We start from the raw sequence: 69,113 nt of genomic DNA, 5'->3' as shown, positions 1-69,113 counted from the left end.
TGACTCGCGTCCGTCCATGGCGTCCATCGAATGCCGGCATGTGTTCGTCGCGTGTCCGGCCAGTAATCCGCCGCGAAACATGCCGTGCCCACTTGCCGAGTTGCCGTGCTACCCGTTGCCGCTGCTCGCCGTGTGCCCGTGTCCATGTGAGATCACTGTGGATGATGCCTCCGGGACCTTAAAGTTTCAGCGCCAAAGTCCAGACACACAAAGGCTACTGATAGATAGGTTACCTAGCGCCATCGATCGATCCCGATGTCATATCTCCTACACTGGGTTTGGACGTAGCTATTAATAACCTCAAAATTTGGAATTGGCATTGGTGGCTTCAAATATCAACTGTTTGGATGTTTTAAAATTCGGAATTGGAAATGGATCTCAATACCAAATAGCATTCATCTCACCCTCACCCCTTCACTCGAGACAGCGCTGCTGTTCCGGTGAGGGACATGGGGGAGGAGTCGGTGAATCGGGGGTGGAAGTCGCGCGGCGGCGCCTCTACTCGACGGCAAAAGAGCGCGAGAGGAAAGCATCCGCTTTAGGGTCTGATTGGTTTACGTAGCCAGGCACCCTGGCTCGCACGACCGGTGCAGGCTCCCGCGGGCCTGGCTCACGGAGCGCTGGTGTGTTTTGTTTGGTTTACTTCTACATCCAGCCATGCTCACTGAAGATTCTGTCTGGTTACCTATGTTGGAAATATTTCAGTTAAGATATATTTTGTGATCTTCACTATTAAGGAAGCGTTTAAATCATCTAAACGCGATTAAGGAAACCTAATGATAAAACCCTAATGGGCTGTGATCAGCAGGCCCATTAGGCCCGTTTCCAGAGGCTGGCCCCCAGCCCTACAGTGCCTATAAATATAAGGTCGTGGTTAGCACCTTAATCATCCCATTCACGTCATTCTAAAACCCTAGCCACCGCTAGTCTGATCGCTGAAGGCACTGGAGGGGTTTGGAAGGCCAAGCACTCCCGTTGGCGCCCGGAGGACGCCGATTCGCTGCTGCGTCTTCTACACCGACAAGAACGCCTACTTCCTCTACGGATCAGGCGTAAATGGCTGCTGCAACTGCTAACGCTGGTATAATGTTTACCAATTTATTCCGCATTAGATTGATTTGTCATGAACTAGGTTATGTTAAGATCTTGGGTTATTAGCCTCTAATGTTTAAGCATGGCTAATTCTAACAATCGGTATCATGAGCCATCTTAACCTAGTCATGCACGGTCAATTTTGAGTCATGTTTATGCCTCTGTTTTGTCGGTTTTAAGATGCAAAACGTGCTGTCCATATTAGATCCTATTGCACTGTTAAGTTTGATTCACGGTTTAGATGCAATTAGATCCTGCAGAATGTGTTAATCATGCGTGATTAGATCTAAATCATAGTTAATTAAGTTTCTGATCACGAGATTAGATCTAATCTAATTCGGTTTAGGTCAAGTTTAAGATTAATCTTGATCTGTTAATGAAAAGTGTCTCGGATTAGATGCAAATCATTAATGTTTATGCAAATTCATGGTTAAACCGAGACAAAATTGATGATTAGCTATGCAATTAAGGTTAGGGTTTACTGCTACTTAATCTGTTCCCCAAATTAGATCTCTATTCATGTTAACTTCCGCGAAATTAAAGCCCAAATCTATGAGATTAGATGCATCAGTCAGCAATTAGAAGAAGGGGAAAAGCAATTTTCAGATCGCATAAGAAATCTCCAAATCCCGTGATGAACCCTAACCCTAACCCTAACCCTAACCCTAACCCTAAGATTGAATCTTACCTTGTGACCATAAGTTGGTTCACTGAGAATAAGCGAGCACCGGCCGGCGCTCATGGCGTTGGGCCCGCACAGAACCGCGCATCAGGCGGCGGCCGCAGGCCCGTGCCCTCGCGGTGCGTGGCCGGCCGGCGCCCCTGCTAGCGCGTGCTTGCTCCCCGCCTAGCGCGACGCGCGCATCAGAAGGAGCCGAGGCGAGTCCTCTGGACCCAACCGCGTGGCGCTTGGGAGTGGCAGCTGCCGGCGCCCGGCCCGCGCGCAGCGCACGCGGCAGCTGGCGGTGCCAACGCCCCGACCGCCCGCGCATGCTGCAGGGCGCGCGCAAATCAAGGCGGCGATCGGCGCTCGCGGCCGGGGTGGGTGCGCCGCCGGCCCCACCGCGCGGCGCGTTGGACGCGCGCCCCCGCGCGGGAGGAGCAGCAGCGGCCACAGCACCCAGGCGGCGGTGCGGGCCCGCACAGTTGCTCGCGTGAGCGCTGCGAGCAGTGGCAGCTCGGTCTGAGGGACGAAGAAGCAAAGGGAAAGGAAGTGATTTAGGGTTCAGACATGTCTCCACTCTTTTATATGAAACCACATCAGTTTGTGGCCCTTGGATCATGACGAACGGTCCAGATTGCTCCGCATTAGGGTTTCGCGGGATGGGCCAAATGGGCCGACTGCGCAGTTTGGGTCGCACGCGCAAAGGGATGTTTTTGGGCTGTTTTCATGAGTTTTAGCCCATTTAATGTTAAAGTCTTATTCTTTTACTGTTTCTTATGATTTAAGCTTAATTTTAATTGCTATTATGTTTAAAGGCTTTAATTATTTCTGTTGCACTTATTATTACCAGCATTATGTTAATTAATTTCCATGAGTTATGTAAATGCTTTTAATCATATTTTAATTGCATTTATTCACTGAAAATTATGTTCATCCACCATAAGCAATTAAGATGCACTCTATTTAAATGGAACCATCGGGAAGTTTATTTAGAGCACTTGTAATTAATTCTGACCATCGTTGATTTAATTACGAGTTTTAATGATAAATTTCGTTTGTTTTCCCCATCGGTGATGCAAATTGAAATTTATGTATGATTTTAATCAGACCATCGTAGGGTTAATTTCATACTTCTTATGCGCATCTTAATTGTGAGTTTAATTAAGTTATTATTCTCATAATTTTCAGTGAACACTGTGACGGGCTACCTGAAATCCATTGAGCACCTGAATGGCACCAACTATCCAAGCTGGTATAAAGATGTTCAGGTGGCCATTGCTGTGTGCGAGTATGATCTCGCCTTACGTCAAGATAAGCCAGCAGAGCCCGCTGATCCCAATGGTGATCGTACTGCCATTGAGAAGTGGGAGAGATCAGACAGGATGGCCAACATGATCATTAAGAACACGATCACTCCGGCCATCTGTGGTGCTATTCCTGATAAGGACAAGGATGGTAATGATCTGAGCGCCAAGGCATACCTTGCCAAGGTGGAGGAGAACTTTAAGAGTTCTTCCAAGACTTATGCTAGCACCCTGATCATGAAGATGCTGACTTCACAGTATGATGGGCAAAGTGGAATCAGGGAGCACATTATGAGCACATGTGACATGGCAAATAAGCTGAAGACACTGGATATGGCTATCTCTGATGGTTTTCTGGTGCACTTCATCATGACTTCTCTGCCAGCACAGTACAGTCCCTTCAAAATAAGCTACAACACTCAGAAGACGACTTGGAGCATGGCTGAGCTCATTAGCTACTGTGTTGAGGAAGAAGAAAGGCAGAAAGCTGAGAGGATGAAGGATGCTGTCAACATGGTCAGCGAGCGCTTTGGGCGTGTTAGCATGAGCAACACTCCTAAGCATCAGGCTGAATCTGGCAGTAGCAGGCAGCATAAGAGAAAGTTTAAGGGCCATAAGAGCAAGGCCGTGTCACATAAGAAGACCTCTAATGAGAGGCTGTGCAAGTTCTGCAAGTCACCTAAACATGAGCAGAAGGATTGCCATGGATTTAAGGAGTGGCTTAAGAACAAAGGTACAATTACTGATTATGTATCTTTTATTGATGAATCATTCTTAGTGAATTTTTCTCCCAATACTTGGTGGATTGACTCAGGTGCCACTGTGCACATTTCCAATTCACTGCAGGTATTCAGTTCGATCCGAACTATAAGAGAGGGGGAGCGAAGTCTAAGAGTGGCTGATGGCAATGAAGTGAAGGTTGAAGGCATTGGGAGCTTCAATTTGGAGTTACCAGGCGGCTTCAACCTTAGTTTGCATGATGTTCTTTATGTTCCCAGTTTGAAGAGAAACCTTATTTCTGTTTCGCGTTTAGATAAGTCGGGACATATTTGTGAGTTTGGCAACTCAGTGTGCAACATTAAATTTCATAATTTAAGTGTGGGCCTTGGTCATTTGCAAGGCGATCTTTATTTGCTCTCTCTTGATAAAGTTTATTCTGCAATGAATGTGGATGATGTATCGCATAAGCGTAAGCGTGATGATGAGACTTCTTCGAAATTGTGGCATTGTCGTTTGGGCCACATTTCGAGGGGGAGAATTGAGCGTCTCATAAGAGAAGAGATACTCCATTCATTAGATCTCTCAGACTTAGATCAACAATGTGTTGATTGTATTAAGGGGAAATTCGCTAAGACAATTAAGAAAGGAGCTACTCGGAGTACGGGCCTATTAGAAATAATTCATACTGATATTTGTGGCCCGTTCCCAGTAAAGTCTGTTGATGGTTTTGACTCGTTCATTACATTCACAGATGACTTCTCTCGTTATGGTTATATTTACCCCATTCGTGATCGATCCGAGTCATTAGATAAATTCAAAATATTCAAGGCTGAAGTGGAAAATCAGCATAATGTCACTATTAAATTAGTGAGATCGGATCGAGGTGGTGAATATTATTGGAGACATGCTCCATTCGGCCAAGTACCTGGACCATTCGCTAAGTATCTTGAAGAGAATGGTATAAAGGCCCAGTACAGTATGCCGGGCAAACCACAACAAAACGGAGTTGCTGAGCGTCGTAATCGTACACTGATGGACATGGTACGTAGCATGCTTAGTTATTCTACTTTGTCTGTGGAGTTGTGGATGGAAGCATTAAAAACAGCTGCACACATACTTAATCGTGTTCCTTCCAAATCCGTGCCAAAAACACCTTATGAGTTGTGGTTTGGGAAGAAACCATCGCTTAATTATTTACGTGTGTGGGGCTGTCCAGCCGAAGCTAAGTTATTTAATCCACAGCAAAAGAAATTAGATGATAAGACGGTGAGCTGCTATTTCATCGGATACCCTGATAAGTCTAAGGGATACCGATTCTACTGTCCTGATCGTTTCACTAAGTTCGTTGAGACCAGGCAGGCTGTATTCCTAGAGGATGCAGGAATTAGTGGGAGCTTTCCGAGGAGGGAAATAAATCTTGAAGAAATACGGGCTGAGCTTCCCATCCCGGTGATTCAAGAAACAGTAACACCTCAGTTAGTGCCGCTGTTTGTTCCTTCCGTTCAGAGTACACCATCTGTTCAGATTACGCCTCCTGTTCAGAGTACTAGCGCTGCTCCGCCTGTTGAATTAGCTCCTGAGCCTGGGAGCGAACAACAAGCTGAGCAAATGGCGCCTAATGCTGAAGTTGAAAACCCTGTCGAGGTGCCTCAGACTGCACCTCAACCAGCACCTCAGCCTGTTGAACCATTAAGAAGATCACAGCGGGCTAGGAAACAGACAATTTTCACTGATTATGAGACATACTTAAGTGAAGACATGTATGATATTGGGAAAGCTGATGATCCTAACTCGTTTAGAGAGGCAGTATCATGTGAGAACTCTGCCAAATGGGTTGAGGCCATGGAAGAAGAGCTTAAGTCCATGAGTTCCAATGATGTTTGGGATCTGGTAGATATTCCTAATGGAGTCAAACCAGTAGGCTGTAAATGGGTCTACAAGACCAAACGTGATTCTAAAGGGAATGTCGAACGATTCAAAGCAAGGCTTGTAGCCAAAGGTTTTACACAAAAGGAAGGGGTTGATTATAATGAAACTTTCTCCCCTGTGTCTAAGAAAGATTCATTCAGAATCGTTATGGCGCTAGTGGCTCATTATGACTTAGAGCTACATCAGATGGATGTCAAAACTGCATTCCTTAATGGTGACTTGGATGAGACCATCTTCATGGCACAACCGGAAGGTTTTGTTGTGAAGGGCAAGGAACATTTGGGATGCAGACTTAAGAAATCCATTTACGGGCTTAAGCAAGCGTCAAGACAGTGGAATCTTAAATTCGATCAAGTGATTAAGAAATTCGGATTTAAGGAGAATGATGTGGATAATTGTATCTACACTAAGATAAAGGGTGGTAAATTTATAATTCTAGTGCTTTATGTGGATGATATCCTATTAGCGAGCAGTGATAAGCGTATGCTGCATGAAACAAAGGGATTTCTTTCATCCAATTTTGATATGAAAGATCTCGGTGAAGCCTCTTATGTTCTGGGCATTGAGATACACCGAGATAGGACCAAAGGAGTACTAGGATTGTCTCAAAAAGCATATATTGAGAAAATGCTTAAGAGATTTAATATGGATAAGAGTAAGGCCACACCTGTTCCATTAGCGAAGGGCGATAAGTTTAGTGAAGCCCAATGTCCTAAGAACCAATTGGAATCAGATGAGATGAAGGACATACCTTATGCTTCAGCTGTCGGAAGCCTGATGTATGCACAAGTCTGTACGCGTCCTGACTTGGCATTTGCTACCGGAATGTTTGGAAGATATCAGAAAAATCCCGGAAAGGTCCACTGGGTTGGTGTCAAGAAGGCATTACGTTACTGCCAAGGCACTAAAGACTTCATGCTCACATACAGAAGATCAGATAACCTTGAAGTTGTGGGTTATACTGATGCTGACTTTGCTGGATGTGTGGATAGTAGGAAATCTACATCAGGATATATCTACACGTTAGCTGGTGGAGCTATATCATGGAAAAGCTCTAAGCAAAGTTTAGTTGCAGCGTCGACGATGCAAGCTGAGTTTGTGGCATGCTATGAAGCAACTGGATAGGCTGTTTGGCTTAAGAATTTTATTCCGGGTCTCAAGGTAATTGACAGCATTACGGAACCTATAACGTTATACTGCGATAATCAGTCTGCAGTATTCTTTTCGAGTAACAACAAGTCAAGTGGTGCTTCCAAACACATTGACCTTAAATATCGTGTTGTGAAAGAAAGATGCCAGGATCGAACCATTAAGATTGAGCACATAAGAACTAATTCTATGTTAGCGGATCCGCTCACTAAAGGCTTACCACCGAACGTGTTTAAGCAGCACGTTACTAATATGGGTTTGGTGGATAGTCTTTAGGTCCTGGTTTAGGGCCATTATGACTCCCAACTAACGAATAAGCGTTCTACCGAGGTGTTTCAGTGAGACTGTGGGTAATGGGGTCCCAGTAGTGCATCAAGCTACTGACGACGCATTGGTCCGGTACTTTCTGTTACTACTAAGGGTGAATATTAGTGTGATACGAACATTAGCCTTAACCGTTCGATCAAGTGGGAGAATGTTGGAAATATTTCAGTTAAGATATATTTTGTGATCTTCACTATTAAGGAAGCATTTAAATCATCTAAACGCGATTAAGGAAACCTAATGATAAAACCCTAATGGGCTGTGATCAGCAGGCCCATTAGGCCCGTTTCCAGAGACTGGCCCCCAGCCCCACAGTGCCTATAAATATAAGGTCGTGGTTAGCACCTTAATCATCCCATTCACGTCATTCTAAAACCCTAGCCACCGCTAGTCTGATCGCTGAAGGCACTGGAGGGGTTTGGAAGGCCAAGCACTCCCGTTGGCGCCCGGAGGACGCCGATTCGCTGCTGCGTCTTCTACACCGACAAGAACGCCTACTTCCTCTACGGATCAGGCGTAAATGGCTGCTGCAACTGCTAACGCTGGTATAATGTTTACCAATTTATTCCGCATTAGATTGATTTGTCATGAACTAGGTTATGTTAAGATCTTGAGTTATTAGCCTCTAATGTTTAAGCATGGCTAATTCTAACAACCTAACCAACGCTCAGCCAATTTCATTTTTTATCTCAGTACACACTCCCCAATGCGCATCTCTCTGCACCGCGCAAGCCTGGCTCGCCGGAAACGCTGGATTTCCCCGCATCTGCAGAGCCAAGCCCGGAGTGGCCTTTTGCACCGCATGGGCCAGGCTCAAAAGCTTATCCTGCTAACCAATCACACCGCTGTTGCATCCCACGGACCAGGCTACGCCGAATGCAGGGAACCAAACACACCCTTACCTGATACGCAAGGTTGAGGCCACGTGCCACAAAGTCGAGATGCATGCATGTTGTTACGAGCTTCCCTGGTATGCGGCTTACCATACAAGCGAAATTCAAGCAGCGTGTTTAGATGGGCCTTTCGCTTATTTTTCCTAAACCTCTCTAAAGAGCATGTATTATAGCTGGCGGGGAGCGGACAGATATATATGTGAAAGAGAGAGAAACAAAGAGATAGAGAGAGGCGGACGTCTGGCAATACACCTGCTCGGCGTCCGCGGAGAGCTGCTGCCGCTGAGCTATTGACTGGCAGAGTTACTGGGCATTAAATCTCCATAGGACCCGCCACCACATGCACCACCTTATCCCTTGCTTGCAGCCCGCTGCCGGCGGGATCATAAAACTTGCTCTAAGAAGTTCCTAAAAAAAAGAGCCCCTAAAAGTAGAGGAAACATCAAATCCGGTTATAAACGGAAAGCCGGAAACAAAAAGCCGAGAGTGGTGCCCCGCGCGGCGTACACAGTCGCAGCGAATGCGGACAAAAGGCTTGATGAATCAGATTTGAAACAGAGGCTGGTAGGTAGGGCTGGACGAAAAACTCGTAACTCGCTAGCTCGCTCGACTCGCTCGTTAATGGCTCGGCTCGAGCTCGACTCGTTTTATAATGAGCCAGCTCGTTTTATAACAAGCCAGCTCGTTTTATAACGAGCCAGCTCGAGCTGGCTCGCGAGCCGCTCGCGAGCCATAACGAGCCAGTTAATTATGAAGCCAGCAAATTTAAATGGGTGCATTGTTAAAGACAAAAAATTCTAATGACTCATATTTGAAGAAAATGAGTGCTGCAATGTTAAACAAATTTGATAAATATTTGGAAGAGAAGAACAATGTCATGGTTATTGCTACAATCCTTGACCTAAGTTCAAAATGATATATATTCAGTTCTATTTTAGTCAGCTTTATGACTCCTCAAGGTATGAACAAGAGGTTGCTTATATAAAAAATGAGTTAGAATAGTTGTATAAGAAGCAAGAATTGGAACAATGCTGGAAAATGGGTAAGAAGAGCAGCATAAGAAGCAAGAATTGGAACGAGCCAAACGAGCTATAACGAGCCAAACGAGCCATACTCTGTGATGATGTGTGTTCATATTGTCTCTCTACATTGGCTCGCGAGCCAAACGAGCTAGCTCGAGCTCGCTAACGAGCCGAGCCGAGCTAGCCTGCTGGCTCGTTAGTATAACGAGCCGAGCCGAGCCAATATGTTAACGAGCCGAGCTATAACGAGCCGAGCCATAACGAGCCGAGCTGGCTTGATATCCAGCCCTACTGGTAGGTACTGCCGGAGGAGAGATCTCAGATCTAGGATGTTGTAGCGCAGGTCGAATGGACCAAATTAAACGATTACCTTTGCTTTTGGTATTCTTTCTAATAAATAAAAACGTAGCATAGTACAATTTGGAGAAACTTTTTTTAAGTAGAAACAAATGAGAAATCTAGCGAAAATGCCACTACATAAAGTCAAACCTCAAATATGGGCTCCATTTGATTTCTGTTGGGCTACTCGCGCTACAAAACAATCTTACATGCATGAAATACTAAACGAAATTTATTTGCAAAATATTTTCTCGGATGGGTGTAATTTTGCGAGACGAATTTAATGACGGTAATTAATTGATGATTGGTTACAGTGATACTACAGTAATCATTTTCTGATCGTGTGGCCAAATATCTCATTAGATTCGTCTCGCGAAGTAGCACAGAGATTGTGAAGTTAGTTTTGTAAACTATTTTTATTTAGTACCTCTAATTATTAGTCGGCCTTGCGCTACACAAATCAAACAGAGCCGTAATGCTACCATAGAATACCTGCCTCGTCACATGGGTCCGGCCGATGGGTGTCGAGGCTCGTGGCGACTGGCGAGCGAACTACTCCGTCCCATAATAAGGCCCCGTTTGGTTGCGCGATGTAAAAATTTTGAAAAGGCATCTTTCTATATTTGAAGTACTAAACATAGACTAATCGCAAAAATAATTACAGAACTCGTCTGTAAATCGCGAGACGAATCTAATGAGACTAATTAATCCGTCATTAGAGGTTGTTTACTGTAGCATTACTGTAGCAATTTAGCATCTGATTACAGCCTAATTAGGTTCATTAGATTCGTCTCGCCATTTACAGATAACAGTCGCAATGCATTTTTTATTTTATCTAGATTTAAGTCTCCATGCAGGTGCCGGAAAAAAAATTTGGAATTTTGATTTTTGTAACTGAACACGGGCTAAGTGCATTTGGGACGGAGAGTGTACGTGCTGCCACGCTGCTGCAGACGACGTCGTCTCTGGTCCGGAGCGGACAGCGGAGTCTGACAAGCACCTGCGCCGATCGATCCAACCACCCGGCCGCGCGCAGATCTGTCTAGCTACCTCGCCGGTTCTGGGTCGTCCCGGCCGGCACCGCTGTGAAAAGCATGCTTTTTTTTTTGAAAAGCATGCTCAGGCTCAGGCAGTTGAGAGCTCCCGCGTGGCCCGCTCCACCACCGGCCGAGGCTTGAATTGCTCGCGACCCCTCTGACATCCGCCGCGGACTGGATTTTTTACGCCCAGATACTGGTGGGCCACCGTATCCTTCATAAGAAACGTTGCTTCGGCTGCTAGCCAGCTACGCACACCGCCGCACAGCCGCTAGACGACGCCAAAGCTTGGCCATGCGATTTTTGCTTGCTGTACCCTCACGGGGACACGACGACACATCACACAGGAGCAAGCTGTACGGCCAGTGACGGGGCGCACGCCGGTGTCCGTTCGGCGATTCCGTTCACACGCGCGCCGGCGATGAGCCGTCAGCCCATCACGGGGACGGGAGGGGACCACCACCACCGGCTTTTCCGTGGACCACTCGTCTCGTCACGGTAGCCGACGGACGCGACGTCCGCAGCGCACGGACGAATCTGGCTGTAGCTCTCACGGCCCCACGGACTGATCATTCCTATCCCTCCTCCCATGATGGCGATGCGTGCGGCGCCCAGGATGTGCGCGTGCTGCGTGCCGGACTGGACCAGCCGCCTTGCCCAGTTGGGGAAATCCAGAACCCAGGTGGGGCCCATGCCAGGCGCGCTGGCTACAAATTGCTAGGTCCACATTGTCGATGACGGATCAGCCAACTACTCCTAAGGCCAAATATTCTTTTTTTATTACATAGTGGTACTGCTTATCTATTTGATCGATGTCATAAATATTGACATTTTGGTTTATAAATTTAGTACAAAATTTAGATATTTTGACTTAGAACAAAGCTAAAAGTGCACTACTGGTCTGTGATGGCTCCACGTACTACGCATCAATCATATCGAGCAGCACTAGTAACTCTTTCAACTTTCTCCAAAGTGATTTGCGTCGGCATGATGGGTACGTTAATAATAATCTTGGGACAAATTTCGAGGTGTTATTTGGCTTTGTTTGGATAGAGAATACTCCCCAACATTTTATACCTTTCACTTCGATTCGCATGAATTGAGAAGGGTAGTTATGTCTCCAAACAAGACCATTATGATAAATACCAACCTAATACTACTAGGTATTAGACAAATGCTTACAAATTATGGATGTGACCTTTTTTCTTTTTGAGGGGGGGAGGGGGTGTTTGATGTAGCCCCATATACAGATCCGCACATGCTGAGCGATGGGAATTAATGGGATTCCATGCCTGCAGTAAAGCATGTGGCTAGTCCGGTACTCGGGTGGGCTGTGGTCTGTGGAGGTGATGGTCATGCTGCCTATGCAGCTCAGGAGTGATGATACACACCACCACTGTGGCCCAAAGTTGAGGAGACCATGAGAGGAACGATGGACGATGAAAGTTATTACAGATTGGTTGTTTGACGAATGTACAGGGACAAAGCAAACAGGTGAGACCACCTCCTTGATGTGCTAACAGCTGAAGCCCAAGTGATGAGAGCTGGCTTTTGGGCTTCTGGCCTTGTAGGTAGATGAGGCTGTGGGCCCTCCTTAGTGCTTGAGTTGAACAATATCTTTTCTTGGTGCATTTTCTTCCATCATCAATTTGTCATGGAGGTATGACGCAAGATGAAATCTATTGTAACTAGATAATGATAAATATATATTTTAGGATATGTATTAGAATATTTAACAGATGAAAGAGGGCGTGAGATAAATAATTATAATTATTATTTGTAAGTCTTATTTGTTAGAATATGAAAGAGGGCCCTCCTTTGTAAGTCTTATTTGTATTTTATAATTATTATCACGAGTTGATGGGCTAGTTATGGTTGAATACAAAAACTTTGTTTCTTTTTGTCTTAAAGTAGCTGTAAATTCAATCTTGGAGACAAGGACATATGTAATTTGAAAAGTAATTAGCAGGAGACTTGACTGTAGATGATTATGTCGATAAGACAGAAATGTCAATCTAACCTTTGGTTGTTTCTCTCGTTCTTGACTTAAAGCTATGTAACAGACAGGGAGAACCACATCATACTTGCCATGTCAGGACGATGGATGATCCAAAGATTGACAAAGAACTTCTGCAAGTGGTTACAGAATACACGGAGTCGATGTCTTTACGCCAGACATCGACTTGGATGAGGACTCCCGACCGCATGGAAAATATGTGGGTGCGGACGGAAAACACACGATCGAGAATACAGTAGCCATTAAGTTGCTTTCAGTATAACACGATTACAGACACGACACTTGCAGCATCGATCGTCCCTCATGAGTTACAGAAACCTGTATCGGTGACCATGCATAGCTAGACCGCTAGGAACTGAATGGATGTTATCATCTACGAAGACTAAAGCAAACTGTCATATTAGTTGAGGCGACAGAGATTGACCATCGATCCTGATGGCTGTCTTAGACTCCTAGCCAAGCTGCCCAACTAACTGCTACTATTATACTACTCCTACTAGTACTTTGGACTTGATTCACAGTTGAGTCAGATAGAGTCACCGTCGTCGTCAGTAATTCTACGGTTTCCCGTAGCATCAAACATCAGCAGCTGCGTAACTAGCTACGCTGACACGAGCGAGAGAGAATCGAAGAACAGATCGACCGAGACCGGCGCGCGATGGCGACGATGCCTCCAAAGTCCAACTCGATCGTGGAAGAAATGCCGTCACCTTGATTTTACCTGCTCGTGGAAGTGACCTTACTGCCGGGGGCAGCTGGCCGGCCGGCGGTCGATCGAAGCCGCCGGGCGTTGCAGATTGACCTGACGGGCGGCCGGCCGGCCGGGCTAGCTAAAGCTACCGCACGCAGCAGGCGCCGACGAAGCTGCTGCCGCCGCCGTACGTGCGGCGGTGGTGCCGCGTGCCTCGGCGCCCCACCACGCACGGCAACGGCACGGATGGTCAGATGCCATCAAGGCGCGCGCGCGGGCGCGGCACCACCCGGCAGTGGCTTTTTCTGCACGTCCCGGTCGCCGTGGGCTAGCTGCCGCTGCCACTGTTGGTTGCTGTGCAACTTGCGAGTGGTTACGCTCCACCCGTCGTCCCCCCACCCCACGATCGATACGCAACAAACAGCAGCTGTGCGTGCGGGGCGGAGCGGACCACGGGGTTCCTTGGAGTCGTCATCTTTTGAGTTTTGACACCTAGCTGCTGCCAATCAGGCACTGCAGCACTACTGCAGGATGGAGCAGGGGCGGAGCTGCGTGTAGCTGTCGGGGTCGCCGGACCCCGACGAAATTTGATCAAATCAATTAAACATTACTGTTTAGTACTATTTAACCATGTGGCCGACCCAGCGTTTAGGCCATCCGACCCCGGCGACTCTCTCGTCAGGCTTCGCCCCTGGGATGGAGACCAGAGAGGCAGCCAGCCAGCAAGCCATGCCGGTCCCCAGCTGCCCAGGATGCTGTCGTGGCACTGCCACTTGGTTGGTGCCGTTGCTCTTATGTCTTTGTCTCGGTTTATTTGCTTCCGGGAAATTTCTAACACCACTCAACGAAAAAAAACGTTACACATGGTGGTAAGCTACTATACTATATGCGTAATAGTACTAACTCCGTTCTACAATATAGGTAGTTTTAGGTTTTCTTAAAGTTAATTTTTTTAAACTTTGACTGCTGATAGTAAAAAAGCTATAATGATTGATAATATGAAAATGTATTAGTTTGTTCGTAGTGAAACCAACTATTATAATATATAACCCTTTATATTTTCCTTTTCTATTTAAAAGTAATTGTTTTTAAAATATTATTGGTCGAAAATAAAAATATTTGATTTTGATTAAGTCAAAAAAATTACTATATTTTAGTACGAATGTAGTAAGAAGCATGCATGTTCCATCCTGACTAGCTTGCCGTGACCGGGTGTAGCGATGTGGCCACCAGCTCGCATTGCGTGCCTAACGACGGGCGACGGATACGGACGGCGTCCGGCCCAGCCCCAGAAGACGTGTACGGGCTGCGAACTGTGGCAGACCACAGCTCGGATGTCTACAGCAGATATTCCATTGCTAGAAAAACAAAAACTGATCAATAATACTTGGACGTGACGCGGAGGTATGAACGGGATCTGCCTGTACCCCCTATTTTCAATTCAAAATTGAAAGTATAAATTTATACCTAGATATATAGCAAAAACTATTTATCTACTATTTAGATTTACCAAAACGACCTAATATATAATTTACTTGGTGAAATCTGAAACAACATAGTCGATATTCTCAGTTTTAAGTTACTTTTCTGCTGAATACTTGATTTGATCTCATAGGGAACTGTACGCCATGTCTCTCCATGCATAAAGATGGAAACGAATCGGATACGCATGTAAATGGATTCGAATATCCGTTTTTCTGTTTCCTTCCGGTTCCCACCCCGTAGAATGGAAACAGATTGGATACACATGAAAACGAATTCGGATATCTCGGATATCTATTTTTCTGTTTCGTCGTGTTTGGTTTTGTAGCATAAGAAACTGTTACCGTTAATTAGAGGTATTAAATAAAGGCAGTTTATGAAACTAACTCTACAACAGCTGCGCTACTTCGCGGGACGAATCTAATGAGGTCTTTAACCGCATGATTAGAGAATAGTCACTGTAACATGACTGTAGCGAATTATAGATTAATTAGGCTCATTAGATTCGTCACGCAAAATTGCACATATCTATAAAAAAATTTGCAAATATACTCTATGTAATACTTCATGTATGTAAGATCTCTTGTAGAACTAGCTGCGCTACTGTCAACCAAATGTCAACCAAAAAGGGCCCAGGGCATGCGCCACTCTATGGCCCCTGTATCCGCACCGCACAGGCTCCTGCTTCCTGCTACGCTGCCGTTGATACTACTGGAGACTACTCTAGGGCTGTGTTTAGATTCCTGGAAAAGGTGGTAGAAAAAATCACATCGGACACTATAGCACACTGTAGCACTTTTTGTTTGTTTGTGGTAAATATTGTCCTACCATGACCTAACTAGACTCAAAAGATTCGTCTCGCAACGTACATCAAAACTATGCAATTAGTTTTTTTATTTAACTACATTTAGTACTCCATGCATGGGTCATTTGCTATATTTAATGTTTCGATGTGATTTCGATGTAATGGAAAATTTGGAAAGTTTGGAGAAGTTTGGGGATCTAAACACACCCTAGCGTGTCCGCGGAAGACATCCATACTGTGAGCACTGAGCAGCACGAAGCAGCAGGAGCGACTGTCTGTTTATCTGTGGCGCTGCCTAGTGGATCTGAGGCTGTACGCACTCCGCACCCATTCATCCTCTATATCTCTATCAACTACCAGAGGCGGGATCCACATCTCAGAATTTTTTATCCTTTTTACCCCCACTCCCTCCCTCTCCCTCCCCACTCTCTCTCTCCTCCCCGCGCCGCCCCTCCCCTGGCGCCGCCGCGGGCGGAGGTGCCCGGTGTCGCGACGGCGGCGGGCTCGGCCGTGCGGGCTCGACCGCAGCGAGCGACGTGGGGCGCGGCTGGCTCGAGGCTCGGTCCGGCGTGGGGCGCGGCTGGCGCGAGGCTCGGTCGAGCTCGCGGACGACGGCTGCGGCGAGGAGCGGCGGTGGCCATGGCGGTGGTGGCCGGCCCTCCTCCTCCACAGTCCAGCACGCCGGCCATCCTCCTCCCACTGCGCGGGGCCTCGCCATGCCCCTCTGGAGCGCGCGGCATTTGCGGCGGGCGGGCATTGTGGCGCGGCAGGCGAGCCCGTGGCGGACGCGCGGAGGCAGCCGGCGAGCACGCGGTGGGCCTCGACGGCGGCGAGGGCGCGGAGGCGGCCTTCCCCGCGCCGGCCACTCGCGCTCTGACTTCGCCATGGCCGGCGGCCCCTCCTTCTTGTTCCATCCTCTCCGGCGGCCCCTCCTCCCCGGCACCTGACTTCCGGCCTGCTTCCCTCCCCGCGCCGGTGCTCCCTCCAAATCCGGGCCGGATCCACACAGCGGCGGCGGCGGTCGATATCCGGCGGCCGGCCTCCTTCCGCGGCGGCGCGCGGGGACCGGGCCGCGGAGGCACGCGGGGGCCCCAGCGGCGCACGGCGGCTGGTGAGGAGGCCTGGCCTCCCTCTTCCCGGCCTCGTGCGGGAGCGGCGGCGTCGTGCCCCCAACAGCGGCGTCCATGGCGAGGCGGATGGGCTCCGCACGGCAGCCCGGGGCGTCCTGCTCCCTGCGCCGGCTGCGACTCGCGGTTTCCCTCCTCCTTCCGCGCCCCGCCTCCACCTCCCCGGCGCCTTCCCTCCCCGCGTCGGCGCGCGGCAGCGGATCCTCGAGCAGCTGCGGTGGCCGGTTTCAGTTGTGCGATGTGGAGGAGCTTGGCGGCCCGCTACCATGGCGTCGTCGCTCGCCCTGCGCCGGCCGGTGGCTCGGTAGCAGCGGGTGTCGGCACGCGGCAGCGGATCCTCGAGCAGCTGCGGTGGCCGGTTTCGGTTGTGCGACGTGGAGGAGCTTGGCGGCAGTGGCGGAGCTAGCAGTCAATTCAAGAGGGGGCCGATCGCTACAGTACACTGTACATATTACCTATTGTCCAGTATTTACGCCTGTTCTAAATAAAAGTTATACAAACTAGAAAATAGATGATTTATTAGGGAAGCAACTCTTGAAGTTTAGCCTTTAAGAAGCAAGGAAAAGGAAGCAAATCTGAACTATATTAGGCAGCAGACAAAACTGATGATAAATAAATTGGTACAATATGGACTAGCACTGCTGTTGTGCAGTAGTATTAATATCAAAATAAAGCAAATGATGTATTTGATGAAAGTCAAAATACATGAAAAATATATATGCATACATTAAATAACTTGCTACTATATAGATCCTTTAAAACTTATCCATGACAAGGGGGGCCGGAGCCCACCTTGGCCCCCATGAGGCTCCGCCAGTGCTTGGCGGCCCGCTGCCATGGCGTCGTCGCTCGCCCTGCGCCGGCCGGTGGCTCGGCAGCGGTGGGAGATCTAGCTCCCCAACCCTAGCTCTTCTCTGCTCGCCGTCGACCCGCCTCCACACCGGCCGCCCGTGCTCTCCCGCAGCCCCTCCTCTCCTCCTTCCCCTTTTCCCTCTCGAGGCGCGTAGCAGGGTGGTTGGAGCCGACGTGCGGGCCCTGCGCCATGGCGGACGTCCTGGAAGCGCGCTAGAAATGGATGAATGGCGCTCGTCCGCTTAGGTAGCGTATGGCTCCCAGTACGCCGCTGCGGGCGGTTTTCCTGTAAAACGGTCCTGCAGGGTGGTGTGGCGGACGGTTTACAGGCCCAGTGCGGATAGCCTGACCCGCTCCCACGATCCTTCCCGCTGCACGGCCGGCGCTTGCACAGAAAAAGTGAAAGGCATCCGCATCCGCCGATCCACGCCTGCGCAGCAGGAAAAAGCGGCCCAGCAGGCCAGCAGTACTGTCTACTGCACTAGCGTTACTGCGTCCACCAAACGACAGGCGCAGCAGGCGGAGGCGCGCATGGGTCCGCCAAGTGCCAACTCAGAAGCCAACAAGGATGGTGGTTCACCACTGCTGCATGGATCGGCGGATGGAGCTGGGAGGGTTTGGCATGGGTGGATCCGTGGTGGATGGCAACGGCCAACGGGCTAGTGGAAGCTGTAGCAGGAGGGATCTGCAGGGGAGCGGACGGCATGCAGCATGCAGTTACTGTGTGGTACTGCAGACTGTGGACGCTGTGGGAAGTACGGAACTACGGATGCTACCGAAAAGACCGGGTAGAGAGAGAGAGAGAGATTAGGATTAGGATAATATAATAGGATCTCAGTAGCTCTGGGAGACTCTGACGTGGCTGCATAGGCGGCGTGGCTGTCGATCGTCTTACATTAGGCCGAGGCCCGGCTAACTGGCCATCGGCCGAGGACGTAAACACCGACTGGCAAGCGGGAGCTCGGCCGGGACGAGCAGCGTGCCCTGGCCATGCAACGTGCGCAGCCGTGCTGAGCGGGCTACGTGCACGGCCTGCATCGCACATGGGAGTGTGGGAGCTCTACTGCTCTAGTAGTAATAATTAGCCGAACCTCGGTCCAGCTGATGAGCATTTACAGCATCCACCACTGTTGCAGCGTCAGTCTCCAAAATCACGTTCTGCATCCCCATATCAGTCGCCCTTTGCAAGGCTTGGAGGGCAGCGATCACCTCTGCATGGGAAGCTTCCATAACATTATTCAGTCTTCCATAACCTGAGCAGATAATCTGGCCATCGCTTCCTCTCATCACATATCCCCAGCCCCCTGTCACGTATTCTTGTGCAAAGGCGCCATCACAGTTTATCTTGATGAAATCCGAAGGGGGTCTGCTCCACTTCTGTTTTCTCCGAATTGAGGCCGGTTCCCTGGGAGCCGACTTCGGAGTCCATTCTTCTGCATAACTCGCAACTAGAAGCGCCAACTGTTCGTGAGATTTTGGGGATTCTCCTTCCCGAACTCTGCATCTTTCAGACCACCACATATACATGAGAATAATAACTCGTCGCAGTTCGTCTTCTTTTAACTTTAAAATCTCCCAAACTGCTTCTTTGGCTGATGGTATTTCAGCGAGTTTTTCTCTCACTCCCTCCAAGTGCAAACTCATCCAAGCACTCCTAACACATTTGCACTTGAAAAACAAATGGGCGCCATCCTCATCAAACCTCTTGCACAGAAGGCATCTTGAGTCGTCAATTTTAACTCCTCTGCGTTTTAAGATCACCATCAAGGCCAGACTGTTATGGCACAGCCTCCATAAGAAGTGTTGCATCTTCTTGGGGCAGTTTATTTTCCACAAGCATTTCCACATCTGTTCCACACCATTAGACCTCCCTGATGATGATGATTGAGCAGTAACGCTAGTTACTACTAATTGGACCCCCAAAACACCACAATAATGAAGAACGTATTATGAATTATGAAAATTAGAGTCATTATATATCTCTGATTGCTTGATGTTTCCCTATGATCCTATATATTTAGCCCAACTTGCCTTTTCACAATTCGGCTCAATTAACAAGGAACCGCTCGTCCGAGATCCCTTCTGCAATGGCTTGTACTAGGTAAATTGTGCGCTCCGCCGCGCCCATTTTCAACTGCAGATTGTATGGGCCGCTGGTTTGCTTCGTTTGGGCTGTATCATTGCGCTGGGCTTTCATATTGTTTATGGGCTGGGCTGCTGGTTCTGGGATGGTATTTGAAAGAGTCCAGTTGGCAGCAATGAGGCGCAGGCGCTGTGGTTTCCCGGAGGTCGGTTTGCACTATAGGTTTCGTTGGAGCCAAGGCAACCCATGCTACTGTCTCTGTCCGAAAATAAATGCAATTCTAGGACCAAATACGTAAACTAATGATATGTGTAAAATTACCAAAATATCATTTGTCTTTTGTGGTGAGTGAATCAGATGTTAGTTGTCTTTTGTGAGAACCTTTCGAAAATTGGCCTGTCTTTTGTGGTATGTGAGTCGAAGTTAATATTTTTTGTGGGACAAATTTTGAACTATAGAATTGCATTTATTTTGGGACGGAGGGAGTATTTAACAGAGGCTGCCCCTTTGCTAGCAGAGAAAAAAACATAGCGCCGCACGGAGCCTAGTATATTCAGCAGAATAGCATGACATTTTTAGGTGCAGCAAAATAACCAATCACAGAAAGAAGAGGTGGTGCGGCAGGCCAACGCACAGGGCGCGCGGGGTCCACTGCGCGCGGCATGTGATCGCGAGGAATCCGGGGCCCGCGTCGCGCGCCTCTCTCCGGTGCAGGTGCTGGCCCTCCCCCCCAAACCAGGCAGTGTCGCCATGGGAAGAGCCGGTTCATCTGAAGCCTCCGTCTCCACGGTGGATAGGAATTAGAGCTAGGGTAGTACAGTAGCAGTACAGTGCACTGGCCTGGGGCTACTGTCCGTCACGCACCACGGCGTGCCAACCCGCCCGCGCTGCCAGGGAGCCCTGTACGATGCATTGCATGGCTCGTCAGTCTAGTGCTGCTACCTGCTGGCTGGGTGCTCGTGCTACACGCACAGTCACCGGGAGCTTTTGTGACTGTGGCTTCACGGCAGCCGCAGGAGTAGCAAGCTGTTGGCTGGTGGCAGAATTAAGGTGCGTCGTCCCGCGCATCCACAGTCGCGTGCATGTCACCAGGCCCGGCTGACGACGACTATTTATTGGTGCGTGCCATGCGCAGGAATGCAGCGGGCAGAGGATCCTCATCCTGTGCGTGATTCAGCAAGGGGCTCGTGGGACGCGTGATGGATGGCCGGAGCACAACCGTGCGATGGTCGCAGCACACAGCACAGTACGCAGTGGGCACCGATAGAGATGGATCAATCAATCGCATGCACGCAGAGCACGAGCACTCACTCGTCTATGCTGTGCCTGCCGTGGCGGCTGCCGCGCCGCAGACCGCGGATCGATGAGGTTGGATGTCCACGCTAGCTAGGTTAACGTTGGGTGTTCAGTGCATCCGTCGATCCGGCTGTTCACGCACGGGCGGATCGGAGGCGCCGGCGCTCACTGCTGCTCCGATCCAGCCACGGCGCCGTGAGAAACGACGAGCGATCTGCCTGCCGGTGCTGGCTGCGTGCAGATAATAATTGGCGCTGAATTTCTCGCCCCCGCCCGGCTCTGTCCCGAAAGATGCCTCCTGATCCGTCAGTCAGTCAGTCAGGTCACGCATGCGTGCTGCGCTGTACCGCGCGACCCCTCTGCCGCCAGATACCCCTCGGGCTAGCCGCTGGTAGACGATTTGTTAACTTCTCCCCAAACAGGTCGTCGTCGAGCCGAGCGCGATCGATCCACACACACTCCACGACACGACATCTCGAATCCTTGAACGCTGGCTTGGCGTTTCTATTTTTCGCGACCGCGGCTTGGCGTTTCCATCATCGGATCCAGCTTCCAGCACATGCTACCTGACCATCAGCAGTATGTAGTACGGTCGTTGGAATAGTAGAGTTTGAACACGGACTCAACCAGAATCTTTTTAAAGTTAATCTTAGTCCACAGTTTCATGCTATAGTTATCAATACTAAAATTGAGGTAACTTTACTCCATCCTTCTCTCTACTCACCAATTCGCCATGTTAGCAAATTAAATTGATGATATGGTACAGAATTTAATGCCACAAAACCCCTGACGGGTCATAGCACGGGTGCTGGAGCAACAGTGCGCGATATTAACCAGCTTTGGGGACCTTTTCTCGACCTCAAATGCAATACCTTAGGTACGCCTCTCAAGGTTCTTTTTCATCATAATCGCCTAAAAAATTCATGGTTCCAACGCACGAAACATTTTGCGCTTATGTTATGGTCACCAAACACCCAAAGGTATTGCGCTAATCCTCACTTATCCTCACTTATCCAAACAATAATCATCACCACCCATCACGCGTCACGTTCACATTGCGGCACACGAATTAAGAGGTCGTTGCATCGTGGACGGGCGGGCAAGTCCATTCGCCGCGGCAACCGGTGCGTCCGGACAGACGGCCGTTGCCTTTTCCACCAGTGGGCCCCACACGCCCCGGGCCGGGCCCCCGCCGGAGACGAGCCGCTTTCGTGGCCGCTCCTCCCAACGCCCCCCGCCGCGCGCATACGTGTGGCGCAGTGCCCCGCCTTCCCCACCCACGCGCCCGAGTCATGGTCGTCGCCGCCGCCGTCGTGGGCCTCGTGGCTTCCCGATCGAGCCATGGCCGCATATATAACCTCTCTCTCCACTTCAAGACCTGCGTGTAACCAACCAACAACCCCTCATCCACTTCGCGCCTCCTGCCCGACGCCCCCTTCCCTTCGCTTCGAGTTGGTGCCACGCCATCCATGGCCGTGCAGGCGCGCCACCTCTCCCACGCCTCCTTCCCCCACGACCTCCACGCCTTCAGGTAATAGTCTCCTGCCCGGTTGCCTCCCTTCCTCGGCTGTGCGGTCGTTGTCCCGGGACCAGTCTCTGATCGTGCACGCTCCGCAGGGCTATGGAGGACGCGGCGGCGGCCGCCGGCACGGCGTTCTTCGACGAGTACGGCTGGACCACGCCGGCGCCAGAGCTCGGCGGCGCGACGGTGCCCGCCAGTGACTTCCCGCGCGGCGAGCTGGCGTGCAGCTACGGCGTCGGGCCGAGGAAGCGGCCGCGCGTGGCGGCGGCGGCGGCGGCGGGTTTCTTCGAGGATCACAGCGCGGTCGTCCGGCCAGTGACAGTGGGCAGCGGGCAGGAAAGAGCGGTGGGCTCCGGCACGGCGTCCACAAGCGGGAGTGTCGCCAATGGCGCCGGCGCCTCGCAGTCGCCGGGCCTCCTGCCGAGGCTGTACCACCACCAGGACGTCGATCTCGACGCGCTCGTAACACTCGAGGTACGTGCCGGGACTTTCGCTTCGACAATTTCGACTCCGGCGACTGATCGGGGTCGAGCTCTTGATTTGGTGGGATCGTTTTGATCGGGGGCGCCTGTGATTCATGTTCCGCAGAGCGAGAGGATGCGCGCGGCCCTGGAGGAGGCCCGGCGCAGGCACGCCCGGGCGCTGCTGGCGGCCGTGGAGCGCGCCGCGTCGGGGCGGCTGCGCGCGGCGGAGGCCGAGCTGGGGCGCGCGCTCCGCCGCAACGCGGAGCTGGAGGACAAGGCCCGGCAGGCGGGGGCCGAGTGCCAAGCGTGGATGGGCGTCGCCCAGAGCCACGAGGCCGTCGCCGCCGGGCTCCGCGGCACGCTGGAGCAGCTCCTCCTCCGACCCCCCGCGTCCGTGGGCGAGGCCGCCGAGGACGCGCAGTCGTGCTGCTTCGAGGCGCCGGCCGCGGACGCGGCGTCGCGCGCAGCGTCGTCGTGCAGGTCGTGCGGCGGCGGCGAGGCGAGCGTGCTGCTGCTCCCGTGCCGGCACCTGTGCCTGTGCCGCGCGTGCGAGGCCGGGGTGGACGCGTGCCCCGTCTGCGCCGCCGCCAAGAACGCCTCGCTCCATGTCCTGCTGTCCTGAAGCCCCCAGCAGCAGCATCCAAGCACACACGGCGAACGCGTCGCTCAATGATCAGAATTGCAGCCTGGAAACTGGGAAAGAGTGGCGTAAGAGCGACAGCGAATTAGCTTACACTGAGAGATTGGAGTTGTTCTTGCAACACCGTCTTCAAGATGCCTGAACCTGTGCAAGAGAAATGGAATCGTGCCTCAGACGCTCAGTTAGTTCAGTTACCGGAACCGGCGAAGATGGGGTACAAGCAAGTGTGATTGGACGAGTTGGCAACGTTCTCGCAATTGTTTGGTTCATGAATCTGGTAGCAGTGTTTGGTTCCCAGATTCCCAGTGTGCTGTGTGAGGCCACCTTCAATTCAGACAGCCCTGAACATTGATTATCTCAGGCGTCTCAAACTTCAGAGATGTGGTTTACTGGAGGCGTTCTTTCAGTGAAGTCCGAAAGCAATTTCCGAGCCGTCAGAATTAACTGTTCTGAGTTCTGAAGAAATGGATGTGGCCTCCAAGTTGCTATGCTTGATAAAGCTGCTATGCGTAGCGAGCGAACATCGGTGTTCCGAGGAGTTCAGATGACTGCAGCGATCAAGACGTTGCACAGGAAATGCAACACAGATTTCTGAACGGCTCAAGGGCCAAAACTGCTGCAGAAACTGAGGCCGACGAAGAACCACAGAGTATACAGGCAGAAAGCTCTGCAATGTTGTTACTGCGTATTTCTACTCAAGATCCAGCGTGTACCGCTGCTTCAAGTTCCTGGCATGCGCACATGAGGCAGCGTCATCACAGCCGGAGCCGGCACGCGGCGAAACACTGCTGTGGACGTTCTGATTTCGTTGGCATCGCGCTCAGATTCAGAAAAGGGGGCTTTGATTTATGTTGGGGCTTTTTCTCGGAACTGTTTCCTGGCCATATGTCGCCTTTGGCAGCATGGCGATTGCGCATGGGTTAAGACTCGGAGCGTTGGACAGTTGTGATGCATCTAGGCTTTCCATGCATGTTCCTATGTGTCGTCCTCAATCATGTTCCACTTCTTTCCCCCCTCGTGAAACATGGATGAACATTCTGGTAGTGGTCATGAACGATGCTCATCCATCATTTTGAATGCATGCAAGATCGTTTGGATTTGATGAGAACAAATTGCATGTGCATGCCGTCAAAATAGGTGCATCATATGTAATGCGTCCACTATTTGCAAAATTATTTTGTACTTTTCGTTTAACCTGAGTAGATGAAGTTGAGAGTTGTGAAAAATCGTGGAGACAGCTTGTCATTGGCTGACTATCTCTGTTGATTACTTAGGGTCTTGTTTGAAAGCTTCTTTATCGTCTTTAGCATACTATTTGCCTATCTGAACTGGATTAGATGGCTCAAATCAAGTCACTAACAGACGGCTCAAACCAAATCACTAACAGAATCTAGCCCATAGATTATACTATCTGGATGGTCTAAACACTCACACCGTTCTATATGGATTTAAGCAAATGGTTTGTTTATCTGAATCGGACCTCACTGAAACGGAAAGGGTCAATTGCAAAACTGCCCTTATTTTGAGCTGTAACTGCACGTTTGCCCCTATTTTTTTAACTTTGCATGTTTGCCCTTGGTTTTCGAAATCGAAGGCGCCGTCTGCCCCTGTTTCTTAACACCGTGAGCTGGACTTCAATAATGGTCCCAAAAAAATTTCGCAAAGAAAAGAAAAAAGCGGAAAAGACTATACTACCCCCTATCCAAATCACACAACACTCCCCCCACGCACCCGTGACCCCTCTGTTTCCCGTGACCCACCCATTCGCACGCGGAGCGGGCGGCGCTAGGGTTAGGGGCGCGCGGCGTGCTGGCGGCGGCCGGCTGGCGGGTGCAGGGACGCGGCGTGCTGGCGGCGGCCGGCTGGCGGGTCCTCCTCCACTCATCATATCCCCTCTCTCTCACTCTCTCCCTGGCGGCGGCGGGAGGCAGGTTGGCAACAGGAGGGCGGCGAGAGGCAGGGCAGCAGCAGGAGAGCGGCAGGGGGAGGGCGCGCGCGGATCCCCTCATGGGGCGGATCTGGGCGTGAGGCTGCAGGGGGAGGGTGGCGCGGATCCCCTCGCGGGTCGCGGCGCTGGGCAGAGCAGCGCTGTGCTGCAGTCGGTGGCCGCAGATCCGGGCGGCCCCAAGGGCGGGCGGGTGCGGTGCCGCGACGGGGGGACCGGCGCCGGGCGGCCCCAGCGGCAGGCGGCCCCAGCAGCCAGCCGGTGACGGGCGCTGCGTGCCTGCGAGCCAACCAGGAGACCGACGCGACGACCCGGCGACCATGGAACAGCTTGGGTAAGTTTTTTCAACTTCATCCTTTCTGCAGTAGACAAATTAGGTTGTTTGATTAGATCTTTAGGATGAACTAGCTTATAGAACAAGCTCTGGTTTGTAGGACAAATGACAATCACATAAAACTTGTTGTTATGGTTCGGTACACTTTTTCAAAACAAGTGATGATTCAAGTAATATTGGAGGAGGATCACGAACTGGGAGAGGGAGAGGTACAAGTTCATCACCTACTGAAACAACCAAGTAGGTCACTTTTTCACCTTTTCAGTACACTTTGAACAGGTTCATGCCCACATTCCACATTGGATATTTACTAATGCATTTTCACTCCATTTTTTTTGAAGTGATGGTGCCACTCATGTTAGAGGAGGAAGACCACCAACTGGGAGGGGAAGGGGTAGAGGCAGAGGAAGACCACCAACTGGGAGGGGGAGGGGTAGAGGTAGAGGTAGAGGTGCTTCAAGGCTTGCTGCTTTGCTTAATGTGTAGAAATGACCACTGCTTGGGATATGTAATAACTAGTCACTGATTTGTTGTGCATGTATGCCCTGGACATGTTCTTGGCATGTGCTGCCTTTATTTTGGTGTGCTTAGTTGTGATCGAGACATGAGAAACTTAATGTGGTTACTGTCAACTCTTGCATTATGATGCAAATATTATGCTTATATATTATCTGGATCTCTCTTCATGTATTGTCTGCAAAGTTAAAAAAAATATTATGTTTATATATTGTCTGCAAATATTATGATTATATATTATCTGCAAAGTTAAAAAAAATATGAGCAAACGTGTAGTTACAGCTTAGAAGCATTTAACAAGGGCAAACGTGCAGTTACAGCTCAAAATAAGGGCAATTATGCAATTGACATGTAGGGCATTTCTGTCTTTTCAGCTTGTATTTAACACCGTTAACTCTCCTTCACGGAACAGGGGCAACTGGAGCCTTGAGATTCAAAAAACAGGGGCAAACATGCAAAGTAAAAAAAATAGGGGCAAACGTGCAGTTACAGCTCAAAATAAGGGCAGTTTTGCAATTGACCCAAACGGAAAAGTAGCATCATGAGTTCACCTAAAAACATCACCAATTTCTGAGGTGTTACATACGAGTTTCAAGAAAAAGTCTCTCTTTTCAATTGGACGGGTTCCGTCACAGTTTCGAGATCATCTCTTCAAGGCTAGCTTACATTATTGAGCTTTATTGGGAAGCGAATAAGCGATGAGCTCTAGACTTCTTTAGGTTCTGGTTGATCGGATCGATCACGTCCACCAAGATCTAAATAAGCGCGAGGTGTATTATTTTTCAAAAACGTCCACCAAGATCTAAATAAGCGCGAGGTGTAGGTCCTTGAAGTTGGCGTGCTCCTTGGATCCATCTCCTCGTTCATCGAACGCGGCATCACTGCACAGTGCCCACCCAGCCATGACCCCAGTGCCAACAGCCCGTGCCAGTGCGCAGTGACTGACAGCATGCCACCCATTGACTAGCGGCACGGCCAGGACAATGCGCCGGGAGCGCTGCTTCCTCTCCCGGTCTCCACGCCGGCCGCGTAGCCTCTGCGTGCCCCCACGCAAGGCGCTACGTACCTCGGAGCCGCGGCCGAGGCGCCAGGCTGAACCCGCGACGCGCGCGCGCACGGACACGTCGCGCTTCAACCTAGTCAAGCCGTGCGGGACCTGCCGCCGCCGGCCACCCACCGCGCGCCCGCGCCGGGACACGCACGGAGAAGCGCGTGGCTGACCGGGGAATACGAGCGAAAAAGGCCGCTCTTTCCACGTCCTTCCGTGACGCGGACTGCATGTCTGCATGTACGGGGGATTCTGCAGAGCTGTGCGAAGTCCATAGGTTGTTGGCATTGTGTGGAACCGAGAACACAATCCACGAGAGAGAGCTTGTCTTGTCGTGATCGAGCTGCGAGATCGGGCGGAGAAAAATGTGGCGCCGCGCCGCACGGTGCTGGCGAAGGACCGTTTGAACGGGATTTTCTGACTATGCAGATCAGGAACCAACTGTGTGCAACGAACTCGTACGTTTTGAACATGACGCGGGGAGTTGTTCGCAGCTGGCCCTGGACGGAGCCGGAGTTGCTGACTGCCTCCAGCTTGTAATTCGCTGCTAAGGTCAGTTTCAGTGGGAGTGTCATCGACACAGTTACTGCTAAGGTCAGTTTCAGTGGGAGTGTCATCGACACAGTTACTTAGTCTGGAATCTTAAGAACTGTGCCAGTGGAGTGCCATAATGATGACACTCCTCTCACATTTCATGACACTTCTCTTTTTTCTCTACTCATACTATTGGTACATATTAGCAAATTTAATGTTCATGATACTCTTATGACACTCCCACTGAAATTGGCCTAAGAAATCGACAGTAACAGCTGACTCGCAGGAAGTGCGAACTGTCCATGGTGCAGAGGCGGGGACGGCGCTGGAAATGAACAGGGGGAGATGTTGAAGACGATGCTGCTGCCGCCACCTCCTTTTCGTACGTGGTGATGATTGACCACCGCGGCACCGCATAGTACTTCTCGTGTACCGCTCAACAAGACGCCTCACGATAATTATCAGCTACTATATGCCATGCATTACCATGGAGGACATGTGATCGGTGAATTCGTACACCCAACCACGGCAATGTGACAGAAATTGCCCAGGGTCCAGGGGCGTTTTTCAACGGATGTCATGACAAAATAGAAGTGACTTCATAACAAAAAAAAAAACTTAACATGGAGATCTTCCTAATTGGAGCGTGGAAATTATGGAAGGTCAGGAATGCAGTTATCTTTGATAATGCCCATCCAACGGTTCCTCTCTGGTGTGTGAAGTTCAGAGAGCAGACTCTTCTCCACCTTGTTCGTTTTACCGATGTAACTAAAGACTCAGTAGTTTCCTGGCTCTCTCTTTTGTAACTCTCTTTCTCTCCTCCCTCTTTTGTAAGTATTCTCTCTAACTTTACTAACCTATAAATGAAAATGAAGCACTATGGGGAACTCCCCCACAGTTTTCCTTCAAAAAAAAAACTTAAGAACAAGAGAAAATCTCATCTGGTTTTATCGACTTTTCCACTATCAACCCTTAAAAAACCAAACTCTGCTGTAGCGAAAATGGCCTCTCATGCCATATTTCAATATAATGTTTTGGCGATTGATGACACACACAATGCTTGGCCTAATATATATGTGTTAAGATGATCATTATCAGGCTTACAGGTCCAAGGGATGAAAAGATACAAAACCTCAAAGAAATCAGGTCGAAAGGACCAAAACAGAGGTAATTTGCACTCACCGGTTAAACCGACGTGAGGCAAATTACACTCACCGTTACAATGGGCTCAGAGAAGACTCAGTTAGCAGAGTGCACCGGTTGAACCGACGTTGAAGAAAGTTGAATACGTCGGTGCAATGGATCCAGAAGCTAAGGCAAGGTCTATACACCGGATGAACCAACGATTGGATCTTGGTGAACGTCGGTGCAGTTGTCCAGAGAGTTAGTTTTTCAGAGTTCACAGGACACCTACACTCACCGGTTAAACCGACGGAGCATCGGTTGATTGCCCGTACACGTAACGGCTAGTTTTTGAGGCGGGCAGTTTAGTATCACCGGTTGAACCGACGATGGCTATTGGAGGAGCGTCGGATTAACCGGCGTTAGGGGCTTTTCAGGCAGTTTTTCTCCAACGGCTATATTTGCTTGTGCTGCCTATATATACTCCCATGGCCGGTTGTCACACATGGTTGGAAGCCTCAAGAGCTGAAGAAAGTGCTGCCCAAGCAAAGATCCATCACCAACCATCCTAGAAGTGCTTAGTGTCATATCTAGCTTGTGAGAAGCTTTGAGAGAGTACTTTGTGCACTTGTATAGGCTTAGTTCTTGAGAGAGCTAGCTTAAGAGAAGTCTTGCCGAGGCAAGCAAAGCATTCCCGTCGACGACCCTCCGACTTGGTGTGGAGCGGTGCCGACACTTTGTACGGGGGAAGAGGGGACCCCCTCCTTGGTGGAGAAGCTCCGTAGTGGATTTCGGCCGGGTGACCGAGAGAGACGGTGGCGGTGCACGAGACTCGGTGTCTTGTGGGCACTTGCCTTTGGTTGCCAGTGCGCCTTGGTGGCCTAGTGCAAGACGGTGATCGGAAGAGCCTCGGTGTCCCGTGGACGTAGGCGTTTGAGCCGAACCACATTACATGACTGTGTCTACTCGGGAGTTTGCATCCCTCTTGCACTTACCTCTTTACTTACCGCATTACGTTTCCGCACTTACTCTATCTTGCGTGCCTTTACTTTTCTAGTTAGTTTGATTAGGATTGGCTATAGGTTGCAAGTCTTTTGGGGTAAGTAGAGAGTAGCATAGATAAACTTTAGTCATAACTAGCATGTGTAGGACATGTTAGGTTTATCTTATGCAAGTAGATTGAGCCCTAGGTTAGAAAGTGAATTAGCGACCCTATTCACCCCTCCCCCTCTAGGGTCGGATACCCCGGTGATCATTTCCTTACAATTGGTATCAGAGCTTGGTCTCACACCTCTTACGAGGATTGGCCAATTCCATTGGTAAATTTGTGAGAAAGCTCGTAGGAGACCCGTCGACTTCACCGTCGAGTGAGTATCATGTCCGGGGAAGGGATGAGTACCGATAGGGCTCTGTTTTTCGATGGCACGGGATTTCCTCGATGGAAAGTGATTATGCAAGCACATCTCCAAGCCCGTGGGCTTGATGTTTGGCGTGTCACCGAATTAGGGAAGAAAAATGAGACTAAGGCCGAGAGATAATATGATGCCATTGCAAAATCAATTCTATTGTCTTCTCTATGTGATAGTGTGTTTAATCGTGTATTTGCTAATAAAAATGCTCATAAGCTATGGAAGCAAATTGTCGAGAATCATGAGGGCACAAAGGATGTTGCCAATCAAAAATATCATGTTCTCGGCGAGGAGCTAAGTAGCTTTAAGCAACTTCCCAATGAAAATGCTCATGACATGTATTCACGATTAAATACTCTTGTCAATGAAATCAATGTCTTAGGTTTCAATCAAGTTAAAGATGAAGAAATTAACCGCAAGATCCTCCGAAGCCTTCGCAAGCCCGATTATGACATCATCAACGCTCTCTTATAAAAAGAAGACTTGGTCAAGATTACACCCAACCAAGTCATCAATCAAATCATCGCCCATGAGTATAATATGGGGATGATAAAGAAGAAGGAGCAAGAATCCACCTCTTCTTCAAGCCATGAGAGTCTCGCCGCTAAGCACTCATGCAAGCACCAACCAAGGCGGCAAGACTCATCAAGCTCAAGTGAACAAGAAGAAGAGGATGAGGAAGATAGTGATGAAGAATCAAGTTCAAGTGATGAAGAATATCCAAGGGCCGTGCTATACCTTCACCGCAAGATTGCCGAGCATGTACATAAGCTCTATGAGCTTGGGTACAAAACTTTCATTAGAGGGAGTGCGGTGGGGATGGAGAAGATGGTGAAGAAAAAGAACAAATCAAAATTTCAAGCTCTCTCCGCCATCTACAAGCCCAAGAAAAGTGGTGAAAATTCAAGTCACAAGAAAAATTCCAAGAGCTCCACCACCCATCGCCCTCGGAGATCATCACCACCTCCCATGTATCTCATGGTACAAGGTAATAACGATGTAAGTGATGACTCCTCCTCCAATGATGAATCCGATGTTGAAACTGATGAAATTAGTGAGATGATGACACTTCTTCATAATCAACAAGAACATCTCACTAAACAAAATAAAGAAATCAAAGCTCTCAAGGCTAAAGAAAAACCTCATGCTTCATTTGTCTCAAGATATGAGAACTTGCTAAACAAATTCAATTTGTTAGACAATGAGCATAAAGAACTTAAAATAAAATACGAGAGTTTTGAATTTAAAAGTGAATCATCATCGGATAAATCATTTCCTTGCAATATTCCTTGTGCTATTCCCATTATCAAGGTAGATGCGTCTACCTCTTGTGATCTAACCCCTTGCAATGAGGATGTGGTTGTAGAAACATGTGATGATCTCATTGCCAAGGAGAATGATGAGCTCAAGTAAGAGGTAGAAAGGCTATATACGGACTTGAGGCGGCTCAAAGGAAAGTACACTCAAGAGCAACCCCAACCTTCTCAAGATAACACCTCCGCGGGCTTGAAGAAGCTTGAGAAGGGAGAAACCGTGACTTGCTTCAAGTGTTGCAAAGAAAGCCACAAGTCCTACCAATGCAAGGAGAAAGAGGGCAAAGCAAAGGGCAAAGAAAATGTCAAGCCCAAGAACTTGAACAAGAGCAAGAAGGGACATAAGAAGGCTAAGGACATCAAGAAAAACACATCTCCAAACTTGAAGGCGTCATACATGTACACCAAGCCCACCCATAAGAACAAGCAAAAGAGCAACCACTACATACTTGAAAAGAAGAAGAATGGCAAGGTGGTAGCTCATGTCATGGGGTGGAGAACATATGGATAGAACCGGCCTATTTGGGTGCCCAAGGATATTATTCATACCATGGATGGCTCTCAAAAGGTTTGGATCTCTAAAACTTAGGCGCCAAACAAGCATCACGGGGAATTTGGAGACTTGGCAAGGTTTGGGATGCATGAGTAGGGATGCATCATGCAAAGTTGAATTAAAACCAAGTTGTGGATTAAAGATTAGTGACCCAAATTCCCCTCCCCTATGAGGTAATGAGCAAGGTAAAAGGATGATCTCAATTCATTTGATATCCTTCATGCATCATTGTAGCTCAATGCCTCTCTAGGATTGCATGATCTTATCTTTACTATTGGTATCTTTAATTTGATATGCCTTCCTAGAAATTTCACATGGTAGGTTATCCATACCTTATTCATATCTTGTTGTAACCTACATGAACTTAATTGATTCTCTCACATGGCATATGTCTTTCATAGTATATCTTGCAATTTGATATCTCTCATATTCGTGGTAAAAATACTTTTGATATCAATTGCTTGCTTATGATGCCATGATTAGCAAGTTATGAAGTTAAATCCCCATTATGTGAATTACAAGTGCATACATTTGTTTAAAGTGATTCAAACACTAATGCACACATTTAGGGGGAGCTAACTTTATAACTTACGTTTGTGTGACTAATATGATTTATAAGTGCTATTTGTTGTAGTCACCTAGAGCTATCTCCATGAGTTCAAATTTCTTTTGAACACTACCCCTACAAGTCACAATTGGCATCACAATTGGTGTTAAGATGAGAAGTGACACAAGCTTTGAAAAAGGGGGAGCTTGTTCAAACAAAGGGAGATATGCCAAATTTAGTGGGTATAACACTCTATCACTAGTAAATTCCTTTTGCCACTAATGCTCCTTGTTGCTAGTGGTTATGAAGCTTTTAGGTGTTTGATGACAAAGGGGGAGAAATGTACCCTAAAAGCAAGCAAATAGTTTGGAGTAAATGATGCCATTAGCAAGGGGGAGGAATGGAAAATGCAATGCAAAAGGATGCATGGTGATAGGGGGAGGTACTTAGTCAATATGGGGGAGAAGTGCAATTTGATGATCCCATAGACTAAGGTACAAAATTTTTTCATTGCTCATATGGTTCAAACCACACAATTGTCTTACATTGGCCACAAGCCATTGTTTCACAATTGCTATCAAGCCGAAAGTATTTCATCCTATGGACTAATCAAATGCCGGTAGCTTTTAAAATGAGCAAGCTAAGTAGTTTCTAACTTTTCAAATTGGTATCAATTTCATATTCCTGCAATTCATTTTGCTTGCTTTGGTTGTGTTGTCATCAATCACCAAAAAGGGGGAGATTGTAGCGAAAATGACCTCTCATGCCATATTTCAATATAATATTTTGGCGATTGATGACACACACAACACTTGGACTAATATATGTGTTAAGATGATCATTATCAAGCTTATAGGTCCAAGGGATGAAAAGATACAAAACCCAGAAGAAATCAGGTCGAAAGGACCAAGACAGAAGTAATTTGCACTCACCGGTTAAACCGACGTGAGACAAATTACACTCACCGGTGCAATGGTTCAGAGAAGACTCAGTTAGCAGAGTGCACCGGTTGAACCGACGCTGAAGAAAGTTGAATACGTCGGTGCAATGGATCCAGAAGCTAAGGCAAGGTCTATACACCGGATGAACCGACGATTGGATCTTGGTGAACGTCGGTGCAGTTGTCCAGAGAGTTGGTTTTTCAGAGTTCACAGGACAACTACACTCACCGGTTAAACCGACGCAACATCTGTTGATTGCCCGTACACGTAACGGCTAGTTTTTGAGGCGGGCAGTTTAGTATCACCGGTTGAACCGACGATGGCTATTGGAGGAGCGTCGGATTAACCGGCGTTAGGGGCTTTTCAGGCAGCTTTTCTCCAACGGCTATATTTGCTTGTGTTGCCTATATATACCCCCATGGCCGGTTGTCACACATGGTTGGAAGCCTCAAGAGCTGAAGAAAGTGCTGCCCAAGCAAAGATCCATCACCAACCATCCTAGAAGTGCTTAGTGTCATATCTAGCTTGTGAGAAACTTTGAGAGAGTGCTTTGTGCACTTGTATAGGCTTAGTTCTTGAGAGAACTAGCTTAAGAGAAGTCTTGCCGAGGCAAGCAAAGCATTCCCGTCGACGACCCTCCGACTTGGTGTGGAGCGGTGTCGACACTTTGTACGGGGGAAGAGGAGACCCCCTCCTTGGTGGAGAAGCACCGTAGTGGATTTTGGCCGGGTGACCGAGAGAGACGGTGGCGGTGCACGAGACTCGGTGTCTTGTGGGCACTTGCCGTTGCTTGCCGGTGCGCCTTGGTGGCCTAGTGCAAGACGTTGATCGGAAGAGCCTCGGTGTCCCGTGGACGTAGGCGTTTGAGCCGAACCACATTACACGACCGTGTCTACTCGGGAGTTTGCATCCCTCTTGCACTTACCTCTTTACTTACCGCATTACGTTTCCGCACTTACTCTATCTTGCGTGCCTTTACTTTCCTAGTTAGTTTGATTAGAATTGCCTATAGGTTGCAAGTCTTTTGGGGTAAGTAGAAAGTAGCATAGATAAACCTTAGTCATAACTAGCATGTGTAGGACGTGTTAAATTTATCTTATGCAAGTAGATTGAGCCCTAGATTAGAAAGTGAATTAGCGACCCTATTCACCCCCTTCCCCTCTAGGGTCGGACACCCCGGTGATCATTTCCTTACAGTCTTATCCAGAGTACAATTAACATGGTATTGACAATAATTTACAAGAACATTCTTTAGTACCAGTAAGAGAAAAGAAACAAGGAAACTCTTCCATGGAAACAAAAAAAAAAGGATATTGTAATATTTAGGTTTACAAACGCTACAAAACAGCTTTGTTGTGCAGTTAATAGTTAGCAACTTGCATGCATTTCCAACACCATAATAAGTCTAAACACAAAGCCAAAGCTCCAATGAGCACCCGTTGTCAAAACAACATTTCAACCCATGATAAGCATTAGTGGGTGTTTGGATCCCTCTTTGATGTGACAGGGACTAAAGTTTAGTCAGGGCAGGGTGGTCACTACTTGGAAGGCTGTTACATCCAGACATCAGAACTGATACCATATTCAGGCATAGAAGCCAGCCATGCACCATAAAACGTATCACCAAAAGGCAAATGTTTATAAAATGATGTGAATAATGAACTGATGAAGGGCACCAACGAGTATAGCTGTATAAAGAATAAAACAACGAACAAAGAGGCAAAGGTATACAATCAACCTGTTTGTCAGTACAGGGTGTATCTTCCACTTCAAAAGTACAGGGTGTATCTATATTCACAGGGTTCAGGTCAGCATTGTAACTGTATCCGCTGCTGTATGCATGTATGATGCTGTCCCAAGGAGCATGCGCCATGGATTGTTCACTCAGAGCTATAGGGGGTAAACCCACATAAGGGTTATCCCCAGGATGCCACCAGCCAACAATGGTGTAACAGTAAAGTATATGGACCCACCAGTATGGAGCAAAATCCCTCATGGTTATCAAAACAATAACCAGTGCTTCTTTCTAGGCTTGTACTTGCTAGGTATATCTGCACAGTGATAAGTAATTTCTTTTCTTACAAGATGGGCATATATAGCAAGATGCAACCACAGTAATGTAGATCTAGACTTGATACAAGCAAATCACAATAAGTATATTGTGCTTCTTACCTCGAGCATCGTACAGTGAGTTGTAGTGTACTTCTGACCAGAAACTTAGCCATATCTCTGAAAAAACATAAGGATTTTGGAGGTCAGTAATCATAACCAGCTAATTTTTCTTCAATCGATTTTGTATCTACCTATCTTTTGCACAACGGTGCAGTAAAGGTGCAAGTGTGAGGTCTTCCAACAGATCCAAATATTAACTAATAATGATGGTGAAACAGCACATTATCAAAGAGACGTAGTGAGGTCCTCTATGCCAACATGCAATGGTGTCTGATAAGCTAGTAGTCACTATTAAGTAGTAATCCAGAAGAACCTTACCTCTCTGTGGTGTTTGATATTGTGGAACAATTTCAACAAAACATGTATCTCTGAATGATGTTAGAAGACAGATCTTCGCAGCAAACTGCAAAAAACAGAAGGAAAACATTAAACTCTTTGCTCTCCAGGGAAACACATTTGTACTACAGTAAATATGCGCAAAGCCTTCCCTTACAGAGTATAAACCCAAGAGCATGTTTTTGTCTCATAAGCATGGTTCTTTTAGTGAAGCACAAAGAAAAAATGAAATGATGTATGATGAAACCAAATACATTACAACAAAACCTGCGTCAATGTAAGGCGCATGAAAATTTAATTTTACCAGTATATGCCTTATATTGATGGGTGATGGGAGTACAAATTATAAGACTTAAAAGTCTTCTATTCCTAGTCATGCCATAGACAACATATGTCAGGGCTACTATTGCGCAGGGTGTAGGAGTGGGAGGTCGGAGGCCGAGGACTCGGCTCCCGGCGGCGGCGAGGGCGCGACGCCGTCCTGACAGCCGGCATCGTGCGGGAGAGCGTGCGCGAGACAGGGGAAGTTGCCAAGACGCCAGAAGATCCAAATGATCTTCAGCATAACTGCTATTAGAGTTTCTAGTGCTTCATATAGAGCACGCTGTTACAACTGACTGAAATTACAGAATTCAAACTCATGCTAAAAGAACGTGGACTCTCTATGCATCTTAGCCTAGCCACGTTGCCTTCTCTCATATACTCTACCGACCATGACATCTCTCCCTCCCTCGGGAAAAAGCCCGTCCTTGAGCTTGAATGTTGGATGAGCAGCTTTGAACGCGTCAACCGGTTCCCATGTGGCTTCGGTGTCTGCCATATCTGTCCATTTGATGAGAACGTGCCAGATCCCGCGACGGAGTTGAGTTTTGAGGACACGTTCTGGAGCATGTAGGAGACGACCATGCTGAAGCGGAGGCAAGGGAGGTATTGCTGCAGGCGGTTCTCCATGGAAAGGCTTGAGAACACCAACGTGAAAGACATCATGTATGCGTGCACCTTCTGGTAATTGGAGCTTGTAAGCAACGTCACCAATGCGTTGGGTAACCTGGAACGGCCCAGCATACTTCGGACTGAGTTTTGTTCTTGGATCTGGACAGCAATGACTGAGTTGGCCGATTAAGAACACGGAGCCATACCCAGGTCTCCCACAACAAAGTCCAGTGGACGATGATTTGCATCATAGTGTTTCTTTGCATATTGCTGTGCCTGCAACAACCGATCCCGGACATCATGCAGGAAGATGTCACGGTCTTTCATCATAGTGTCCACAGTTGAAGTAGTTGCTGCTGCTGTATCATGTCCATATTGTAGTAATGGTGGAGGAGAGCGACCATATACTACTTGGAATGGTGTTGTTTTGAGTGATAAGTGATAAGATGTGTTGTAGCAAAATTCTGCCCATGGTAACCAATCTAGCCATGCCCGAGGTCGATCACCTGTGATACAGCGGAGATACATGGTAATAGTCTTGTTGACAACCTCTGATTGGCCATCGGTTTGGGGATGAAAGGCAGTACTCATGCGCAGTTTTACCCCTGCTAGCTTGAAGATGTCACCCCATATGTAGCCTGTGAACACAGGATCACGATCACTGACAATTGAAGCTGGGAAACCATGAAGCCTCACAATTTCAGAGAAAAAGGCCTTGGCAACCGAGCTAGCTGTGTAAGGATGACGCAAAGGAATGAAGTGAGCATATTTGGAGAACCGATCAACCACAGTTAGGATGCTTCACTTTAGGTAATGCTTCAATGAAATCCAGCGAGATATCCTGCCAAATGTTTGTGGGTATGTCAAGTGGTTGAAGGAGACCCGCTGGGTGGAGGTTTTTAGTTTTGTTTCTTTGGCAGGTTGCACAAGAATGAACAAAGTCGCGGACCACCGCACAATCATTGTCAATGACAAAATCTCGACGCAGACGTTGGAGGGTTTTCTGAATTCCTTCATGCCCAGTTGTGTGTGCTAGCTGCAGGGCAGTTTGAAGGGCAGTTGGGGTAAAGGGAATGTAGACAAGTCTACCACGATGAATTAAGCCATTTTGAACTCTCCATTGGTCACCTCGTGTCGCTGCAATGGTGTCCCTAAGTGTTTTGAGCTCAGCATTCTGTTCCATTTCTTCACGAAGATCATGGTAGAACTGAAATGTCAGAGTAGAGAGAACATGAATGCTCATGTCGGACTGGTCGCGACGCGAGAGTGCATCAGCGACAATGTTGAGACGGCCTGGCCGGTACTCCACTGCAAAATCGAAGCCAAAGAGTTTGCTGATCCATTGATGTTGTGGCACAGTTGACAAACGCTGGTCAAGCATATATTTTAAGGCATAATGATCAGTGCGAATGACAAACTGTCTGCCCCACAGATATGGCCTCCAATGCCTGACAGCTTGCACTAGGCCAATGAGTTCTCTTTCGTATGCTGCTGCTTTGAGATGCCGGGCAGCAAAAGGCTTGCTGAAGAAAGCTAAAGGACCAGCACCCTGATGGAGGACTGCACCAAACCCGTTGCCGGATGCGTCACAGTCGACAATAAAAGGCTGACAGAAATCCGGCAAATGAAGGACAGGAGCAGTAGACAGATGCTTTTAAATTCTGGAATGCTTGTGCTGCTGCATCAGACCAATGAAAAGAGTCTTTGCGAAGTAGTTGTGTAAGTGGAGCAGCTATTGTCCCAAAATCTTGGATGAAGCGGCGGTAGTAGCCTGCTAAGCCCAAAAATCCCCGAAGGTCACGTGCAGACTGGGGCTGTGGCCAATGAGTAACAGCTGAAACTTTATCTTGGTCCATAGCAACTCCATGTGCAGGAATAGTGTGTCCAAGATAAGCCACTGATTTTGTTCCAAACTCACATTTTTATTTCTTGACATGCAAATTGTTGGCGCGTAATGCAGTGAGGACAGCACGCAAATGCTGCAAGTGCTCTGACCAAGAGGAGCTATATATCAAGATGTCATCAAAGAACACTAAGACACATTTGCGCAGAAACGGTTTAAGCACTGAATTCATGAGAGCTTGAAATGTACTTGGAGCATTGGTAAGACCAAAGGGCATAACCAAGAATTCAAAATGGCCCTCATGTGTTCTGAAAGCTGTTTTCTCAATGTCATTTGGGTGCACCCGGATTTGGTGATAACCAGCTCGGAGGTCCAACTTAGTGAAAAATGTAGCACCGTGCAGCTCGTCAATGAGTTCCTCTACAATGGGTATAGGGAACTTGTCCTTGACTGTAATTTTGTTCAAGGCACGGTAATCTACACAAAATCTCCATGACCCATCATGTTTCTTGACTAGGAGGACAGGTGCTGAGAATGGGGAAGTACTTGGTCTGATTATGCCTTGCTGAAGCATAGTAGCACATTGTGATTCCAACTCATCTTTTTGCATTTGCGGATATCTGTATGGCCTAACTTTTGCAGGCTGAGAATCAGGTAGTAGGTGAATTCTGTGATCACAAGGACGTTGAGGTGGCAGACTGATTGGAGGCTCGAACACATCAGCAAAGGAATTGAGCATCTCATCCAGCAAGGGTGTATCATTGGCATTGTTACTGATGAAGTTGAGGCGATCACGTAGAGGTTGCCTTTGCACTCTGGGAAAGGGAACTCGGTCTGCAGGGAGAAGTGCCCGCTGCGGGGAATCAATGCCTCTCCAAAACACTTTATGTCCACGATGCCAAAAGGACATACATAGCTCATCGAAGTCCCACAGGATTGGGCCTAGAGTTTTGAGGAATGCAATACCGAGCACCATGTCGAAGCAGTCAAGAGGAATTGCATACCACTCCAGAGCAAAGAAATCAACACCAATTCTTGTGGCAACATCACGGGCCAGTCCTTGACATTGTACACGGTCTCCATTGGCCACAATGACACTAGCACCTGCGCTGTTATGGAAATGGAGACCAATATCGTCAGCCACCGCTTGGTTGATGAAATTGGAGGTGGAGCCAGAGTCAAGGAGGGCTATGAGGTTGTGTTCTCCAATTTTCACATGAACACACATAGTGTCATTAGTTGTGAGGCCAGCAATGGCGTGTAGAGAGATGAGGGGGGGCTGTTCCTCTTGTGGAGTGTCACTCTGAATTTCTGCAGAGTCCTCATCAAAGTCGGTCACTGCAGAGTCCTCATCAAAGTCGGTCACCTCTAGATAGAAAAGGCGTGGGCATTTGTGACCGCGGACATAAGGGTCGTCACAATTGTAGCACAAGCCTTGGCGACGACAGTCAGCCATCTCAGTGGGAGTAGGGCGACGGAAAGGACGGCTGGGGGCAGGTGACGCTGGAGTAAGTGTTGGGGTTGGAGTTGTGGTGGTGGCTGGAAGCTGAGGAGAGGATGTTACTGGTGTCCTTGGTGGAAATATTGAGGAACGACCAGGTGTAGGGGAATGGAGAGTGAGGGAACGCCGTTCGTAAGCCCGGGCCAACGACATGGCGCGCTGAAGGTCCATAGGTGCTTGAAGTTCAACATCGATCCGGATTTGATCAGGGAGACCGCCGGTGAACAGTTGAACTTGTTGAAGCGGCGAGAGATATCCGGCAGGTGCTAGCCGTGCCTGGAACAGCTCCTGGTATTCTGCCACAGAGCCCCGGAATGGCAAGCGTGCCAGATCAGAGAGGTGGTTAGCACCTAATGGGGAGCCAAAGCGCTGTTGGCAAAGGGAACGGAACAAGGGCCAGGAGATGGTGTTGATGTCGCCGGCGTCACGTTCAAGCATGTAGAACCAATGCTGCGCAACGCCGGTCAGGTGGAAGGAGGCCAGTCCAACCTTTTGCCGCTCATGGGTGTTCTGAGCGCGAAAGAAGTGGTCACAACGGTTAAGCCAGCCCAAGGGATCCTCCTTGCCATCAAATGTAGGAAAAGTTAGCTTGAAGTATCTTGGAACGGCAAGAGAGTCCTCTGTTTCTTCATGGGCAGAATGGCTGGCCGACGGCTGGTTGTGGATTGGTGGAAGTGGTGATGGTGAATGTGGAAAGGGAATTTGGGTTATGGGAACCGCCGGTGGTGGCACAGCCGTGGTGAGAACGGCGGCGGTTGGAGGCGGCGCCGTCGGAAGACCACCAAAACCGGGCATGCCAAGCGGAAAGGGCGGGTGGAGGGGCGGCTGAGACCCGGCAGAAGAAGAACCCGCCATAGCGGACCACAGTCCGTGGCCGGCGTTGGGAACTGCAGGCGGAAACAGGGGAGGCGGCGCACCCTGGAGAGCGAGCGCGCGACCCTCGACGTCGGTGAGTCGAGATGCAAACTGACTCATCTGACGCTGCAGGCCGTAAATCGCCGTTGTTAGGGTGTCCATGGCGGCAGCGGAGTGGGATGGCGGCGGAGGGGGCGGGTCTAGCGAAGCGGATGCAGGGGCGGTTGCAGAAGCGGGCGGCGGCGTGGTGGAGGCGCAGGCGGCGGAAGTCCCAGACATCCCGATTGATACCAGATTGTCAGGGCTACTATTGCGCAGGGCGTAGGAGTGGGAGGTCAGAGGCCGAGGACTCGGCTCCCGGCGGCGGCGAGGGCGCGACGCCGTCCTGACAGCCGGCGTCGTGCGGGAGAGCGTGCGCGAGACAGGGGAAGTTGCCAAGACACCAGATGATCTTCAGCATAACTGCTATTAGAGTTTCTAGTGCTTCATATAGAGCACGCTGTTACAACTGACTGAAATTACAGAATTCAAACTCATGCTAAAAGAACGTGGACTCTCTACGCATCTTAGCCTAGCCACGTTGCCTTCTCTCATATACTCTACCGACCATGACAACATAGGTTATCCATTGTTTTGTATTTCAGTAAGATTTAAAAATAATAGTGGCTATTTGCATAGTAGTATAATGGTTAGAAATCTTGCAGTGCCATGGTAAGTTGTGTGAAGAAGCTAAGCAAATGATGGTGGAATTATAGCAGGGTAAAAGAAAATTAACCTTGTCAGCAGCTGCTTGAAGTGTGACATGGTCACCCCATTCACCAGATCTGGAAAAGATGGTCGTCAATGACGCTATAGTTACAAAAACAAGTTCACGAACTTTCACTATTTGAGTAGCAAACCTAATAGTTGGAAAATACATACTTCTTCATTTTCTTGCAATAATGTTTATATTTCATTGGAACATAACCTTCGTACAAGGAGTTACATTCCTTGAGCTGCACAAGGAGAAAAACAGCATATGTAATGTAAGCATGCGGGTTTCGCAGAAAAAGAGATCAACAATTAGAAAAAAGTTCTTAATACTCTCACAAGACAATAGACATACTAATACAGTTAAGCAAAGAGCAACGAAATAACAAAGGGGAAAAGCATGTGTTGCAGCATACAAGAACTTGCAGTTGAGCCATATGAGCTTGTTAACATATATTTGAAAAGTGGTACGTCCAATATGACCAGGAGACTGGCATACCTGCTTTACAATCTCCTTTCGAACATGCTTGTGATAATCAGGTGAACGGTATAGCTGGTCTGAGAGTGCACGAAACTGCATAAACCAAAAAAAAAAACACATGGACATATATTAAGAGTGTAACAGGATTATCTACTTTCATCAAATATATAGAAAGAATGGGCACAAGAAGTTGGTATACCTGACAATTTCCATCACCAGCTACTCGCACTTCAAACAAGCCATATGCATTTAGCCTACAAAAGACTTACATCGTAAACACATGTTTATAGTCTCTATAACTGAAAGAGGCACAGTATATAGATTTCCAATCTATAATATGCACAAAGTAAACATATGGCTAAATATTGTATGAAAATGCAGAATATTCTGTGAACAAAACAATTCAGAAAGAAAAGCATGCAATTTATGTTTTAAGAGGTGGAGATGCATGCAGGAAACATATTGTTTGTTGAATCTCGCACAATTTGCATGTCGATTCACGGTTTTCTTCAATTTCTTCCAAAAATCCCAGGTACAATCCCAAATCTCAAAACTCAATATAAGCCTTGCACTATGAGCCTTTAACTCAACAGCTACACATTTGTATGAAAAGACAAGTCTTACTCTCTCAAGGACAGGGATCTCCAAATTTTTACCAAAAAAATTGATAGGATGGAATTTACACTAATGTCAGCCATGCAGAATGTTAATGCTTGCAAAATAAGGTAAAATGTTGAAACACCTTTGTGAAAAATGATGGCATACTTTATTACCAATAAATGTGAATGCTTGGGAAGATTAAATGCAACCAAAGTTCATGAAAAAGTTACCTATCAAGAAGGCGATAGTGGTCCATAGTGGCATCACTATATGTCGGGAAGTATGTGTTAATCCGGGGAACATGCTACATGCATACATATAAAAATGAGTATCAGGTAAGAAGCCAGTGATTTTAGGTTCATTTAATCACTTGATCTACCAGAAAGGAAGGGATTACGCCTATGAAACAAACGCCAATAGTACTGTCCAGGGAAGAAAGAAGCAAAGGAATACAGATGGCATAGAAGTCATGAGACATCTTACAGGAATTGATGTTAAATTTGTAAGACGCTTGGCCATAGCACCATCTAACTTGGCATATTCTTCGGAGAGAACCATTGCAATCATCCGATCATCATCCGTCTCAATCCTCTGGCTGCTCATAGAGGTTGAGCTAGATGAGGCACCATCCCTTGGAAACATGTGTGTCATCTCCAACCTAGAGGATATCAGGATAGAAAATATATTAACAAATGATGAAGACTTAAATGTGTTGGAAAAGATCCTGAAGAGCTCAAGAAATTGAAATATCTAATAAGTAATAAAAGGGAAAATCAGATATGCAACTAACATGTACAATTACGAAGTCAAGGAAACAGAAAATTTATATCTTTAATGGAGACGCACAAAAAAAGCAAAGAAAAAGAGAGAGAGAGAGGCTTATCCGAAAAAAAGTTTACTGTAAAGGTGTACATACTGAAATTGTGTTCTTTTTGTTGAAAGAGAACAATGATTTGCATATAAACTTATAAACTTGCAGAATGCGCATGTATCCACAGAACTATCAAGTTTGAGATGCCTGTGATGGCATCCCAAAAACCCAATCTGCATCCATTCCCTAAGTCCTTCAGGATGAATTTAACACATATGGTGTAATTAGTTATCCACATGGACTTACAGTGACATCCCATGTGATACTCAATTCTGCATGTGCGGCTGACAATGCCTTCCCAGAGGTATAGCTATATATGTGTACTAGAGGCATCAATATTGCACTTGAAGCACAAGGAGCCATGAAGAATTCATGGATAGTTGGATACTAAATAACTAAAGCTCGCCTTAAAATGACTGAGTATCTCTTCTCAAGTCCAAGTGTGTTAAGTTTGTCGGCAAGCTTCTTATAAGGCTATGAAAAGACTAGATCTCATTCCGAAAAGAACAGGAGGACTAGTACCCATTCCGAAGTGTTGAATTACGTTCAGTGGCTACAAGTCGAGCACCAATTGTCCACAATAAGGTTACTAGAAATCGAACAGGTGCCTATTCTGAATGGTATCCAGTATGTACCCACTTTTTTCACGGAACCCTGCCTACCTGTACCCTGGGGCAAGATCCCAACGGATTTCGCTTTCCAGTATCAGCTAACTATCTCCCCCCTCCAATCATGCACGAAAAAGTTATCAACAGATGGCCGTTCATCACCGTAGCTTCCCACCAAAATAGCAAACGAGTTCGGAACAGCCCAGTTAGCCGAATACTCTACGCGGACACTCCTGAATCGGGCCCTAGCGGCAAGGAGCTGCAAAAGATAACCACCGTACGTGTCAAGCCAAGCCCGCTGAGGGGATTCGCGCGTGCTGCGGAGCTCCCTCCGTGAGCCAATCTCAATCGGTTCGACTTGGTCCGCCAAAACGAGAAGACTCTCCCGAACATCCCAGACTGGGTTCAACTGCAATCGGCCCCGTGCGCCCGCCGATCAGAACCCGGAACCCCCCCCCCCCACGCCGCCGTCACACAGAGAAACGCCCGAAATCCCCCAAATCGAGAAGAGAGTAACCATACCAGCACCGGCGGCGGCAGCCGGCAAGCAAGGGGAGCGCCGGCGAGCTCGCGGCAGCCCGGTCCCGAATCGCCCGAGGCCGCTGCGGTGGAGCAGAGTAAAGGGGAGGGATCCACTCGCCGCGGATTGGCCCGGTGCCGGAGGCCTCGGCGAGCGGGGAGCGGTGGTGGAACGGGGACGAGGCGAGGACGCGCTCTCCTTCCGGAACGAGATCCGCTGCAGTTGAGTGCCCTGCAGTGGGCCCTGTTTGGTTTACCTGTAGTACTACTAGCACACATTATCCGAGAAAAGAATCTTCAATGCATGGAGTACTAAATGAAATTTATTTGCAAAACCTTTTCACGGATGAGTGTAACTTTTCACGACGAATCTAATGATAGTAATTAATTGATGATTGGTTACAGTGATGCTACAGTAACCATCCTCGAATCGTGCGGTCAAAGGCCTCATTATGTTCGTCTCGCGAAGTAGAACACGGCTGTGGAGTTAGTTTTGTAAATTGCCTTTATTTAATACCCTTAATTATTGGTCAAAATTTTTGTGCTACTTGTGCTAACCTAAACCAAACAGGGCCGTGGTGTCCCTGACACGTGGGCCCCACACATACAGGCCCACCTATCAGTGGCCCAACTGCAGGCTGCCGAACTGCAGCGGATCCCTTTCCTCTCCTTCCTCCTCTGGGTTTGGGAGAAGAAGAAGAGCGGGCGCCGCGGCTGGCTTTGATTGCTTCCGTTCGATCGGTCGGTTCGGTTGTGGCTTTTTCTTGCGCTGGGCAATGGGGGTTTCTTCCGCGTACGGCCTTGCCTCTGCCCAACAACCACCGGACCCGATCGTCGATTCGTTTCCTCGGGCCCCGCCCGTCTCCCGGAGCCCAACTGGTTTGACCGCCTGACAGGTGGGACATAACCCCCGGCGAGTCGCATCAGCGGCAGGGCAGCCGGGGTGCAAAAGTAAGCCCTTCCCAGGGACTCCTTTCTAGTCCTTGTCACCAGAAAATCTTATTATTTAAAAGTATTTATTTATAGATGGGTGTTAATTTGCGAGACAAATTTAATGAGTTTAATTAATTCATAATTTGCTACCGTAATAATTTTATTTAATATTAATAAATACTAAGATTTTTTTGAATGAGACATAGTTAAAGATTAGACCCATCCACGTTGACCGACATCGACTGGACTCAACCCAAATGAAACTGACTGAAAAATCTCGGACACACACCGCCACACGCGCGCACACACCTCAATAGCCAGGTGCGAAACCAGCGCCGAGCGGGGCTCGAACGCGGGCTTGGTGGGCGCTACAACCAGCGACCGCACCACTGAGATACGAGGTCGTTCGCGTGACTTCGGTTGACCACCCTTCTTTTTAGCCACAGCGCCGCAGCGGTGTTCCAGAAGTTCGCCATTTTTTTTTCAAAAGTAAAATACTATCGTAGACCGAACATTTTCTTTTTCGAATTACAAAGACAAAAAAGATAGAAACTAATTTAAACATGAAGACGATATGCCCCGTTTAGATTTTTTTTACAAGTTGGTATGCTCCGTTTAGAGCAACTCCAACAAATTCTTCAAATCATACTCTATATGTTCACTTTTAGCTAACTATATATTTATCTAACCATTAGCTCTCCAATGGGTTGGGGAACCAATAGACTAGACAAATCTGGCTTTTTACATACTTGACATGTGGGACCTCCGATTTGGATTTTTTTTCGCCCGGATCTAAGCACCTCCAAGAGGCTTTCCAAATCTCACTCCGTAAATCACAATTTGGAGAGTTATTTGCACAAAACACATTTTCTATATCCTGTCACTCTCCAATAGTTTTTCTATATTTCGTGTCCAGTCTAAAGAGTCATTCCCGTCTTCTATTTTTGGCTAGCGAAAAATCCGAAATAGAAGATGGCTATATTTGAATAACCATTTAGAAGAGATGTTGGAGGATAATTTTTCACCTAAATTTCTATTCCTAGCATTTAGAAAGAATATATAGAGTCTTTTGGAGATGCTCTAACCCATTGGATTTTCCCTCTCTGCATGTGGGGCCAAGCCAAGGCTCAAGACCAACAGGCGGTTGTTGGCCGCCGCCGCCAGGTACGGCGGCGGCTGCTGGCGGGACCGGCACCACTGCGAAGAGGAGCTCTGCGCGGATCCGATGTGGTAATCTGCGGCAACGGGTGGCCGGCAGAGGTTGGGGCACGGTGTGGGGATTAGCGGCGGCGGCCATGACGAGGGCACGGGGAGGTCAGCCGCGGCGGCGCCGCGAAGCTCGTGGTGTTGGGCAAGAATGGCTGCAAGAAGCAGGCGGCGGGGTGCTCGCCAGAGCGGCGCGCGGTTGGGAGCTCGACGGAGGAGCGCGCGGCGGTGGGGTACTCGCCGGAGCGGCACGCGGCGAGGTGCGAGGCAGCTGGGTGCTCGTCGGAGCGGCGTGCAGCGAGGAGCTCCATCCTCCTCAGCGACGAGGCACTCCGTCTTCCTCGGCGCGCAGCGATGGGAGCTCCGTCCTCCTCAGCAGCGAGTGGGGCTCGTGTAAAACAGATGATCCTGAGCTAAGGGCGTCAGTATCTTTGACAAGCAAAGGAGGCGGGGTGGATAACAGGATAGCTAGGGAGTATCTTTGCAGAGTCTGTTGGATCCAGTTTTTAGGGATGTTTCTATTTTTAATTAGCTGGCCAAACTAGGATAGCTAATCTCTTGGAGATGCTTTTAGGCTTTTTATACTATTCCTTTAGAGCAACTCTGATAGTTTCCCTATCTCTCTTCCCCATTCTTACTTTTCTAGGAAAAAAGAAAAAAACACACTCTCCAATAGTTCCCCGTCCTAATTCTCTATCTCCAAACAATTGTCACATTGCTCATCCTTAGAGCATCTCCAATAGTTTCTTATCTCTCTTCCTCATTTTTTTAAAAAAAGAAAAAAAACACTCTCCGATAGTTCTTCATCCTAATTCTCCATCTCCTAACAATTGACATATAACCCATCCTTGTGCGTAAATATGCGTACACCTCCATCGCTCATGATCGGCCTCTATATCGTCACCAGACCTGTTTCAACACAAATCAGACTGCCACCACTTCTTCCCGCACCGATTTCGACCACCACGATGTGCATCACTGGCACAAAATGTAATTATTGGTGAAGAGAGATCTGAACCTTCAAAATCTCGCTAGGAAGTCCCAGCAAAGAAGTTCCCTGAAGTTTCATTGAAGAATTCAACGCTCAGGGGCAGGAACAGAAAAGAGGTGCTGAGTCTGCAAAGACCGGTCTGACCGGTCACTCTGGGAGTTCTGGAAAAAAATTCCAGAAACAAAAAAAAGGCCGAGTTTTAAAGAACTCTTGGCCAAGTATAAGGAAAAAGGAGTTGCTCAGAAGCAGAAGAAGCGATCAGATCAAGCAAGAGGTAAAATGGAACCCCATCGTCGTCCTATTTCTTTTCTCCCAAATTCGAAGCCCTCTCATGCCCTAAATCGCTGGCAATCTGACTTGCAAGAAGCTACTATCCGCCAGCCATGGAAGTTTCCTGCACTGATTCCAGCCACCATGGTACATCACCGGCGCAAAATAAGAGGTAAAACGGAACCCCCTCATTGTCCTCTTTCTTTTTTCTCAAATTCCAAGCCCTCTCATGCCCTAAATCACTGGCAATCTGAGTTGCAAGAACTCCTGTCCGCCAGCCATACAATTTTCGCGCGGAATTAGCCTTTTTGAGGAGTAAAAATAGAAAACTCTTGGAGATGTACTCTTTTTTGTCTCCACATACCTATTTGGAGAGTTGGCAAATAACAAGATATGGGGAGAAAAAAAGAGAACTATTGGAGATGCTCTTATGCGTATGCGCACACCTCTGTCGCTCTCGATCCGTCTCCAAGCGCCGCGAGGCCCGCACCCCTGCTGCTCACGCTCACCCTCTTTGCGCAGTCTAGCACGTCTCCAAGGGAGCCGACACCACCGACGCCCGCTGCATCTCCTATCACGCCCAAGGCCCTGCATCGTCACTATGCCTGCTTCGACACGAACCAGATCGCCGCCACTTCATCCCACACCGATTCCGAGCGCCACGGTGCATCACCGGCACAAGTAAGAGGTAAAATAGAACCCCTCGTCGTCCTCTTTATTTTCCCAAAAATTTCAAGCCTTCTCATGCTCTAAATTGCCGGCAATCTGATTTGCAAGAAGATAATGTCCACCAGTCATGGAAGTTTCCCATGGAATTGTTCTTGTGGGGCCACAACTTCTCATTTTTTGTAAGTAGAAATATAAAACTATTGGAGATGAACTTTTTTTTTGTCTCTCAAAGATTTGGGGAGAAAATATTAGAAACTATTGGAGATTCTCTTAATAGCATCTGCATATTGAGGACCATATCAATTCTTTTAATGATAATAATAGCATCTACGTATCGAGGTGATGAATTCAAACTTTCAAAGATATAGCCTCTCGTGTTGTAATTAGCACGATTTTATTTTAGATTATATATATGGTCAGTGGTGTCTTCACGTATAAATCTTGTAGGTCAGGCCTGATTGCCCTCGAAGCAGAGGACTCATGTTATATATGGGGGGCAATCAGCGCGCGCGCCAGGAGGGTTCCTGGCGCGCGATTTCCGACAGTGGTTTGCAGGTATATTTTCTCTCTTAAAAAATATTGTTTTTTATATTGTTTTTTTGGAAACTTATAATTTCTAAGTATAATTTGTATGCATAACTTTTTACACAGGGTCTTTTGAGAGATAAATTTGGATCATAACTTTTACGATGCATATAACTTTTATGTATAATTTTTTCTTAACAACTTTCTGAAAAATATTTTTTAGCATAACTTTTACGATATATATAATTTTAATGCATATTTTTTTCTAAAATAATTTTGGAGCATAACTTTTTAGCACAACTTGTATGACGTTATCTTTATTGGGAAGATTTCTAGTACAATCTTTTACGCTTTTTGTTACACTCTTTGCCGTGTGCCCGGGCCGTGGCACACGGCAAAAAATTTCTGTTACGTTTTGTTTGCCGTGTGTTTTACGTCGTGACACATGGCAAAGCTTCCCGTTCCGTTCATTTTCCTATTACGTTCCTGGACGCCACTTTATTTTGCCGTGAGCCGAATAAGACACTCGGCAAAGTATTTGCCGAGTGCTCGAAATCTGGCTCACGGCAAAGGTCCTCTTTGCCGGCCGCTGTTTGCCGTGAGCCGTTTGCCGTGTGTTACACACGGCAAAGTGTTTGCCGTGTGTATTTGGGCATTTGCCGTGTCTTTGGCACATGGCAAATTACATGTTTCCTATAGTTTTGAGTACAAATCCATAGTATATTTTTTAGTATATTTTTTATAAAAAAAAGTTGTCAAGACAACTTCAATACATAATAGAATGTAAAAAAGGAAAAAAAATCTGGAAACCAAAAGAAATACTAGCACTTGCACAACGTAATGGATAAAATAGAAATCCGCTGGAATTTTTGTAGCTGCATGCAAGCCGCTGGTGTATGTAGTTGCAGCTGCAGCACTATCGAACAGGCACCCGGCTCTCCTGGGAGGAACGGACACGTACACAAAACGCAAGCAAGCAAAACACAACGTGGAGTAGAACACGGTCCATGGCGGCTACCCCTACTACACAGTCCGCACTACGTACGCATCGATCTGACAGCAGAATAGACATGCTACATCGGCGCCGAACTCCAGTACGTTGACGGTTACCCACACCGTACCCCAACAACCTGCGCTCGCTCGCGGCTTGCCCTACAAATTGCCCTCTGGTCTCTCGCTCCGCGCTATCTAAAATCTTTCGCTCGCCGCCTCCGTCGACCTTCCAAAACCAAAGCGCTTCGTGCCGTCAAGCAAGGTACGTACTTCATCCCGGCTGTTTCTTCGAGAAAACCAAGTGATTGATGAAAAAGAAAGGAGTTAAAATCTAGCGAAGTTTATTAGAGGTGTATCTTGTGGAGATCTCCGGATGCCGGTGTTTATTAGATCAGATTGAACATGAAACTTAAACATGGTGGCGAGCAGGCGAGCGAGCGAGCAACTAGTTTCTGTATCTATGTATGCACCCGTCGAGAGCTCATAAATCGATCGGTTTGAGAATGAGATCATGTTGATAGCATGCACACATGTTTAATTTTTCTTCTTGCTGAGAAAATAAATTAATTAATAGATTGCCCCTACAGCGAGGGCATCAATGCAACCTCGGTCTGCAAGCTATATATATTTTATTGATCTTGATCGGTCAGTAGTTGCAGGGAACTGCTAGCTTCTTCAGCCATGGCAGCGTCGGGCTGGATTAATGGGAAGGTCAAGGCCGTGCCTTCGGGCGACACCCTGGTCATCATGGGGAGGGCAAAGGCCGAGACGCTTCCACCGGAGAAGTCGATCACCTTGTCGTCCATCATCGCTCCAAGGCTGGTAAGTTAATCCGCGTGCACGTCTGCCCACTACCCAGCTTGCAGATCTCGTTCTTGTATTCATCTGAGAGTTCCTCTTTGTACGCAGGCATTGCGTTATGGGTCAGACGAGCCGTTCGCCTGGGATAGTAGGGAATTCCTGAGAAAGCTTTGCATTGGACAGGTCTCCATCTGATTTCTTTATACTCATAAAATACACTCTCATATCATAGTTCTCCCTTTTTAGAGTAGCATCCAACATCGTTGACAACTAACATGAGCTAATTGGACGAAGCAGGATGTTAAGTTCAAAGTAGAGTACATAATTCCTGCGTCAGGCCGGGAATTTGGTAGGGTTTATCTTGCTGGAGATCAGAACATTGCGAGCCTGGTTGTCGCCCAGGGGTTCGCCAAGGTGAGATGATCCGTTACTCTGTTTGCTTTGGTGAGCTTGCCATGTTTTGCTATATGTGTCGTATATATTAATTTTAAAGGTTATTTGGTTGGTTGGCCAGGTAAAACAGCAACGTCAGAAGGGTGACACTAGTCCATATGTTACAGAGTTACTAAGATTGGAGGAGATTGCTAGAGACCAAGGTTTAGGTTGTTGGAGTAAGGTTGGTATTCATCTCCGAGGTTTCCAAAATTCCAAGTTGTGTGTATTATTAGCAGAAATTTGTTGGTTGTGATCAAAATGTATCTCTTGTTCGTTATATGTATCTAGGAACCTGGTGCTGTGGAGGCTTCAGTAAGAATTCTTCCATCATTAACCATCGCAGAAGCCAACCCTTCTGGTACAAAGGGTTTTGTTGCTGAGATGAAAGGGAAGGCTTTGCAGGCCATTGTTGAGCAAGTGCGTGATGGTAGCACTATTCGTGTCTACTTGATCCCTAGCTTTAGTTTTGTCCAGGTTTACGTTGCCGGTGTTCAGGTAATAATATATATCCCTTCTCTATTGTCCTTTAACTCTTTTCTTTTCCTTGTTGGTATGGCAAATATTGATTGGACTAAAATCATAGGCTCCATCCATGGGAAGACGGCTTCCAAGTGTGGTTGCTCAGAAAGAAGTAACTAACAATGTTGATGCCGATGGGAAAGCATCTCGAGACGCTCAAGAACCACCAATATTGGGGACATTACAAAAGCCGGTAGCATCTGCAGTTACTTATTCTGAAATTCCACCAGATAGGTTTGGTAAGGAGGCAAAGCACTTCACTGAGACAAAAGTTCTCAATAGAGAAGTAAGTTTCTTATATTTACATTGAGTTATTATTATAAATAATATGATTTACAGTGTTTAGTAAGATTTTTCTAATAATAATTTTATTGCAATTTTTGTAGGTGCGTATTATACTAGAGGGAACAGACAGTTTTGATAACATGTTTGCTTCAGTGTATTATTCTGATGGAAATACAGCTAAGGACTTAGCGCTTGAGCTTGCAGAAAATGTACAGATAACATGTCCTTTCATCATTCAAATATTACCATAGCAGCCATTTATGAATTTTTACTCATGGGTACTTCTTGTCATCTTACATATAGGGATTTGCAAAGTATATGGAATGGAGCGCAAACATGCTTGGAGCTGAGACCAAAAGAAAGCTTAAGAATGCCGAACTTCAGGCTAAGAAGGAACAACTAAGGATATGGACGGGATTTCAGCCACCTGTTACAAATACAACAGCAATACACAACCAGAAATTCACAGGAAAAGTTAGTTCTTTTTGCCATGTTTTAATAAAGTAGTATTGTTGTATTCACTTCTTTTTTAATTTTTTAATGGAAGGTAGCCTTAGTATATTTTCATCAGAAGTGGAAACATAGGTTTATGCACTTGGAAACAAGAGTATCATCCATCAATGATGTAAAGCATATTTTAATACAATATAATAAAAATATCTTAAGTTTTGACAAATAATAAGTCCAAATTATATATGTTCTTATTGTGAGAAATTTCATTAATAGAACTATCTTCTAAATATTCTTCGGATTTTGTAATAGTTGACTATAAGTTAGATAAATTAAAGGCCAAATCCTGCTCATAAAGACTTTCCTTTTATGTAAATAGACATGAAGAAAGTAAATGAATTTTTTTCTAGTTAATATCTCCGAAAGATTCCATGATGTGTAAAGAAGAACATTGCAATTTAAATGCCTTCTATAATTACATATTATCATGGTCTAGGTGACTGGATGGTGCTTGGGCAACCATTTTGGCACCAATATTTGTATATATGTTGGTATGTCGGTTTAGTGCCGTGTAATTTGACTAATTGAGCACTGAGCAGCTAGCAGTGTGAGTCGTGTCATTTATGTTACGTTATGTGTGGAAAATAGATCCCACCATGCATGTGTGGGACTGTGGCTTACGTACATACGGTCTTGGCTCATCGATTGCATGCGTGGAAGTTGGGCAACGTGGTTAGTAAACCTTGGTCAAGTGCATTAATTTGTAAGGGTATGAGGTTTAATGTGCGACCAAAAAACAGTGAGTTTATTTTTAGTTTTGAAACCATACTTTTTCATGGCATTTTAAGTTCCGGTGGTACAAAACAAATGAATTGAAGATTTGTTACTATTATCAATAATTGTGGTTACCATATTAAATAATCTTTTTTTCGTAAGACTCATGTGAGTGTCATATTTGTTTAGCTGCAAATAACTTCTATTTAGTTGGCCATGAAGTGCAACTGTGCGTATCATCTATACTAATATATGGTCTCATTTGATATCATTTCAGGTTATAGAGGTGGTGAATGGGTACTGTATTATTGTTGCTGATGATATTTTACCTGGTGGAAGTCCTTCGGCAGAGCGGCGTGTAAATCTTTCTAGCATCAGACCTCCTAAATTGGTTGATTCTTTTGGAGAAAGCAAAACGATTGAACATTTTGCTTGTGCAGCCAAGGAATTTTTGCGCACACGTCTAATTGGCAAACAGGTATCTTTAGTGAATTATTATACTAGTCATTGTTCATAAACATATAAGTTCTCTTTAAATTAATCTTAGCATTTGATTGTTTTACGATGTTCAGGTTCATGTATCAATGGAGTATTCTAGGAGAATCAACATTTCAAATAGACAAGTTGCTGCAAACAAAACCAACATAGTTGATGACAAAATTTTGGATTATGGATCTGTTTTTCTACCCCCGCATGTTGGTAGCTCTGGCAACCTACTTGGAGCCAATGTCGCCGAGCTCTTGCTTTCTCGAGGATGTGCTGATATCACAAGACACCGGGACTACGAGGAGAGGTCGCACCACTATGATGCACTCTTGGCAGCCTATTCACGTGCTGAAAAAGCAAAGAAAGGATATCATGCTAAAAAGGATTATCCTGCAACTCATATGAATGATTTGACAACAGTAAGAATTTCCTCTCCCTCAAGAAATCATTTGGTTTAATCATTGCTTTTTCCTCTATTTAGTTGTTTATTTCAATTTTATGATATTCTTAGGTACCTGCCAAGAAGGCGAGAGATTTTTTCCACCTCTTGCAGCGAAATAAGAGGCACTCTGCTGTTGTTGAGTATATTTTTAGTGGACATCGCTTCAAACTAACAATGCCTAATGAGACAAGCACCATTGCCTTTTCATTCTCCTGTGTTCGGTGCCCCGGTAAAAATGAGCCTTACTCAGATGATGCCATTGCTCTAATGAGGAGAACAATACTTCAACGTGATGTCGAGGTATGCCATTCCTACCCATCTTTGAAATATTTTTAGCTATTTACATTTTTCTAAATGATGTTAAATGCCTATGTAGATTGAGATTGAAGCTGTGGATAGGACTGGGACATTCTTAGGTTCCTTATGGGAGTCCAAGAACAATATGGCTTATGTTCTTCTTCAATCCGGCCTAGCCAAGCTTAGTTCTTTTGGACTTGACAGAATCTCCGAAGCTCAAACTCTCATAAGGGCGGAAAAGTATGCACAACAAAAGAAATTGAAGGTGATGTTATATTCTTTTGTAGTACAAAACATTAGAAAATGTTTTTTTGAGCAAAACATTAGAAAATGTTAAGCAATTGTAACAGTTCTGTTTTCTAGGTGTGGGAGAATTACAATGAAGCGGAAGTGATTCCCCAAAGATCGTTGGCTGGACAAAATGGAAAAGAAACTTTCAAGGTTTTTTTACTCTAGAAAATTTTTCTTGTTGAACTCGGAGATATATGCATTGCAAAATGTTCTAATTAATTTGCTTCACTTTTAAGGTTATTGTAACTGAAGTCATTGGTGGTGGAATGTTCTATGCCCAAATAGTTGGCGACCGTCGCTTGGACAACATTCGACAAGAGCTGGCTTCTATGAAATTTAATGATGCATCAGACACTTTGATTGCTGAAGATTTCTCATATACTTTATCAGATACCTTGGAAGTTCAACCAGAGCATACTCCATCGGATACTTCAGAAGTTGGAGTTGAGCCAAAGAATCATGTGGTTCCTCTTCGTTTTAAGTGGTCTAGTTTGTTTAAAGATGAAGTAGATACTTTGAAAGATGAAATTCCGCCAGTTGGTACTTCGGAAGCTGAAGATTTGGCAGCTAATGTTCCATCTGATGTTGTTCCATTTAATCCAACCAAGGGAGATGTGGTGCTAGCCCAATTCACTGTCGATAATTCTTGGAAAAGAGCCATGGTAATGAGTGAAACCAATTTTTTACATATAATAAAAAATAATTCTCTGCATGCTTGTTCGCATCATACAAAAACTAAATTTGTGTTGTTCTGCCAGAAAAATACGAGCACCAGTGCCGAGTCGAGAACTCGAATTCTAGTGGACAGGTTCCACCACAAAGAACCTTACCAGCTGACGCTCAGTTCGTCTAGTTCCTTTTTGTTTGCTATATGCAGAATCGTAAAAGCTCAAACGTTATTAGTTCTGAGAGTATTATAAAATGAGCACGTCACCAGTGGGGAAGAAAAGAGTGATAAAATGGACTTGGGTGACTTGCAATTGAAGGTGTGCCAGTAAAAACTAAAGGTAACACACCAAAGCACGCCATTACTTTTTTTAATAAGGAGTCGAAAGTGGAGAACCCATCGCATTGTTGGATGACCTTTTATACCAACTGGCAACTACTACAAAGCCGGCAGGTCTGTCCTAATTATTCCACCCTGAGGCCTCAGGAGTCACGAAACAGACGTGGTTAGTGTTGGTCACCTCAGCAGATTGCATTATCCACCCTAACGTTCCTGCATTACCTTTAATGGGTTTTCACATAGTGCGAGCGAGATGAGAAAAAATGAAGTGTTTCATAGATTGGAAACATATTAATTAACTTTTTCTTGTTCCTTGTTACATTTAGTTTATTTACATTAAAATAAAGTTACATATTTACACACGAGTTACTCTCACTTTGGGGGTATAAACTTTTAGAAACTTATAGCCCTAAGTTTTTTTTAAGTTAAGTTAGACACAATCTTAGACATCGATTTGTACGGTTTTCATCCCGACCCTCATAATATGAAAGTGTATTTTTTTCGTTCTCTAAACTATCAAAGTGCGCAATTTAGGTCCAAACCATCACGCAACATTCTATAAACTGACATGATAAGGTAAGCGTGAGTGATGTGAAACCTAATATGCCAGCACTCTCCATTCATCTGTCCACTACCGCCCTTCCTCCTTACATCACTACCGCCCTCCGCCCTTCCTCCGGATTGCGTCCTCCCTCCAACCCAACATCATGAGCCAATCCATTTGTAAAGGCATGCGGTACTCCCGCTAAAAAAGTCCTATTCGGCGAATCTTCATTCTAAGAAATTCATAGAAATCCTACCACAAGAGTATTTAGACGAATCAAACTATAATTTAGCATAAATATAAATATTTAAACTACATTGATTTAGTTTACAAACTACAGATCTAAAATCTCGAAGCTTAGAGATGTAGTATTCCCACATATATCTATTTCCACCACGAATGCCCACCGGGCAACGCCTCCCATGACTTCATGTGTCCTTGCGCAGTGGTGAGACTATGTTCACTTACTTGCAGTTGCTATAAGATTATTTTAGCTGTGCAATTTTAGACTTTTAGTAGAAATTTTATGGGCATTATGTAATTGCTATTCCACTATGTGGTGATAGATCGCTGTTGTATTATCTCTATAATACGATTCTTGCACCAAACCAGTGCTAGAGAGAGTGGCCACGTCACTGGCTATTCTTGGCCGTCGGATCGGCCAGGCGGACGGTCCAGATCGTGCATTTCCTAGTTATTTTGGAAAGAACCCTCGGATTTTAGAGAAATCAACCACGGTCTGGCCTTCTCTCTCATGAAATTTCACAAAAAGACACTTAACTTTTCTCGAAATCAATCTGCCGTCCAACAATCCATGTTCAGAAAAATTTGTAGAGAAAACCTTAAATTTTCATAAAATCAACCCGCCGTCCTGGTCCTCAATATTTTTTTAAGAAAACCCTCATATTTTAATTAAATTAAGCCACAATCTGTTCCATCTGTTACTTCTACACGCACAACATTATACATATAATTTGTACACCAAAACACATTGGAATCAAAAGTTGATCATAGAATTTGATAAAAAATTCAAAAACTACAACTTTATTATAGAATAAATTTTAAAATTGAAAACTCTTTCGCAACTCATTTGTACAAACGCTTACATACAACCACGGTTTCAAAAACCGGTGCTGCTGTTCAAAACCGGAACAGTAGCACAAAAAAATGACTTTTGTATTTTTGGATTTAGAAACATAAAATATAAAAAACCGGACCCGGTTTACCGTCCCGGACCAGACCGGAAACGGAAAAAAATCCGGAAACCGGCGGTTCCCGTCCGGTTTTTGAAACCCTGCATACAACCCGTTGTATCTATACTTTAGACACCAAAAAAATCTTCAAATCAAAAAATAATCAACACAAAAGTTACCTAGAATTTCAAAATCTACAACTCATAGCTAAGTTTTGTAAATTCAATCGTTTTGGTAATTCATTCAACATAGCATCTTATTTTGCTAAAAATATAATATACTTCTTAAATAATAGTATCATGATAATAGAATGTCCAAAATATAGACCAAGTGCAACAGTGGGCTGCAGACCATGACACATATGCAAAAATAAGGAAGCGACAGATTTATCTTAACTACGTTGCTTTAAAAATTACTACATACATCAATTAAAATTCACATCAACTATAATACTACGACGCGGAATACGAGTCCCGCGCTGCAAAGCTGTGGGCCTTTCTAGTTCGATCTATCTTCGCACCTTCCAGTTGCATCCACCAATATGCTTCCCCATCCCACTCTTTAGCTGATTTGCACAGCATTTAAGATCAAATTTGCACCTATATAAAAGGTAAATTTGTAGATATATGTGGAATCTCTCTCATTGGCATTTGACCGGGGTTGACCAGATCCCACCGCTCTGCACTTCAGCGTGTGCGTGGGGGCGGCTGACACAGCGCGCCGACGTGGCGTCCTCCACGATCAAGGCGTCACGAGCCGGACGTGGCAGCTTCCCATTGGCTGCCACCACGTCCCGCACCCTCCCATTGGCCGGAACAAGTCACGCGACGCCCTTTTCCTCGCAACTGCCGGCCCCGCCCGCCGGATCGGCCGATCCCCACCGGGCTCCCCGTCGCCCAATCTCAGCCGTCCGGCAACTCCGCGGCGCCCACTTCATATACCCCCCTCGCCTCTTCGCCCCCTCGCGGACGCCTTCGCTCTGGTTGGAAGGTTTCGAGAAACTCCCCCGCCCGAGGAGATCGGGATTCGGGAGCGAAGAGGATGATGGGAGGGCGCCCGCTGCTGCTGCTGCTCGTCTCGGCGCTGCTCGTTCAGATCCGCGCCTCCGACCCGGTAATCTCAGCGAACCAGTAGCAATTCATGGCTGTTTATTTTGTTTCCTTGGAATTCTGGGGGAGAGATTTGTAATGGTTCGTGCGGGTTCTGATGGTGCTGCTTACAGCTGCTGTACGAGTCGTTCGACGAGGACTTCGAGGGGAGGTGGGTCGTCTCCAAGAAGGACGAGTACCAAGGTATGCGCGCGCATCTACTTCTCACCTCGCGTGTGAGCTTGTTGTGGTTGGCTCGATCTGTGCCAGATCCGGGGGTTTAGTAGTTGTTTTGGGGGGGCTTCTTGTGAGATCTTAGTTGTTGGTGTCCTGAATTAGGAGCGATAAGTAAATTGCGCAATTGCTTGTGAGATCCACGGGTGTGTGTACGGTGGTTTGGTTTGGATGCTAGTCAGTCAAGTATGAGCTTTAGTCAGATTAGATGTGCCTTGCTGGCAGGACCCACCCTAGATGCAGAGTTTCTACGTGATCCGTCGAAGTACTGTGTAACCGTGGCAACTTTTGACCTTCATTGTTTTCTTGATACAATGAGCTGATAACCTAGCACAGCGTGTTTTGGCTGGTAGGAAGCTATAGGATCATTATAGTGACTGGTTGTTTGTGCGCTCATTGTTGTGGTGATAATGTGGTGTGCTTAATTGAACTGTTTTTCTGACACTTTCAAAATGTGTTATTATTGCCATGATAATTTGAAGTACGGAATTTGTGGGACAGCCTGTGGCATCAAGAGATATTATAGATAATTTCATGAATTTTAATGTGATGATGCACTGAGTTGAGATCACAACAAACGGCCTACATTTGCTTATCATATCTCGGTCTTGCAATTGCTAACACACTTCAAATGGAGTAACTTTGTAATCCATATTTGGAGCTTGTTAGATTTTGGTATTTCGCTTTTATTTGTCTGTTGAACGTTATTGTCACTGGTCATATCTTTCTGTTCGTTATTTTTTCATTGTACCACTGTCATCCACTAAGAATTGACATACTCTGGTTTGCAGGTGTATGGAAGCGTGCCAAGAGTGATGGGCACGAGGACTATGGCCTCCTTGTTAGTGAGAAGGCCAGGAAATATGCCATAATCAAGGAGCTTGATGAGCCAGTTACTTTGAAGGATGGGACAGTAGTCCTGCAGTTTGAAGTGAGGCTCCAGAATGGCCTTGAGTGTGGAGGTGCCTATATTAAGTACATCCGCCCTCAGGAGGCCGGATGGGATGCCAAGGAGTTTGATAATGAGACTCCATACACTATCATGTTTGGTCCAGACAAGTGTGGGTCAACCAACAAGGTGCATTTCATCCTTAAGCACAAGAACCCCAAGACTGGAAAGTATGTTGAGCATCACCTCAAGTTCCCACCTTCTGTCCCATATGACAAGCTCTCTCATGTCTACACGGCTATCTTGAAGCCAGACAATGAGGTGAGAATTTTGATCGATGGGGAGGAAAAGAAGAAGGCAAACTTCCTGTCTGCTGATGATTTTGAGCCAGCGCTCATCCCACCAAAGACCATTCCAGACCCTGATGACAAGAAGCCAGAGGACTGGGATGAGAGAGCTAAAATCCCTGATCCTAATGCAGTGAAGCCTGATGACTGGGATGAGGATGCCCCAATGGAAATTGAGGATGTGGAAGCCACCAAGCCTGAGGGATGGCTGGATGACGAGCCTGAGGAGATTGATGATCCTGAGGCAAGCAAGCCTGAGGACTGGGATGATGAGGAGGATGGTGAATGGGAGGCACCAAAGATTGACAACCCTAAGTGTGAAGAGGCACCTGGATGTGGCGAGTGGAAGAGGCCAATGAAGCAGAACCCAGCTTACAAGGGCAAGTGGCATGCACCCCTTATTGACAACCCCAACTACAAGGGAATCTGGAAGCCTCAGGAGATCCCCAACCCTGAGTACTTTGAGCTGGACAAGCCTGACTTTGATCCAATTGCTGCTATTGGAATTGAGATCTGGACAATGCAGGATGGCATCCTGTTTGACAATATTTTGATTGCTGATGATGAGAAGGTTGCCACCTCAATCCTAGAGAAGACCTGGAAGCCCAAGTACGAAGTTGAGAAGGAAAAGGAGAAGGCTGAGGAGGCTGCTGCTGCTGCAGATGGTCTTTCTGAGTTCCAGGTAATCCCGTCTTCTTGTTGTTTACAACCATTATTGCTGTTAATTTCTTTACTGGATTGTGTGTCCTTGTTTACAACCATTATTGCTGTTAATTTCTTTACTGGATTGTGTGTCCATTTTATTTATCACTAACTTGATTTGCCATCGCATTGCAGAAGAAGGTTTTTGACATCCTATACAAGATTGCTGATGTTCCGTTCTTGGCACCCTACAAGACCAAGATCATTGTGAGTTCTGGAAATATTTGCTAATTTAGTCTCTTGTCAAACATCTTAATGTGTCATAAAGAAAATGACATGTTCATGCTATCATGTTCTCAGGATGTGATTGAGAAGGGAGAGAAGCAGCCCAACATCACTATCGGCATTTTGGTTTCGGTTGTCGTCGTCTTTGCGACCGTGCTCTTCAGGATCCTGTTTGGTGGCAAGAAGCCTGCGGTAAGTTCTTCCCAATGTATTACTGCCCTCTTCATCCTGAATATGAAGAGAAGCTCAACCCAAAACATTTGCTTGTTGCAGGCTCCAGTGAAACCTGCAGTTGAGGCGAAGAAGCCCAAGGCCGCCGAGACTGAAGGTGCTGGAAGCAGTGGCGACAAGGTGGAGAAAGAGGAGGACGAGAAAGAGGAGACTGCAGCGCCACGCCGGAGGTCCCGAAGGGAGACATAGAGAGTCTTATTTTTGACGTGTTTGGCCATTCTGGCACCTGCTTTTTTTTTGAGAACTCGCCTCTTAATATTTTGAGTGTATAATAGGAGCGTCATGTCACCTCTGCTGCATCCCAGCTGATGATTTGTTGTTTACATGGTTAGACCACCAGGACCCTTCACGAGCAGAAGTTAGTTGGTGTCGGTCGTTTGTGTGCTGTGCCTGACATTTATAATCACTTTGAATCAGATAGAGGTGATTGTTTTCTAGTAGATCAAATGAAGGAACACTTAAGATTTTGCAACTGTTCAGAAGGTGAATGCTTGGTTATGTTTCAGTTAGGTGATATCTGTTTGAGTTTCAGCAGGGTATCAGGTGGTTTGAATGCTTGACAGCAGGTTGCTGCCTGGGTGTTCCATTGGATTAAACTTTGTTGTATTGCAATGGTGAATCCATCGAAAAAGTGAGACGGGCAGCCAGCTAGAAGAGTGTTTTTTTTTATCAAACCATACAACGTTAAGAAGAACAAAGACAGTGCACATACAGGTACCTTCGAGAAGGATACCGAAGACAGCTCACTCAACCTTTTACACAGAGGCCCCTAAGAAACAAAGAAATTACAATGAAGTCCCTGGACACTGTCGATCCAAACCACCCGACTCCGCTGCCGTCGGAGTCGGCCATCACCTGAAGGAGCCCAATCGCCAAGAGGCTTTGGAAGTAGCCGCAGAAGACCCCGTCCCCATAAACGGGATGAAGCTGTCGTTGAAAACGCATCGGTCGGGGACGCACCCCGAGCTCCGACGACTATGGACGCGAGTTTGTCGTCGATGACAACCGCCGCTGCGAGAAATCCAAGCCTTGTCCACCCACCAAATTTCCACAGAACCCAGAGCCGCCTATCTATCCTCGGAACAAAAGGACGGCAAACTCACCTCCCAACCGGGACGACGAGCCGCCATCAAACAACTCCTGTACAGAAGCTCCACGACGGGAGCCCCACCTCCGTCGGCTCGCCGTCGGAGTGGAACACCAATGGAGCGGGGACGAGTCGGAGAGGACCTTATTCCATGATGGCAACACCGCCGCCGCCGCCTCGGCCACGCCACCGGGACAGAAGATCCGGCGCCGGCAACAAGGTCGCCAACCCGGAAGAAGAAGCCCACGGAGGAGCACAAAGGAACCTTCCCCAACGCAAAGAGGAAGACCACTGACCTCAACAAACCACCGGAGAAGAGGACCTCGCCGTCGATTTGTTGGAGGAGCAAAAGAACCACCACGCTGCCATCTCCAACGGCGCTGGTGAAAAGGGCCTCAAGCCGCAGCAGATCTGATGCATCCTCCGCCACCCGGACGAAGCCAGCACCACGAGCCACCCGGCCAGGCACAACCCTACCTCTTATTCGCCGGCGAACAACCACCAGCAGTAGCCGTCCCCGAAACCTACTGCTCCGCCGCGCAGAGTGACGATGAGCAAAACCTAGGCCTAGCTAAAGAAAAGACTAGCCTATGTACATCCGTACGACGATTCCCCCATTCACCTCCCTCTCCGGTGCCGATCCGGTCTTCGGAGAGGAAGGGAACCGGCGGAATCGCCGCCGGAACCCGTTGTCGCCTCCGAGTCGCCCTTTCGCCTTGTCTCTACTGTAGCAAGAGATAAGGACCGAGTAGGCTTTCGCTGGTACTCCTCACCGAAGAGTGTTAGGAGCAGTCACCAGGATGGTGATACGTAGGTCTGAACAAAATTAATCGAGAACCGAATTATTTCTTAGAAACCGAAATAACTTGTTTTTTCGGTTTCTGGACCAGGTTAACCGAAAGAACCGAACAGTCCAATATGAAGAGAAGAGACGGCCCAACATTTTGTGAAGTGGCCCATATGCAGACCTCAGGCCCATCTTAAATCCTAGACCTTCAGAGCCCGCAAATCGAATCCAGCACTCGCGCCTTGGCAGGCTTCCTGGCGCACGATTCCAGAGCCGACCGAAGCTATCTGCCCCACCCACGTGACAGCCAGCCAGGTTGTTTCTTTTTTTATTTATTTTATTTTTCCTTTTTATATTAATATTCCATAATAGCAAGTGTTATCATTTATTTTCTTTCCACATTTTTCCATTTACCTTCCATTATATATTTTGAAGTTTTCTTGATAACTTTTATATAGAAATTATACTAAAAAGATTGTACTTAGAAGTTGTATTATGAATTTATGAATTTGCGCGTAAAAGGTTTGTGTGAGAATTTTTGCTGATAACATTTGTACACAATTTGTGCTATAATGTTATCCTCTATAAGTTATTTCAAAAAATTGTACATTGTATATCGTAAAAAGTTATGATCATAATTTATTTTCCAATGAAGATGTGCAAAAAGTTATACTAAAAAGTTATATTTACAAACTACAAATTTCCAAAAATAAAAAAACACAGAATAAAAAACTTACTAAAAAAAGAAAAAACTGTCCCTGTCGGAGAATCGCGCGCCGCGAGCCCTCCTGGCGCGCGCCGATTATTAGGGCCTGTTTGGGACTGCGGTCCAAAAAAGCGCGGCAAACGCTCGCTTATCGCGTGGTGGGCGGCCGGCAAACGCGCGTTGGACGCAGACCGTTCGGCGGGATTTTTTTTTCTTCTTTCGCTGATATGCGCCGCAGCCGCCGCCCCAAACGGGGCCTTAGCAGGCCAATCTAGTACAATGCGCACTACATGCCGACGTTCAAGATCTCTTTTGTAGGTGTCAAATCAGTTTTGTTTCTGCAAATGTGGTCACAACACACTAAGCACACTTGTTTTGTTGCATGGCAACCATCCAAAATAATATCAGTAGTCATAACCTTGGACTTATAAAAGTAAAATGTGGCTAAGCTACAGTACTCTGATTACCTCTTAGGAGGTGGAGTAAGAGTTCAAATAAATCTTACCGGTGGAAAAATAGGAGAAACAAAATAATTAATTAAACAAAAAACAGCCAGCTATCCTAATGTAACATTCGTTGGACGTCAATCTCTCTTGTTTGGGAACATTTTTTCAAGTTCGCCACACACCTCTCAAGTTATATCATGTTAGGAAATGTCCATCACATGTCATAAAAAAATGATACAAACTCGAGTATGCAAAGGCTCCAATCACATACATGGCATTCCCCAGAAAAGAAAAAAAATGTTACATTCGCGTATGCAAAGGCTCCATCACGTTAGATCTAATTCATGTTGCAACTAATATATCCATTTGAAGACATCTAATATCTTCCCTATTTTTCTAATTTTATTAAGTAAAAGATATATAATTATAGAGGTAATATGTGATAAAGGACATCTAGATGGATGGTTCACAATTGTTCCGGAGTACCGTAGCAAAGTCCACAAGTAAATGTGTTATTTTTTAATAAGTGGGTTTGAAATGTAGAAGTAGAGCTAACCCCGTATGCTAGCTTCTGCATTCTCAAATTTGAAATAAGTTCCTTAAATGAATATTCTAATTCAGTGCCCTGATTTATATTTTCCCAGTTCTAGTTACATTTTTTTCGAAAAGCAGTTCTAGCTACATATAAATTTACCCAGTTGAACTACTTAGTTACCAATTACATTGACCTGTTCATACGTAGATAAATAAAACAATGACTCCAGAGATTAGCACAATTAGTACCAAAACCATGATAAGATATCAGAGGCTGTGATTTCTATTTTTTTATTTGTGTATTGTGCAAACATCTCTGCGATTCTATGGTAATAATTAGTTCAAATTACTTCTACCACTGGCAGGTTCCATAATCTAAGAATTTGAGTCCACTACTAAACATATAAGTCATGCCGGCATCATTTTCATTTAAAATACCATTGAATCAATGGCGTCAATGCAACATCTGCAAGATATCAACTTCTGGTACGTTACTTTTAAGATCTGATCTATACAAGTTTTACTATTTCAGTTTTATTGTGTAGAGAAAACTCAAATTAGTGGGACCGTCACATACCCCTCTCCCCTTCCCACCTGTAAGGACCGGGCTTCCTCATCTTTCTAAAAAACCCACATATCATAATTCATACCTATGCACTGTTCATGACAATTCTTATCATTTAAACTAAGAACTACTGAGCTAGCAGCACAGATCTGTGATTGAGTTTACACAATTTGTGATGACATCAAATGTCACAGGAACTTATACAAAAGAACTACTGAGATAGCAGCACATCACAGGTGTAAACCATCCATGCACTATTACATAAACTGCCATTGCAAACGCCCCATCACTGCAGTTTTGAACCGAACCAGTGGTGATAGTGGTTATCACCGTCGGGTAGTAATACAATCTAGCGGTGATAGGTTCGACGGGTATCACCACCGGTCGAACTAGAGGTGATAGCGGACTATCATTATGAACCGCCGGTGATACCCGCACCACTTAATATTTTTCTCTCCTACCGGTACTTCTCTCCTCTCCTTTTCTCTCTCCCCTCACTACTACAAAAATCATTTAGCGAGACGGATGGAGGTACTGCATCGGCTGCCAACCGCCACCACGCGCATCCTGCCACGCCGGCCTCCGGCCGTCCACTGCCTCCGCCGCTGCTCCCCGCGCTGCCCGCCGCCGCCGCTGCCGCTGCTACTCCCCGCCACCCGCCACGCCCACCGCCGCTGCCTTCGCTGCTGCTCCCCACGCCGCCGCGGATGAAGGAGAGGGAGGGGAGGGAGCCGTGCCGCTAGGAGAGGAGAGGGTCGCGCCGCCTCCGCTGCTGCTGTGGAGGGGAGCAGCTCAGGGGCGGGGCTGTGGAGAGAGGGAGGGGTAGGGGTTGGGAGAGGAAGGAGAGGAATGAGGTGGGAAACCCTAACTCCTGCTTATATACTCCAAGCAACATATAGGGCCGAGATGGGCTGTCTGGGCTCCGAGATGGGCCAGTATTATTCGAGGCGGGTCTTATAGCATGCCCGCCTCGGTTAATATATTAACCGAGGCGTTTACGTTAAAACAACCACCTCGGTTAATGTCTATTAATCGAAGCGAACATTTTAAGGCGTCCGCCTCTGTTAATCGATTTTGCGAGGTGATATTTTGTAACCGCCTCGGTTCAAAATCATGCCTGCCTCCAACGTTCTTTTTAAAGGTCACAATAAAGGTTTTTTTGTAGTAGTGCCTGCCGCCCCTCACCTCTCCCGTCCTCTCCCAATCTTTTCTCCCCTCCGCCTGTCACCGCTCCCGTCTTCCTCCCCTGCACGCCTCTCCCATCCTTTCTCCCCTACCGCCCCTCACCAACCCTATCCTCCTCCCTCGGCGCTCCTTCCTCCCCGCCACTCCTCCCATTCATCCCCGGTGCTCCTCCGCTCTCCGCCGCTCCTCCCATTTCCCGCGAGAGAGGCTGTGGGGCTGCAGTGCAAGGGGCAGTGTCGCACGGTGCTCAGGGAGAGCGGCGCAAAGGGCCACAGGGCTGCGACGTTCGGCATAGAGCGGTGGCCTGCAGCACGGCGCGAGGTGGCGGCGCAAGGATCCTGGGGCCACGGCTCGCGGAGGGCGGCGCGAGTTGGCGGCCTACAGTGTAGGTTGGTGGCAGGCGGCGCAAGGAGCCGTGGGGCCCCGGCTCATGGCGGGTGGCAGCGTACGACACGAGGGTTGCAGCACAAGCAGCTTTTTTTGTCTTTTTTTAACGGGCATCACCGCCGATTCTTGACCCTTCCATCACAGTCGAGTTAAATCCAACGCCCCCCAAAACCGGCGGTAATGGCCATTTTGAACTGGCGGTGATGGGGGCGCTGGAGTAGTGATGATAGAGTTTTCACAATTTGTGATAACCTCAAGTATCACAGGAACGTTCAAAGTGGTTTTACAGTAAGGGGTTTGAATGGTATGTTATAGTCTTGTCCCTTTTAGGGGTAATGAGCTGTGCTAGTTCTTGTATCTAGTAATGTTATAATTCTAAAAGTATGTTTCAAACTAAAAAACTCTATCTAAATCCACTGAGAAAAATGGAATGCAGCCAAACCTTGCCGCACTTTACCATGACTAAGGTTAGGCGATGATGACCAAGTTAGGTAGGTGTGGTTGTAGCCACAAGTGTGGTAAGGTTCGTTTTCTGCCAGTTTAATCCCACACACTTTAGTTACTTAGAAAAGTATGATAAGATTCCGTTGGACTAGGCAAACGGTGAGCAAAATATAGATGGCCAAATGGGCCGCCCGGCACGAGCCCGGTTGAAACGAACATGGCACCATTTATGCCATTTCAAGTGATTTTGGTGATCGAATGACAACACAACACTTGGACTAATATGATTGTTAAGATGACCATTCTCAGGCTTTTAGGTTCAAGTGATGACAAAGAGAAAGAGAAGATAGGCGTAGCAAGGCCCGAAGGGCCGCCCCTACGGGGGTTCCGGGGCCGGAGCATCGGAAGAACCGATGCCTAAGCATCGGTGCATCCGACGCTTGTCGGAAGAACCGACGCTATGATGTTTGGTGCAGGAGGAAATCGAAGCCAAGTCAACCTATAGGCACCGGTTGAACCGACGGTCCAAGAAAGGGCATCGGTGCATTGGGCATACTGTGTACCAGAGACGATGTCAAGTGCCCAGGAGAAGTTTCTTCAGCACCGGTTCAACCGACGGTGCATCAGAGTATTGCGTCGGTGCATTGACGTCAGCAGAAGAGAAGAAGGCTGTGAGTGACCGGTTTAACCGACGGGCAAGCATCGGTTCAACCGGTGGTCACTGTGTTAGCAGTCAGAAGTTCAACGGCTACTTCATGTTTTAGAGTGACTGGATGAACCGACGCTACCCCTGCCAGAGGCATCGGTTCATCCGATGATATGCAGATTTTCTGCTGACCGTTGGAGCAACGGCTACAAGACTTGGTGGCCTATATATATGCCTCACCCCGGTCATTTGAAGATTGCTAGAGTTGCTGGACATCCCACACACACCAAAGAACATCTCCAAGCCATACAAAAGCA

General features: G+C 47.0%; 7 protein-coding genes across 9 annotated transcripts in view; 5 read left to right on the top strand and 2 right to left on the bottom strand.

Moving 5' to 3' along the window:
* LOC120683826 (probable BOI-related E3 ubiquitin-protein ligase 2) overlaps positions 1–335 on the top strand; it is a 1,759-nt gene extending 1,424 nt beyond the window's left edge. The window contains exon 3 of one of the 2 annotated variants that reach the window (XR_005678947.1): positions 1–335. This exon is cut by the window's left edge and continues 141 nt beyond it. The gene's annotated coding sequence lies outside the window, so the exon portion shown is untranslated. The other variant, XM_039965922.1, reaches the window with a different exon arrangement.
* Positions 336–875: 540 nt separating this feature from the next.
* On the top strand, positions 876–4,203 carry LOC120683469. The gene is made up of 3 exons (XM_039965544.1): positions 876–1,081; positions 2,945–3,793; positions 3,907–4,203. The coding sequence occupies exons 1-3, from the start codon at positions 1,057–1,059 to the stop codon at positions 3,960–3,962; spliced, it is 930 nt and encodes a 309-aa protein (XP_039821478.1). The 5' UTR covers positions 876–1,056; the 3' UTR covers positions 3,963–4,203.
* Positions 4,204–22,095: 17,892 nt separating this feature from the next.
* On the top strand, positions 22,096–24,749 carry LOC120683188 (probable BOI-related E3 ubiquitin-protein ligase 3). Its single transcript, XM_039965215.1, has 3 exons — positions 22,096–22,357; positions 22,444–22,822; positions 22,937–24,749. Exons 1-3 carry the CDS (start codon positions 22,296–22,298, stop codon positions 23,432–23,434), a joined length of 939 nt encoding a protein of 312 aa, XP_039821149.1. The 5' UTR covers positions 22,096–22,295; the 3' UTR covers positions 23,435–24,749.
* A 10,576-nt stretch (positions 24,750–35,325) lies between these two features.
* Positions 35,326–45,998, bottom strand: LOC120682468 (OVARIAN TUMOR DOMAIN-containing deubiquitinating enzyme 12-like). 2 transcript variants are annotated; one of them, XM_039964402.1, is made up of 11 exons: positions 45,853–45,998; positions 45,187–45,382; positions 43,669–43,843; positions 43,416–43,489; positions 42,785–42,839; positions 42,604–42,678; positions 42,276–42,349; positions 42,130–42,178; positions 36,205–36,289; positions 35,887–35,943; positions 35,378–35,765 (listed from the first exon to the last, which is right to left on the bottom strand). In XM_039964402.1, exons 3-11 carry the CDS (start codon positions 43,834–43,836, stop codon positions 35,716–35,718), a joined length of 687 nt encoding a protein of 228 aa, XP_039820336.1. In that variant the 5' UTR covers positions 43,837–43,843; positions 45,187–45,382; positions 45,853–45,998; the 3' UTR covers positions 35,378–35,715. The 2 variants fall into 2 exon arrangements, with proteins under 2 accessions (XP_039820335.1, XP_039820336.1); XM_039964401.1 differs by lacking the exon at positions 45,853–45,998 and having other exon boundaries at positions 35,326–35,765.
* Positions 36,516–42,123, bottom strand: LOC120682466. Its single transcript, XM_039964400.1, has one exon. It carries the CDS (start codon positions 41,631–41,633, stop codon positions 39,078–39,080), a length of 2,556 nt encoding a protein of 851 aa, XP_039820334.1. The 5' UTR covers positions 41,634–42,123; the 3' UTR covers positions 36,516–39,077.
* Positions 45,999–48,696: 2,698 nt separating the features above from the next.
* Positions 48,697–56,475, top strand: LOC120681089 (ribonuclease TUDOR 1-like). Its single transcript, XM_039962633.1, has 16 exons — positions 48,697–48,755; positions 51,430–51,592; positions 51,680–51,754; positions 51,869–51,985; positions 52,086–52,187; positions 52,295–52,501; positions 52,590–52,811; positions 52,912–53,019; positions 53,114–53,284; positions 54,312–54,512; positions 54,607–54,939; positions 55,032–55,262; positions 55,339–55,524; positions 55,623–55,700; positions 55,787–56,212; positions 56,428–56,475. The coding sequence occupies exons 1-16, from the start codon at positions 48,697–48,699 to the stop codon at positions 56,473–56,475; spliced, it is 2,727 nt and encodes a 908-aa protein (XP_039818567.1).
* A 2,686-nt stretch (positions 56,476–59,161) lies between these two features.
* LOC120680563 (calnexin homolog) lies at positions 59,162–62,482 on the top strand. Its single transcript, XM_039962060.1, has 6 exons — positions 59,162–59,406; positions 59,516–59,585; positions 60,407–61,533; positions 61,689–61,760; positions 61,854–61,970; positions 62,052–62,482. The coding sequence occupies exons 1-6, from the start codon at positions 59,335–59,337 to the stop codon at positions 62,196–62,198; spliced, it is 1,605 nt and encodes a 534-aa protein (XP_039817994.1). The 5' UTR covers positions 59,162–59,334; the 3' UTR covers positions 62,199–62,482.
* Positions 62,483–69,113: the final 6,631 nt, after the last annotated feature.

The sequence above is a fragment of the Panicum virgatum genome, chromosome 7N (genome assembly GCF_016808335.1).
Source record: "Panicum virgatum strain AP13 chromosome 7N, P.virgatum_v5, whole genome shotgun sequence".
NCBI lineage: Eukaryota > Viridiplantae > Streptophyta > Magnoliopsida > Poales > Poaceae > Panicum > Panicum virgatum.
The sequence above is the reverse complement of the archived record's forward strand: the minus strand, read 5'-3'. Positions and strand labels throughout refer to the sequence as shown.

Bases quoted from the DNA above. Each gene is read 5' to 3' on its own strand.
- LOC120683469 (XM_039965544.1), top strand. From the start codon at position 1,057: ATGGCTGCTGCAACTGCTAACGCTG. The intron at 1,082-2,944 runs GTATAATGTTTA...CATAATTTTCAG, and splicing joins TGCTGCAACTGCTAACGCTG to TGAACACTGTGACGGGCTAC. The intron at 3,794-3,906 runs GTACAATTACTG...AATTCACTGCAG, and splicing joins GGAGTGGCTTAAGAACAAAG to GTATTCAGTTCGATCCGAAC.
- LOC120683188 (XM_039965215.1), top strand. From the start codon at position 22,296: ATGGCCGTGCAGGCGCGCCACCTCTCCCACGCCTCCTTCCCCCACGAC. The intron at 22,358-22,443 runs GTAATAGTCTCC...CACGCTCCGCAG, and splicing joins CACGACCTCCACGCCTTCAG to GGCTATGGAGGACGCGGCGG. The intron at 22,823-22,936 runs GTACGTGCCGGG...CATGTTCCGCAG, and splicing joins ACGCGCTCGTAACACTCGAG to AGCGAGAGGATGCGCGCGGC.
- LOC120682466 (XM_039964400.1), bottom strand. From the start codon at position 41,633: ATGTCTGGGACTTCCGCCGCCTGCGCCTCCACCACGCCGCCGCCCGCT.
- LOC120682468 (XM_039964402.1), bottom strand. From the start codon at position 43,836: ATGACACACATGTTTCCAAGGGATGGTGCCTCATCTAGCTCAACCTCT. The intron at 42,840-43,415 runs GTAACTTTTTCA...AGTCTTTTGTAG, and splicing joins CACTATCGCCTTCTTGATAG to GCTAAATGCATATGGCTTGT. The intron at 35,944-36,204 runs GTAAGGTTCTTC...ATGTTTTTTCAG, and splicing joins ATATCAAACACCACAGAGAG to AGATATGGCTAAGTTTCTGG.
- LOC120681089 (XM_039962633.1), top strand. From the start codon at position 48,697: ATGGAAGTTTCCTGCACTGATTCCAGCCACCATGGTACATCACCGGCG. The intron at 51,593-51,679 runs GTAAGTTAATCC...CTTTGTACGCAG, and splicing joins CCATCATCGCTCCAAGGCTG to GCATTGCGTTATGGGTCAGA. The intron at 51,755-51,868 runs GTCTCCATCTGA...TGGACGAAGCAG, and splicing joins GAAAGCTTTGCATTGGACAG to GATGTTAAGTTCAAAGTAGA.
- LOC120680563 (XM_039962060.1), top strand. From the start codon at position 59,335: ATGATGGGAGGGCGCCCGCTGCTGCTGCTGCTCGTCTCGGCGCTGCTC. The intron at 59,407-59,515 runs GTAATCTCAGCG...TGCTGCTTACAG, and splicing joins AGATCCGCGCCTCCGACCCG to CTGCTGTACGAGTCGTTCGA. The intron at 61,534-61,688 runs GTAATCCCGTCT...ATCGCATTGCAG, and splicing joins ATGGTCTTTCTGAGTTCCAG to AAGAAGGTTTTTGACATCCT.